Source organism: Columba livia, chromosome Z (genome assembly GCF_036013475.1).
Source record: "Columba livia isolate bColLiv1 breed racing homer chromosome Z, bColLiv1.pat.W.v2, whole genome shotgun sequence".
Taxonomy (NCBI): Eukaryota; Metazoa; Chordata; class Aves; order Columbiformes; family Columbidae; genus Columba; species Columba livia.
Window position 1 is genome coordinate 11,084,631 of NC_088642.1, and position 71,540 is coordinate 11,156,170.

At 46.6% G+C, this 71,540-nt stretch overlaps 3 protein-coding genes across 3 annotated transcripts in view; all 3 read left to right on the forward strand.

Annotated features, from left to right (window-relative positions):
• The window catches only part of LOC102083561 (avidin-like), a 2,535-nt gene extending 347 nt beyond the window's left edge, over positions 1-2,188 (forward strand). Inside the window, exons 2-4 of the mRNA XM_005508089.3 lie at positions 1-108; positions 1,565-1,685; positions 1,964-2,188. The exon at positions 1-108 is cut by the window's left edge and continues 73 nt beyond it. Of these exons, the coding sequence (XP_005508146.2) occupies positions 1-108; positions 1,565-1,685; positions 1,964-2,087 (353 nt within the window). The 3' untranslated portion in view covers positions 2,088-2,188. The remainder of the gene's footprint in view (positions 109-1,564; positions 1,686-1,963) is intronic.
• Positions 2,189-23,420: 21,232 nt separating this feature from the next.
• LOC102083742 (avidin) lies at positions 23,421-25,295 on the forward strand. Its single transcript, XM_021295376.2, has 4 exons — positions 23,421-23,595; positions 23,725-23,935; positions 24,705-24,837; positions 25,115-25,295. The coding sequence occupies exons 1-4, from the start codon at positions 23,503-23,505 to the stop codon at positions 25,236-25,238; spliced, it is 561 nt and encodes a 186-aa protein (XP_021151051.2). The 5' UTR covers positions 23,421-23,502; the 3' UTR covers positions 25,239-25,295.
• A 39,648-nt stretch (positions 25,296-64,943) lies between these two features.
• Positions 64,944-66,882, forward strand: LOC135577427 (avidin-like). Its single transcript, XM_065047174.1, has 4 exons — positions 64,944-65,151; positions 65,281-65,473; positions 66,190-66,298; positions 66,573-66,882. Exons 1-4 carry the CDS (start codon positions 65,080-65,082, stop codon positions 66,778-66,780), a joined length of 582 nt encoding a protein of 193 aa, XP_064903246.1. The 5' UTR covers positions 64,944-65,079; the 3' UTR covers positions 66,781-66,882.
• The last annotated feature ends 4,658 nt before the right edge of the window (positions 66,883-71,540 follow it).

A 71,540-nucleotide genomic window follows, 5' to 3' on the forward strand; every position in this document is an offset into this window, starting at 1 on the left:
TTAATGGTTACTACCTCAAGAATGAGTCATATCCATTGAAAGGTCTTCGGCTTCCCCCCAATCAGAACCGACAGATAATCTTGGGCTTCGTGGTTACCTACAGTTCAGGTAGTTAAATTTTGCAAATTCCTTGTTGTGTTCAAAGACCACCCCTGCCGTACCTGTGATGTTCCAAATGATACCCTGCCTTACCTGTGGTGTTCCAAATGGTCCCCTTCCTTCCCTGTGATGTCTCCTATTGCTTCTTCCTTTTCTGTGATGTCCCCAGAATTCCTCTGCCTCTCTCTGATGTCTCAAATGTTCCCCTGCATTCCCTGTCTTCCTTCTGATGTTCCCAGTGGTCTTTTCTATTCCATGTGTTGTCTCCCATGGTCTCACGACCTTCCTGGGCTGTCACCAGAGTTCTCATGCCCTTCCTGCAATGTCCCCATAGTTTGTCTGTCTTCCCTGTCATTTCCTCAGAGCTCCCCTGGCCTATCTGTGGTTTCCACAGAGCTCCCCTGCCTTCCCTGTCACATCCTCACTTGTCCCCTGCCCTTCCTGTGAGGTGCAGAAATGACCTTACAACCCTTGAGATTGTAAAGAAGGTACGTATTTTACCTATTTATTTATGATGCCGGACACATGGGGAATCATTTCACCTAATACGTGTGTATTTTACAGTAGTTGTGAACTTGGTTAAATACACCAAAGTGTTACATATTCATGAAAGTTTTAGGCACGCCTATACATATTCATAACCTGTCCCCAAGAAGACAGTTCTTATTACAATGAGTTCCGGGAGAACATTTCCATAGTCTCCACTTCTGGCTCCTCCTGGTTGCAGCTGCACAGTGATCATGAACCCGGGTCCTCTTTCCTGTACACGGTCACCTTTGGTCCGTTGTGATGAGTTGATTAGGTCTCAGACTGCTGAGTTGGTTAAAACTGGCATATCTCCTGTCCTATGCTCAAGTTTCTGTTATCTAGTTCATCCAAGGATGCACCAAGGATGCACCAAGGATTATTATCTTTGCAAGGTGTTAGTGAAGTCCTGTTTTTTGTGCAATAGGTTACACAGAGCTAAGGAAGTCTAGGCAATAGTGATGTGGGTTAAAGGGTTAGCTCTCTAAGTGTCTTTAGTGGTGTGGGGTAGGGTTAGTTCTTCAAGTGTTAATTAGTTAATTGTCAATTCCCTGTATAATCACATGTGCTATTCTGAATGTCCCCCTGCTTGTCTTCTGATGTCCCCAACAGTCCCCTCATATGTGGTGACCATGATGTTCTTCTGCCCTCCCCTGTGATGTCCCTGATGTTCCCCCATCTTCAACCCCAGGGCTTCTTGGCTGCTGTCACCTCCCAGTCCCAAGGCACAGAGGATGTGCTGAGGCTTGAAGTCTGCTGATGTCTGCACACCTCCAAGTGTAATCTACAGCCCTCTGAACCATCCTGCCTACTTTCCCCATTATTGTTATCTCCAGAGGACAGGGACAGCCCAGGTCTACTGTCCTCTGTGCTGGGCCATAGCTTGGCAAGACGTGCAGTCCTGGCCATACTCACCTCCACCTCCTGCCCATCTCTGCAGGTTCCATCAGGGTCTTCACAGGCCAGTGCTCCATGGAAAACACAGGGAAGGAAGTTTTGAAGACCATCTGGCTCGAGCTGTCACTTGTGGGCAACATCGAATACTACTGGATACCCACCATGTGAGCCTCCTGTCCCAAATGCACGGAGGTCCCCACAGCATCCCTGGGTTTGGGGCTCCCCACCTCACAGTGCTGAGCACCTGGCAGAGCTGCTGCCATTGCAAGGGTGACCAAGAATGGAATACTCATGCAGAGCCTCCCCAGGCATCCTGCTGTGGTGCAAACACTGCTGGGGGGTGGGATGGCTCTGGGTGCATGTTTGGCACTGGGAGTATGTATGTGCCCTATGCAAGGGTGCCTTTCCCAATCTTACATTTCCTTCCTCTGTGTCCCCACAGGGTTGGCACTGATGAATTCACCCATCTGCCATGGCGGAAGGAAGATGGCATCACAAGGGATTTAAAGACTGATGAAAGTGCCTGGGACGCAGACCCCATCTCCTGCTCCACCAGCTATTTCTAACATGCAGACCCCATCTCCTGCCCCACCACCTCCTTCTAACATGTAGACCTCAACTCCTGCCCCACCACCTGCTCCTAATAGTAAAGCTTTACTGCAAACAACCTCCTGGCTCCTGTTGTGCTGTGGCTTAGTGTCCATATTCCCCCTATCCCCATTAAGGCACCCCATGGCCTCTCCTGTCACTGTCCGTGGGGCCCAGAGTCCCAGCCATGATCTCCATGTCCCAGGCTACTCCATCATAGTGCCTACCACCCCACCGTGCTCTCTCAGGACCTCCACCTTTCCTATGGAGCAAGATTTTGCTCAGTCTGGTGTGGTGGCCTGCGGCCCATTTCCCACTAGGGTGGTCCTTGGCAAGAGGGCTGGCATTTGTGACCACTACCTGGCTTCAGCCCTCTCCACTACAGAAAAAGATGAATGGACACAAGACAGCACTGCAGACAGAGCCCAGGCACTGCACTGTTGTCAGGAAGGTAAAAACAGCCTGAGAAGAGTGCCCATCTGGCGTCTGCTTGCTCCTTCTGTGCCATGCTGTGCCACAGAATCACAGAATGTCAGGGATTGGAAGGGACCTCAAAAGCTCATTCAGTCCAATGCCCCTGCCAGAGCAGGAACACCCAGATGAGGTTACACAGGAATGTGTCCAGGCGGATTGGAATGTGTCCAGAGAAGGAGACTCCACAACCCCCCTGGGCAGCCGGTTCCAATGTTCTGTTACCCTCACCATGAAGAAGTTTCTTCTCATATTTAAGTGGAAGTTCTTGTATTCCAGTTTGCACTAATTACCCCTTGTCTTACCACTGGCTATTGCTGAGAAGAGCCTGGCTCCATCCTCCTGACACTCACCATTTATATATTTATAAACATTAATGAGGTCACTCCTCAGTTTCCTCTTCTCCAAGCTAAACAGACCCAGCTCCCTCACTCTTTCCTCATAAGGGAGATGCTTCACTCTCTTAATCATCTTCAATGCCCTGTGCTGGACTCTCTCCAGCAGTTCCCTGTCCTTCTGGAACTGAGGGGCCCAGAACTGGACACAATATTCCAGATGTGGTCTCACCAGGGCAGAGCAGAGGGGCAGGAGAACCTCTCTCGACCTACTAACCACCCCCATTCTAATACACTCCAGGTACCATTGGCCTTCCTGGCCACAAGGGCACAGTGCTGGCTCATGGTCATCCTGCTGTCCACCAGGGCCCCCAGGTCTCTTTCCCCTACACTGCTCTCTAATAGGTCATTCCCCAACTTATACTGGAACCTGGGGTTGTTCCTGCCCAGATGGAAGACTCTACACTTGCCCTTGTTATATTTCATTAAATTTTTCCCCACCCAACTCTCCAGCCAGTCCAGGTCTCTGGATGGCAGCACAGCATTCTGGCGTGTGAGCCACTCCTCCCAGCTTGGTGTCATCAGCAAACTTACTCATAGCACACTCTATTCCCTCATCTAAATCATTGATGAATATATTGAATAATACTGGCCACAGTACTGACCCTTGAGGCACTGCACTAGATACAGGCCTCCAACTAGACTCCGCCCCATTGACCAGGACTCTCTGGCTTCTTTCCTTCAGCCAGTTAGCAGTCCACCTCACTACTCAGTCATTCAGACCACACTCCCTCAGTTTAGCTATGTCAAATGCTTTACTGGAGTCAAGGTAGACCATATCCACCGCTCTGCCATCAGCTATCCATCTTGTTATGTCCTCATAAAAGTAAATGAGGTTGGTCAAGCATGACTTCCCTTTGGTGAAGTCATGTTGACTGCCCCTAATGACTCCCTTATCCTTGATAGGCCTGGAGATGGCACCAAGGATAAGTTGTTCCATCACTTTCCCAGCGATGGAGGTGATGCTGACTGGTCTATAGTTACCCGGGTCCTCCTTCTTGCCCTTTTTGAAGACTGGAGTGACATTTGCTTTCCTCCAGTCCTCAGGCACCTCTCCCGTTTCCCAAGACTTGGCAAAGATGATGGAGAGTGGTCTAGCAATCACCTCAGCCAGCTCCCTCAGCACCCATGAGTGCATCCCGTCTGGACCCATGGATTTATGAATGTCCAGATTGCCTAATTGCTCCCTAAGCCAGTCCTCATCAACCAAGGCAAACTCCTCCATTGTCCTGCCTTCCTCTGGGGTGTCAGGAGTACAAGGCTGCCCAGGACAGCCTCCGGCAGAGTAGCCAGAGACAAAGAAGGCATTCAGTAACTCTGCCTTCTCTGTATCTTCTGTCATCAGGGCACCCGCCTCATTTGTCAGTAGGCCTATATTACCTCTCATGTTGGTTTTATCTGCCATGTATTTGAAAAAGCTCTTTCTGTTGTCATTGACCCCTCTCACCAGGTTTAATTCTAAGGAGGCCTTAGCTTTCCTAGTTGTCTCCCTACATCCTCTGACAACAGCCTTATATTCTTCCCAAGTGGCCAGCCCCTCCTTCCATGATCTGTAAACTCTCCTCTTCCACTTGAGCTTACCCAGCAGTTCCCTGTTTAACCATGCAGGTCTCCTAGGTCCGTTCCTTGACGTCCTACGTGTTGGGATGCTCTGATCTTGTGCCTGGTAGAAGCAGTCCCTAAACGCTAACCAGCTATCATTGGCCCCTTTACCTTCAAGCAGCCTTGCCCATGGGATTTCCCCTAGCAATTGTTTGAAAAGGCTGAAGTTTGCCTTGCTGAAGTCCAGGGTTGCAATTCTGCTTGCTATTCTGTTCCTGCCACACGAGATCCTGAAATCCACCATTTCACAGTCGCTGCAACCAAGGCAGCCCTCAACCTTTACTGCTTCATCCAGACCCTCCTTGTTAGTGAGGATGAGTTTCAGCAGTGCACCTCTCCTAGTTGGCTCCTCCACCATTTGCAAGAGAAAATTATCATCAAGGCACTGGAGGAACCTCCTGCACTGTGACTGGTTGGCCAAGTAGTCCTTCCCGCAAACATCAGGGAAGTTAAAATCCCCCACAACAACCAGTGCCTGTAATTGTGAGGCTGCTCTCAGCTGTCTGTAGAAGGCTTCATCAACTTCCTCATCTTGATCTGGTAGCCTGTAATAGACACCCACAACAGTATCACCCCTGCCAGCCTGCCCCTTATTTCTCACCCATAGACTCTCAACTTGCTCCTCATCCATGCCTGGACAGTACTCAATACATTGTAGTTGCTCTCTCACGTGAAGAGCAACTCCACCGTCTTGCCTGGCTGTCCTGTCTTTCCTGAAAAGGACATAGCCATCCATGACCACATTCCAGTCATGTGAGCTGTCCCACCATGTCTCTGTAATTTCTACCAGGTCATAATCTCCTGTCCAAACGCAAGTTTCTAACTCCTCCTGCTTATTCCCCATGCTGAGTGCATTGGTGTGCAGGCATTTCAGGGAGCAAGCTGATCACACTGATTTCACCGTAGGGATAGGGGAGTCCTCCCACTCTTCATCAACTCGAGTGCTGCCCCACCGATGCAAGCCCAGCTATAACCCCATCCCACTTAGTATCTAGTTTAAAGCTCTCCAAATGAGCCCTACTAATTCCTGTCCCGGCATCCTTTTGCCCCTGCGAGATAAACCTTTCCCATGTATCACTGTTGTGACTGTTCTAACACCAGCCATAATCAAAGCCCTGACTGTAGCAACAGTCTTGTAGCCAATTGTTTATGGACTGAATTTTTCTATTCCATCCCATGTCATCACCCGAAACTGGAAGGAGGGAAGAGAAATCACTTGAGCCCCAGACTCTTGCCATCTGTTGCAAGGCCTTGAAATCTTTCTTCATTCCCCTCAGACTGCAGGATGCAGCTTCCTCCCCATCCATCTGGAAGTCCTGGTGTTGCCCCTGCAAGGGGCCCATCCACTTTCTGATGACAAAGGACAACCCACCTTTGGCTTCACTGTGCATTGGCAGTTTGTAGGTACAGTGGTAACTTCCATAGCATTCCAGGACAGCCAGCAATCCCCTGCCCATGCTTGGAGAAAGGTGCCCCCAAGCTGGTCCCCCATAATCCCTGTAGCACACAGAGAAACCCTGGCTGCAGCCAGAGACCAGCCACACACACTTGCTCCTGCCATGGGTTGTGGCGGGGGGATGGCTGTGTCTGGGACAGGTGGCAGGAATGTCTCGGTTTGTCCAAGGTACACTGCAGGGGCAGTGCCCATCTATCTGTCCAGGTGATATGGAAGCAATCGATCTGGGCAATGTGGTAGGGAGATCCATCTATCTGCTCAGGGCATTAGGCGGGGGCTGTCTGACTGTCCGCCAGGAGCAACTGGTTTAGGTTCCTCTGTCTGGAGGTCCAGGCTCTGAGCCTTCCTGCACTCTTGAACCTCACCAGCCTCCAACAACGCTTTTGTGGGCCAGTGCTTTGTGGACTTCCATGGGAAGGAGACACTGGAAACCATGTGGCTCATGTGGGAAGAGGTCCTGTCTTGCAGGGATGCCTGGAAAGCCACCAGGTGAGCCCTGAACCTGTCCTCCCATCCCACAGCTCTGCATCCCCTCCTGCTGACAGGGATTTGTTGCAGGGTTGGCATCTCCATCTTCACCTGCACCAAATGATGGCAATGGGGATCAGATCTGCCTGCACCCTGCTGTCCCACCTGCTTGGCTTTATGGATGTCCAGATTGCCAAGATTCCCAAGGCTCTCTGCTGCCACCATCCAAGTCTGTCCCAGCATCCTGGCAGGGAAACACACAGTCATCCTGCCTGGCTTCCTCCCAGTGCCTCCTGTGCTCCTGTGTGCCACTGCATGGCCAATGGGTTGCTTTCCATTCACGTAGTATGAACATCCACCAGTAAAAAGGGTTAGATCCAAGTTGTCTAGAGACCTATTTCGCAGGTGGCTTAAGTGAAACACTAACAGTACAGTCACCATGGAGCTCACCGTCAGAGGGAACAGGCAGTCAGATTGCTGGGTTCAAAACATTACATCTTTTAAAAGTCATATAATCTGCCTTTAAAATTGTTAATTCAGAATGATATGATCTTTCTAGGGCAATGTTTGTGTAGCATGCTGTTTAAGAATCAGTTCTGCTATACGAAGGACATACACGGTTGTTGGGTGACCCAGAACTAACGGTCCACTCCTTTTTATGATATTTACTGTTGTTGCTGTTACCTTCGCACAGGAATTATTATATTTTCTGCTGCTATGAATCCCGTTCTGTTGATTAATAAGCCACAGGATGGCAGTGTGGACCTAGCTTTTGAGTGAGGACTCTGATGCTACTTCTTTGTTCTCATGCACAAGTAGCTCCAGGGATTTGAAGTAATCCAACAATCCCAAAGCTGGAGTTAAAGATAAAGCCCATTTATAGCTTGCAAAGCCTTCTCGATAAAATGTCCTGAGTTGGAAGACACCCTCAAGGATCATTGAGTCCAACTCCTGTCCCTGCATATGACAACTCCACGTTTCATACCATGTGTCTGAAGGCATTGTCTAGTCTCTTCTTGAATAGTACCAGGCTTGGAGCCATGACTGCTTCCCTGGGGCCCCTGTTCCAGTGCCCCACCACCCTCTGGGTGAAGAACCTTTTCTTAATGTCCAACCTAAACCTCCTCTGGCACAACTTCCTGTCATTCCCTTGCATTCTCTCTTTGGTCACCACAGAGAAGAGATCAGTGCCTGCCCCTCCTCTTCCGCTTTTGAGGAAGCTGTAGACCACAATTAGGTCTCTCCTCAGTCCTCTCCATCCTCTTGTCCCCCAGTCTGTATGTACAGCCAGGGTTGCCATATCCTAGGTGCAAAAACCGGCACTTGCCCTTGTTGAACTTCATGTGGTCAGTGATTGCTCTGTTCTCCAATTCGTCCGGGGCCCTCTGCAGGGCCTCTTTGACCTCAATAGTGTCAACAGCTCCACCCAATTTTGCATCTTTGGTGAACTTACTCAGAATTCCCTCAAGTCCTGTGCCCAAGTAATTTATGAAGACTTTGAAGAGTGTTGGCCCTAAGATGGATCCCTGCTGAGCCAAGTTACTGACTGCTTGCCAACCAAACAAAACCCCGTTTACTAGAACCCTTTGTACCTGCCCAACAGCCAATTGCTCACACATTGTATTGTGTGTTTATCCAGGTGTATGCTGGACATCTTGTCCAGGAGGATACTGTGAGAGATAGTATCAAAGACTTTACTGAAATCCAAAAAGATCACATTGTCAGGCTACTCTTTGTCAACTAGGTGGGTAACCTTGCCGTAGAAAAAAAATAGTTTTGTTAAACAGGACTATCCCCTCATGAACCCATGCTGGCTGGGACCAACGACTGCACTGTCATTCAGATCTTTTTCAATAACTCCCAGAATAATGTTCTCCATGATTTTGCCAGGCATAGAAGCGATGCTGACAGGCCCATAGTTTCCAGGGTCACCCCTGTTGCCCTTCTTGGATACACTTTATAGGCTTCACTTCCTCTAACTCAGTAGTTTCTGTCGATAGCTTACTTACCTTTGCTAGACCCAGAATCCACAGGATCTGCAGCAGCTGCCTGTGCCTAAAAATCCTTGCAGTTGTTTCCTTTTTGCAGGTCAAGGTGTTTCTACAATAGCCTGGACCTGATCTGGGTTTACAAATCTTTCTCCTACTTTAAATATAAATCCTAAATATTTTACTTCCTGATGACATAGCTGAAGTTTAGAAAGAGATGCACAGTGACCTTTTACCACTAAAGTAGTACACAGACAAATAGTATCTTTCAAGCAATCTTCAAAAGTCTGACTGGCATGCAACAAATCATCTACATATTGTACAAGTATAGGACCTTCAGGTGTTGTGCCAAAACCAGGGTTCTGTCATCTGAGGTGCAATTAAGCCAAATTGCAATACAAAGACACAAGATATTGGTTATTACAGACTGGTCCAAGTCTGGGTGCTGGAATAAAGCCACCACATCAGAAAGAAAAGTAACAGTCATTATATACAAAATCTTATAACTATTCAGGGCAGTCCTAAAGAGTCAATTGGTTACACATTTGCATATTGGTTACATAATCATTTTAGCCTCTAACGAGAAACATTCAGCTAAATGACACTTTATCCATCACTCTCGAGATAATGTGTTAAGACAAGGCTCAACCTATTTTGTGGGCCCCAGAATGTCTGCACTGCAAGGACAGTTTTATTTGAAGTCTCCAACTGGGTATTTTGCAAGTCACTCTTATCTTTGTTAGAGGAGCTGACTGACCTAAAACTGAGAGGATTTACATATCTTTAGGTTAGCAGTTGCTGACAGGATTCATTCTTTTAAGTGGAAATTACTACAAAGGTAAGACAATATCTTTCAATATTCTCCTTGCCACCCTGGGATGTGATCCTGAAAATTGTTGTGGATGGCAGAGGTGGCTTGGTCCACAAACACACTTGCTGCCAAGTCATTATTAAAATTCTGGGGAGTCATTCCCCTGCATGTCAGCAAAGCCTGTTGCGATCTTCCCCAGTAATTGCTGAGGTGTTCCTCTGGCCTCTGTATGCATTCCTGTACTTTAGTTCAATTTACTCTTCAGTCCTCACAAGCCCTCATTTATCAGATTTTGGCAACCAACAGAATCACAGAATCAAAAAGTGTTTGGGGTTAGAAGTGACCTCTGGAGATCATCTAGTCCAACCCACCTGCTAAAGCAGGTTCACTGGAGAAGATCACACAGGATCACATACAAGCAGGTATTGAATGTCTCCAGAGAAGGAGACTCCACAACCTCTCTGGGCAGCCTGTTCCAGGGCTCTGGCACCCTCAAAATAAAGAAGTGTCTCCTCATATTCAGATGGAACCTCCCATGTTTCAGTCTGTGACTGCTGCCCTTATCCTGTCATTGGGAACCTCTAAAAAGAATCTGGTCCCATCTTCTTGGCATCCACTCTTGAGATGTTTATAGGCAAAACTAAGGTCCCCTCTCAATTTTCTCTTCTCCAGGATAAACAGACCCAGCTCTCTCAGTCTCTCCTCACAAGAAGGATGTTTCAGACCCCTCAGCATATTCGTAGCTCTCTGCTGGCCTTCCTTTTCCTTCTAAAACTGGGGAGCCCAGAACTGCGCACAGAACTTCAGATGTATCCTCACCAAGGCAGAGTAGAGGAAGAGGACAACCTCCCTTGACCTGCTGGTCACATTCTTCCTAATGCACCCCAGTATACCATTTGGCCTTCTTGGCCCAAAGGGCACATTGCTGGCTAGTGATCAATTTGTTGTCCACCAGGACTCCCAGGTCCTTCTCTGCAATGCTGCTTTCCAGCAGGTCATCCCTTAATGTGTACTGGTACATGGGGTTCTAGTTATTACCACTTAAAAGGATGAATCACGTCCACAATTGCTAACCTAAAGATATGTAAATCCTTTCAGCTTTAGGTCAGCCTAGTCCGCTGACAAAGATAAGAGTGAATTATGAGACACCCAATCAGAAACTGCAGAGACTACTGACCTTGCAGCTCTAGACATTCAGAAACTTGCACAATTAGTTTGGTCTAATTTTAACACAAATCTCAAGAGTGTTGGATAAAGTGTCCTTTAGCTGAACATTGCTCATTATAAGCTAAAATAATGATTCTGTAACCAATATGAAAATGTGTAACCAGTTGGCTGTCAGGGTGTGAATGTATCTCTTTAAATATGTATTGCAGTTACATAAGTCTTTGCCTGTTACATAGCGTAATAAGTTCGCAGACTGGTAAATCAGAAGGCTCCATGGACCCAAAATGTACATTTTATGCTGATCCAGAAGACCATGCAGATAGCTAATAATTCCAGCTGCTGGGTATGCATACATTTCATGGAAAATTCAAATAAAGGGGTACTTACATTAGGAATAGCCCTTCCTGTTAATATGTCTTGGGACATCTTTTGAGAAAACACTTAATTTGAATGTGGAGCAATCTAAAATAATCATGACTGAGTTATAGGAGATTTGGAAATATGCTACAGTCTTGCATGAGGTACAGAAAAGCAATACCTCTTACAGATTTCAAGAGGTTTGGATATTATTGGTGTCCAGAATTCCTGATTTGCGAACAGGATTAAGAACCTGATTGTAATTATTACATAACCGATTGTTATATATGTATGTTTGTATGTTCTGTTGCAAGGTGTGGGGAAGTGTAGTGTTGCAGTCACTGGAAGAGTTCAGAGAAGGTGGGACTTACTTGATTTGTAGGTGTATACAAGGAAGTCCCAAGAGTGAACTGCAATCATTGCCACTTCAAAGAATGAATCCTGTTTACGTCAGTCTGATTTTCTAAGAAAGATAAGAGTGACTTGGAAGTATAATTAGGTAACCAATATGAAAATGTGCAACCTATTCGCACTTTAGAGTGTGAATGTCGGGATACGATTTTGTATACAATAGCTGTTACTTTTCTTTCTGGAGTGCTGGCTTTATGCCTGCATCCAGACTTGTGCAACTCTGTAATAAACAATATCTCATTTCTGTATGCTACAATTTGACTCAATTATGCACCAAGTGACAGAACTCTGGTTTTAGGACAACAGTTGTGGCACCCCAGATGAGACATCAATAAGAGCCTTGCCTGGTTTGCTTGCTTCAAACAGCAGAGAGTGGTACTGACTGGACTCCAGCACACACTAACCCCATTGATTGGGGAACTCCTTGGCTGGGTGATAAGTGCCTCAAAGGTGCAATGCTGCAATCAGGATATTGTCTTTAGAAAGTGTAATTGTGTAATTGGCTTGTATATTGGAACTTGGTATTTGGATTGCATATTTGAACTTCTTTGCATGTTTGAACTCCGTATTTGCAATAAATCTCCATGTAAGTCAGCTCCACTGAGGACTGTGGTAAGATATACGTGATACACGTAGACATGATGAGTAAACAAAATCCAGCTGAGTGTACCCAAGCTTGGATTAAGAAAACTTCGTATTTGTTTGCATGTTTGAACTTGGTACCCAAAGAAATTAGTCAAGGGAGATAATTATAAAGTGGGAACCATGAAATCAAATGGCATTCTGTTGTATCTGAATCTCAGTATTCAGCTTTCAGTGGGGAGGTGCACACCTTCACTTGTTTCCAGTAACCCTTTTATAGGGGGCTCATGGGTTATTCATGTGTTTTCTAGGTCTTGCTTATTATGCAACTTTCACATGGTCATCTGTGATAAACAACGCATGTCCTTGGAAGACTGTTTATTGAGCCCAGTTGAAGCAAAATAAGGTCCACTACTACAGTAAGTTTGCACAGGTTTCCTTGCAAGCTACGATGTTATCACAAGCAAACCATTTCCTTGCAAGTTGCCATGTCATCCTAATTTCATCTTGTTTCAGCAGGCGAGCGCACACAGGCAAGCTTTGAGACAATTATTTGATATTTCAGTCTCTCACACCAACCTGCGGCTTGAAGATTGCTGTCACAGACTGCTGCCTTCATGGTCTATATGGTGGTGTGTCGAGGTCTGCTTGTGCGGTGACAATAAAACCATGGCAGATGTATTGTTAATGCCCTCTCCTCCCCCTTGCAACTTCAGCCTCTCCCTCTTCCCCCTTCCCACTAAGGACAGGCGACCGCGAGGGAAAGAAGAGAGTTTGAAAAATTAAAAATGTTTTACTAATAGTACTAATAAAAACAGAGAAAAATAGTACAAAATATACAAAACCAATCTTGAAAGTCCCGGGAACTGCTCCAGCGATGAAGAGCTGATACCTGAAGTCCTGGACTGGACTCTGCAGCCAACCGGAACTGGATTCAGCCTGTCACTAGGCCTCAGTTCACAGGAACGACTCACAAGATCCTCTCCTAATGTCAGCAATAAGGGAAAAAGGAAGGGATCCTCATGATCTTCCACTTTTATATGAAGTATGACGTGAATGGGATGGAATACATCAGTTGGTCAGTTTTTTGGTCACCTGTTTCTTGTTGCCCCTCTTGCGAGCAATAACCTCGCATTCCATTGCTATGTCTACCAAGACATGTATCTGACTTTCCAGGAAAATGCAGCTAATATGAAGGCCTTAGCTGACAGGCAAATTCACTAGAAGAGAAAGTTGTTTTTAACAAAACCAGGACATTCCACCACTTATAACATGCCATTCATGGTATACTTAGACCTTATCAATACAAAATAATTAATACAATCTATCAATACAATCTAATTCATCACTACTACTATATATATATACATATGTATACATATGTACCTATATACACAGGTGTAATTTATCATTAGTGTAGTTTTTAACAAAACGTTGTACATTTCTATTTTTCCAGAGGCCGGTGCATGATATGGAATGTGATATACCCACTCAATACAATACTCTTAGTCCGTGGACCATCCTTTGGGAAGTTTCATTAAGTTCATTTATCACAACAGTCTCCCAGGGCAGAAAAAATGGTACATCTAGTGTGTCTCATGATCATCGTTTGTGGGTTAAAGACATCAACTTCGAAGAAGTTGTCAGGCGCCACTCGAAGAAGCTAGCTGTGGTTTCCTCATCACTGTCTTGATCTGAAAGACACTTATTAAACACTGTTAGTGTGGCAATTCACATAATGCAGTTCAGTACTGAATATTTTCACCTAAACTCAAATCCCCTTGAGGTACACACCGAACTTCTCCATCCTTAAGCATCACCCACTAGGTGCTGCCAGGTCCCTGGGCAAAAACAATCCCACGAATGGGCTTGCCTTTGCCTGAGGCAGGAGTAACCCAGACTGCCTTTCCTAACATATTTTTCATGTGTACTACAGGGATTCTATCTCCTTCCACAGTACGAAGAATTTCTGATTGGGCAGGCCCGGCTCGATTGGTTGATCCCCTGGTGTTGACCAGCCAAGTGACTTTTTCTAGATGTGAATCCAAATTTTTAAAGGTTCCACCACCCAGTGCCTTTAGTGTAGTTTTTAACTAACTGTTGTACCTTTCAATTTTTCCAGAGGCTGGTGCATGATATGGAATGTGATATACCCACTCAATACCATGTTCTTTGCCCCAATTGTCTATAATACTGTTTTTTAAATGAGTACCATTGTCTGATTCAATTCTTTCTGACATGCCATGTCACCAAAGGACTTGCTTTTCAAAGCCCAAGATAGTATTTCGGGCTAGTAGCATGAGGTATGGCATATGTTTCCAACCATCTGGTGGTTGCTTCTACCATTGTAAGTACATAGCGCTTACCTTGACGTGTTTGTGGAAGTATAATGTAATCAATCTGCCAAGCCTCTCCATACTTATACTTTAACCATCGCCCCTCCTACCATACAGGCTTTCACTGTTTAGCTTGTTTGATTTCGCTGCAAGTTTCACATTCATGAATAACCTGTGAAATAGTGTCCATAGTTAAGTCCACCCCTCGGTCACAAGCCCATTTATATGTTGCATGAAGCATCATGGGCCCACCGAGCCAAGAAAAGTTCACCTCTATGTTGCCAGTCCAAGTCCACTTCAGCTACCTTGATCTTAGCAGCTTGATCTGCTTGTTGGTTGTTTCAATGTTCCTCGGTGGCTCGACTTTTAGGAACATGACAAACTTTTACAGGCAGGCTCTCTAGCCAAGCAGCAATATCTTGCCACAGTGTGGCAGCCCAAATGAGTTTACCTCTGCGCTGCCAGTTGTTTTTCTTCCATTGCTGTAGCCACCCCCACAAGGCATTTGCTACCATCCGTGGGTCAGTATAGAGATAAAGTACTGGCTACTTTTCTCGTTCAGCAATGTCCAAAGCCAGCTGGATGGCTTTTACTTCTGCAAATTGGCTAGATTCACCTTGTCCTTCAGTGGCTTCTGTAACTTGTCATGTGGGACTCCACACAGCAGCTTTCCACCTTCGATGTTTTCCTACAAGACAGCAGGATCCATCTGTGAACAGTGCATACTGCTTATCAGTCTCTGAAAGAGTATTATACGGTGGTGCCTCTTCAACACGTGTTACTTCCTCCTCATCTGGAGACATCCCAAAGTCTTTGCTTTCTGGCCAGTCTGTAATCAGTTCTAAGATCCCTGGGTGGCTGGGACTTCCAATTTGAGCTTGTTGCATGATCAATGCAATCTGTTTACTCCATGTAACATCGGTTGCATGATGTGTAGAGGGAGCTGTCCCTTTGAACATCCAGCTCAGCACCAGCAGTTGAGGTGCTAGGAGAAGCTGTGCTTCAGTACCAATCCCTTCTGAAGCAGCTCAGATTCCTTCATATGCTGCTAGTTTCACTTTTTCAGTTGGAGTATAGTTGGCCTCAGATCCTTTGTATCCTCAACTCCGAAAACTGGAGGGTTGACCTCACATTTCTCCTGGTGCTTTCTGCCAGAGACTCCAGGTAGGACCATTATCTCCGGCTGCAGTGTAGAGCACATTTTTAACATCTAGTCTAGTCCAAACTGGTCCAAGGGCCACCACATGAGTTATCTCCTGCTTAATTTGTTCAAAGGCTTGTCATTGTTCAGGGCCCCACTCAAACTGGTTATTTTTATGCGTTCACAATCTGGGTGTAGTCAGGAATATGCATTCTCCAAAAACCTACCATGCCCAAGAAAGTCTGTGTCTGCTTTTTATTAGTAGGTGGAGACATAGCCACAATTTTGTTGATCACATCCATTGGGATCTGACGACGACCATCTTGTCATTTTATTCCTAAAAACTGAATCTCTCGTGCAGGTCTCTTGACCTTGCTTCATTTTATGGCAAAACCAGCATCCAAAAGAATCTGAATAATTTTCTCACCTTTCTTGAAGACTTCTTTCGCTGTGTCATCCCATACGATGATGTCATCAATATATTGCAAGTGTTCTGGAGCTCTGCCTTGTTCCAGCATAGTCTGGATGAGTTCATGGCAGATGGTAGGACTGTGTTTCCACCCCTGGGGCAAGTGATTCCACGTGTACTGGATGCCCCTCCAGGTGAAAGCAAACTGCGGTCTGCACTCTGCTGCTACAGGAATAGAGAAAAGCACATTAGCAATGTCAGTTGTAGCATACCACTTAGCTGCCTTTGACTCCAGTTCAAATTGCAGTTCTAGCATGTCAGGCACAGCAGCACTCAATGGTGGTGTAACTTCATTCAGGCCACGGTAGTCCACAGTTAGTCTCCACTCGTCACTAGACTTACACACTGGCCAAATTGGGCTGTTAAAAGGTGAGCGAGTCTTACTGATCACACCCTGGTTTTCCAGATGATGGATCAACTTCTGGATAGGAATCAAAGAGTCTCGGTTGGTGCGATATTGCTGGCGATGCACCATCATGGTAGCGATTGGCACCTGCTGATCGTCAACCATCAGCAGTCCTACAACAGAAGGGTCATCTGAAAGACCAGGCACGTCAGACATCTGTTCAATTTTCTCAGTGTCCACAGCTGCTGTACCAAATGCCCACCTATACCCTTTTGGGTCCTTAAAATACCCTCTCCTGAGGTAGTCTATGCAAAGGATGCACAGAGCATCTGGACCAGTCACAATGGGATGCTTTTGCCATTTTTTTCCAGTTAAGCTTATTTCAGCTTCTACAACAGTCAGTTCCTGGGATCCCCCAGTCACTCCAACAATATTGATGGATTGTGTTCCTTTATAGTTTGAAGGAATTATCGTGCACAGAGCACCAATGTCCACCAAAGCTTTATACTCCTGGGGGTGTGTTGGACCAGGCCATCATATTTGTACAGTATAATAAAGTCTGTTATCCCTTTCCTTCACCTTGCCAGAGGCAGGGCACCTCTAATTTCTGTTTTGCACAGTCTCTGGGTGTGAATTAAAGGTTCCTTCAAGAGCATTAGAATCTCTTCTGCCCCTTCTATAAACTAGAGGAGCCATTTTCCTAGGAGTTTTTCCTTTTATCTCACATACTCATTCTTGAAGTTCTGAGGTAGGTCTTCCATGCCACCTATTCATGTTTTCTCCCTGCTCATGTAGGAAGAACTACAGTGAACCTCTTTTTATGGATTGCTTCTGTTCTCTCTCTTGAGATTGGAAATGCCTTCTCCTAATAGCTAAAACATAGGTTCATACAGGTCGTGAACGGTACGTTGTCTTCTCTGAGTTCTTTGATTTCTTGCAACAGCTTTTCAAACCGATCATCAGATTTCTCACACAGTTTCTCCACAGCAGAGACACAAGCCCATAGAGAACGAACAAGGCTGTCCTCAAATTCCCAAAGCTGTTCAATTGTGACAGAAATGGTTTGTACTCCTGGTGTCCAGACCATTGATGCCAATGACTTAGCATATGCAGGTGGTGCACTTTGTACAAATCTGCACCACAGGGGTTGTGTACAATTGATTCTGCCTGGTTCTGTCCCCTGTTGGTTGTTTGGTCCAAAATAGATGATCTCTCACACAGCTAATTCTCTCAGAAACTGGATACCTCTCTCCACAGTATTCCATTTCCCTAATGTGCATATGCAGTCTTCCTTGTAGGGAAGTCCTACTTTCATAGCTGTCAGGATTCAGGTCCAGAGGGTAGTGGTGTTAGGCTCTCTTGAAACGTACCTATCTATGGTGGAATCTTTTGACAGAGATGCCAGCTGCCTGGCTTTGCCACCTTCCAATTTGATTGTTTCTATCCCATCGTCCCAGCATCGGAGCAGCCAGGTTACAGTATTCTCACCTTCAGGACAACTGAAGTCTTTTCGCAGATCTCTCAGCTCAACTGGAGAAAAGGACTGAGTGGTCATCACTTCCTCTCCTCCCTGCAGTGATGATGCCCCTTGGGTTGATGTTGGCCCTGTGTCTCCTGTGCCATCAGCTGCAGCATGAGTAGTCTTTCTAGTGACTTTCCTACAACCTGTAACTGATGCTGATATGGCCTCACCACCTTTGGTTCATTTCCAGAGTCTGAATGACTGTCACTGGCATTGGCATAATCACAGTGGTTGTTATGGTTACAACAGCAACAGTGCCCAGCATGTGAGGAAGGAGGGGCTATCTTGTTAGCCTTTGAGGCTGGAGAAGTAATATCATCCACAATCGAAGCAGCGACCTTGGCAGCCAGGCATTGTGGAGGAGCTGTAGCTTGGGCCTGTGAAGCTGCATTGTCTGCAATCAGGGGGGCAGTTTTGCTTTTTTGCTGTTTTGCTTTTTCTCGAGCAGCTTGTGCTTTTTGCTAAAGCTTCCAAAGGTGCAACATAAGTCTCAAGATTAAAAAGAGACGCAAACCTCCTATTTAATCTCATTTCTCTTAACAGTAACACAAACTGACACACATTCAGCAAGTCAGAGTGACTTGCAGAAATTATTATGTCCTCAGTCTGATCTTTCAAGAATGATAAGAGTGACTTGCAAAAATTATTATGTAACCAATATGCGAAAGTGTAACCTCTTAGCTCTTTAGGGTGTGAATGTGGTCATAAGGTTTTGTGTATAATGGCAGTTAATTTTCTTTCTGGCATGCTGGCTTCATGTCCGCATCCAGACTTGTGTAATTGTGTAATTGGTTTGCATGTTGGAACTCAGTATGTATTTGGCATATTTAAACTTATTTGCATGCTTGATGTTGGTATTTGCAATAAATTTTTATGTAAGTCAGCTCCACTGAGGACTGTGGTAAGAGATACCTGGTACATGTAGGCACAATGAATAAATGAACTCCAGTTGAATGTACACAGCCTTGGATTAAGAAAACTTAGTATTTGCTTGCATGTTAGAACTTGGTACCAAAATAAATTTGTCCAGGGAGATGGCTATAAAATGGGAATTGGTCCCTCTACTGAAATGCCTCCTTGCTCCCCTTTAGGATGCATCCTTGCACAGTAGAGTAAATTTGTGAGGGGATCCTCTGATAAAAGAAAGATTGAAATGATATTATACCCAGTTGTGGCCTTTGTATAAATTGGATAATGAGGAAAAAAAGGCCTGAATATGGGATTCTAAGTTACAGGACTTCACTGCAATTACTGTTCTTTTCAGAAGTTTGGAAAAGTGGGATGAAGTACTGTATGTTAATTTGTTCTTATTGTTACACTATAACTTCGAGATCAGAAAATAATGTAAGTCATTAAACTGTGATTCACATGGAATTTATGCACTAGCTGTAGATTTTAAAAATAAAACTAAATCATGGAATCATAGAATAGTTTGGCTTGGAAAGGACTTTCAAAGCTCATCTAGTCCAACCCCCCTGCAATAAGCTCTTCTGGTGATGTCCCTAAAGATCTCTTGACCTTCCTGTGGTTTCCACAGAGCTCCCCTGCCCTCCCTATCATGTCCTGACTTGTCCCCCGCCCTTCCTTTGCTGTTCACAATGTTCCCTGCCCACCCACTCGTGTCTCCAGTGCTCCTGTGTCTTCCCATGTGGCGTCCTTGGTGCTCTTCTGCTGGCTCCTGTGATGTCCCTGAAAACTGCCTGCCTTCCCTTGTGGTACCCCTGATGTTCCTCCATCATTGACCCCAGAGCTCCTTGGTTGGTGCCACCTCCCAGCCCCAGGGCACACAGGATGTTCTGGGGGTTGAAGCCCACTACTCTCTGCCCATGTCTATGTGAGACCCCAGTGCTCTTACCCCTGCTGCCTTACTTCTCCATCACCGCTGTCCCCAGAGGACAGGGACAGCCTGGGTCTACTGTCCCCTGTGCTGGGCCACATCTCAGCACTGACCTGCAGCACTGACCACATCCACCTCCACCTCCTGCCCCATCCCTGCAGCCTCCATCAGCATCTTCACAAAGCCAGTGCTTCATGGACGAGTTGGGGGAGGAGGCTTTGAAAACCGTGTGGCTCCAGCAGTCAGATGTGGACAACAAGGACATCTGGAAATCCACCATGTGAGCCTCCTGTCCCTGCCACATGCAGGTCCCCTGTGCATCTGCAGGGTCGGGGCTCTCCCACGCTGTGGTGCTGAGTGTTCAGCAGAGCTGTTGCCAGTGTGAAGGTGACTGAGGACGGGGTACTCGTGCCTGGCCCCCAAAGGGTCCTGCCATGATGCAAACACTTCTGGGGGGTTGAATTGGATTGGGTGGGTGTTTGGCACCGGGAGGTTGCATTTGCCATCTGCAAGTATGCATTTCCAACCTTTACATCTCCTCCATCTGTGTCCCCACAGGGTCAGCAGCAGCAACTTCCCCCACAGTCACAGGAGGTGGGTGGCATCACAGCTAGGTTGACAGAAACTTTGCTGCAAACAACCACTGAGATCCTTTCATGTCAACGCCCAGTGCCCATGTTCCCCAGTCTCCCCACAGCATCCCATGGCCTCTCCTGTCACTGTCCCCAGGGCCCAGTGTGTGTCCCCTGCTGTGACCCCCCATGGCCCAGGATCCTCCATTGCAAACCCCACCACCCCACTGTGTTCTCTCAGGACCCTCACCTTACCTGAGGAGCAGGACCCCACTCAGTCTGGCATGTGGACTGGTGGCCCATCTCACACTGTGGTGGCCCTTGCCAAGAAGTCCGGCATGGGCATCCACTGCCCAGCTGCAGCCCCCTCCACTACAAAGAGAGGCTGAGTGGACATGGGGCGGCAGAACATGCAGGCCTCAGGCACTGGTTTAGGTTCTCCTGTCTGGAGGTTCAGGCTCTGAGCCTCTCTGCCCGCTTGAGCTCCACGAGCCTCCACCACCGCCTTTGTGGGCCGGTGCTTTGTCGACTGCTGTGGGATGGAGACATTGGAGACCACGTGGCTTCTGCGGGAAGAAGTCCCATCTTGCAGGGACACCTGGAAAGCCACCAGGTGAGCCCTGAACCTGCCCTCCCATCACATAGTACTGCATCTCCTCCTGATGACAGGGCTTCCCCACAGGGTCGGCACCGCCATCTTCACCTGCATCAAATGATGGCAATGGGGACCAGATCTGCCTGCACCCTGCTGTCCCGCCTGCATCCTGAAGGCTCTCTGTTGCACCAGTCTCAGGCTGGGCTCCCAGCTACTCTCAGCATCCTGGCTGGGAAACACACCCTCACCTTGCCTGCCTTCTTCCCAGTGCCTCTCAGTGCCTCTGAGCAGCCTGCTGGCAGGGTCCACCTTCCAAAAGTCGGTATTCCCTGCATAGGAGTCTATTAAACACATCTCTGCCTGGCAGAGAGACATAGCCCATGTGACCCTGGGGTGCAAGAAGCCACTCTGGAGCAGGGAGAAGTTAAGGGACGTGTTTTGGGGGTTCTAGGAGGGATGAGGCTAGAGGACAAGGAGAGGACAGCAGCTGGGTGTTTCCACTTCCTGACCATGGCTTCAGGTCTCAGCAGGTATCTTCTTGCCTGTGCACATGTTTGGGACAGCTGCAGGGGTCCTCTGCTGTGTGGGCCCGGGCAGCATCCCTGATGTGGAGCAGAACGATGTCGCATGCCTTGGTGCCAGGGTGAAGTCTGCATGCAGCCAGATCTCTCGCCTGGCCTCATCTGGCATCTCTGCATCCTAATTTGCCTCGTCTTCCCCTTAAACTTCATTTCCAGCTACTGCTCTGGGTGCAGACCTTGGTCCTGTGTGCACAAATTGGGGAGGGCTAGGTGGCAGCCCCCACAGAGGGTACCATGGTCACAAGCTAGGAGCCTGGGGTGTTGGTGTGCTCAAAAATCCATGCTGGATACTGGAAGGACCAGGGAGTGGACTTACATACTGGGCAAACTGGGTGGCTAAGGCCAGATTCTGGAGGGATCCCTGCTGTACCTGTGTACATATGCATGTATTTCCCACTGACTTGCTTTGATGCCATCAGCCAGAGGATGGAACAGTATAAGGCTCATTCCAGATGAAACTGATGACCTGCAGGAGCCCAGGCCTCCTGTGAGGTGCTGCAGAAGCCTTGTCACGCATAGAATTTTTGCATGGCTTTGATTTAGCAGCAATTTAGGATTTATTAACACTTTGTGGTAGATTACAAGGATAGGTTGTATAATTACCAGTAGTGCTTAACCATCAGCCAGTTTACCAGAGTGGTATAAGTGAAATTTGTTACAATTAATCAAAAATAGCCACAAGATTCATGCTAAACCTACAGCAGGTTTTCTTAACTAAAAAACACGCACACTCACAAAAAAGGTAAACTGAAACAGACACATACAAGCAGACACATAGACAGAAAAAGCAGTTCTAAAATCAAATTACACACACACATGTTAACCTATGATTAACATTTCCCTTTCATGGGTATTATAAATTACTCACTTTTCTGTGTTGACATTCATCAGGGGACAATCCTTGGCTGCTAAAAAATACGGCCTTTGATGTTTACAAAATGATCAGCAGATGATAATTGAATCTACATGAAATTCTGAATAGATGATCATTGAGTCTTCAAGAAATGGGCCCTGAGAGACATCTCAGTCAGGGAAAGACACTGGGCCACATCCCGCTGAGACCCAGAACCCCCCATGGCTTTAGGACCGTTATTTACAGGATGGCAAGATGATTGACATCAGTCAGTATTTTTCAATTGCAGCCACATTTTGCACCACACAGCCCTGACATTTCCCATATTGGGCAACGATCCCATTGGTAAGAGTCTGAAATGCAACCAGATGGCATCTGATTGTCCCATCTCACTCTCTGATCATGACAAGAACAATGTTGGCTTGCCTTGTGATCACCAAGTGAGGAGCGCTTAATTGTCTCAACTCACTCCACCCTTTGATCAAGACAAGGACACTGGTCCCCTAGGTAGGACAATAATGTTGTCCTGTGTAGTGATCACCAGGTGAGGAAGGCCAGTTCATTTCTACTCACTGCCCTTGTGATCAAAGCAACAACACTTGTAATCATGGTGACAACACAAGGTGATCTTGTCTTGAGATTGCCAGGTGGCCCGGGGCTGGTCTGTGACACCATATTCCACGCCATTACTAAAGTCAATCCATTGCTCCACAGCGAGGTGGTATGGTCACCTCTTGCCTCTGTGTCTGTAAAGAGATAGTGGCATATTCTAGTTGTAATTTGAGGGAAATTTTTCACATTTGATTAGCATACATACATATGTGTGTAAAAGAAAGAGATGTATTTTATTCTGTCACAAGTGGCTCAACAGTGCTATATACATGGAGAGGTTTTGTAATTTGTTTAGCCATTGTTCGGGAAGTTTCTATTCCCTAGGTTTCCTGCAACAGAGGTGCTTGGCAGGATCTTTTGATTTTCATCAGGAACATTTGTCGTCTAGGCAGGACCTTAATGCTGGCTTGTGTAGTGATCACCAGGTGAGGAGGGCTGGTTCATTTCTACTCGCTACCCTTGTGATGAAAGCAAGAACACTTGTAACCAAAGCAAGAACACGACATTGGCTTGTCTTGAGGTCACCAGCTAGTGTGGTGGATGCACTCACCACCATCTCCCCACCAGCCAAACCAGCAGCAGTTTGGTACAGACTGCAAAGGATGTAAAGGCCTGAGCTGCCTTCAGGCCAAGGGCTCCTGTTAGGAAACCCAAAAGGAAGAGGAACAGCACACTGAACACTGATAAGCTGTGGGAACTGCCAGTTTGAAAACACCCGGATTGCACAATGTCTTAGCTGGAGGTACCACCTGCAGCTCTGGCAGCAATAAAAAGGCAAGGGAGCAGACACATCAGCAGAGTTGTATGAGGAGCACATCCTTATGTACTCCAGCTGCCTGGGCGCTGCAGAGATGGTGCAAGTGACTCCCTTCCTCCTGGTGCTCAGCCTGGCTCCTGTCTTCTCTGCACGAGAGGTAAGGCAGGGCTGGGATGCATGGTGCAGGGTGGGCAGGGGGCTGTGACTCCTGGGAGTGCCTGCTCCTGTTGCCCTGTCCGTGGCCGGGCCATGCTGTGGCACCAGTATTGGGTCCCCTCTGTTCCAGTGTGTGCTGACTGGTGAGTGGGTCAATGACCTGGGCTCCAACATGACCATCGGGCCTGTGAATACAGAAGGCAAATTTGATGGCTCCTACCTCACGGCTGTGAAAAAAGCCCCAGGCAAGATCCATATTTCGCCACTGGCAGGGTACCAGCATGCAACGAACATATGGAGGCAGCCAACGTTTGGCTTCACCGTCAACTGGAACTTTACAGGTGCTTCTCCTTCCCCAGCCTCCCTGCAGTATCCACAGAGCTCCCTTACACTCCCTGTTATGTTCCCAAATGGTCCCTTGCCTTCCCTGTAACATTGCCAATGGTCTTTTGTATTCCCTGTGATGTCTGCCATGGTCCCATGCCCTACTTGTAGTGTCCCCAGAGCTCCCCTGCCCTCTCTGCAATGTCTCCACCATTCCTCTGCCCTCCCTATGATGTTCCAAATCTTCCCCTGCCCTTTTTGTGGTGTCCCCAGAACGCCACTGCCCTTCCTGTGATATCCCCAGAGCTCCTCTGCCCTTCCTGTGGTGCTTTGAGAGCTCTCCTACCTTTCTTCTGGTGTCTCCAAAGATCCCATGACCTTCCTGTGGTTTCCCCAGAGCTCCCCTGCCCTCCCTATCATGTCTTCACTTGTCCTCTGTCCTTCCTGTGCTGTTCCAAATGTTCTCTGGCCCATCCACTGATGTGTCCACTGCTCTCCAGCCCTCTCATGTAGTGTCCTTCACGTTAATCTGCCCTTCCCTGTGATGTCCCTGACAGTCCTCCATCTTTGACCCCGGAGCTCCTTAGCTGGTGTCACCTTCCAGTCCCAGGGCACATAGGATGTGCTGGAGGCTGCAGTCTACTGCTGTCTGCCCATCTCTGTGTAGGACCCCCAGCCCTCTGACCCCTCCTTCTTGCTTTCCCAATCACTGCTATACCCAGAGGGCAGAGACAGCCTGGGTTTGCTGTCCCCTGCACTGGGACACAGCTCAGCACTTGTCTGCAGACCCTCCCATAAATTCCATCACCGTCTTCACGGGTCAATGTTTTGTCGACGATGGGGGGAAGGAGACTTTGAAGACCATGTGGCTCCTGCGGTCAGCTGCGGACAACATCAAAGATGACTGGAAAGCCACCATGTGAGCCTTCTTTCCCTGCCACATGCAGGTCCCCTGCACATCCCTAGGTTTGGGCTCTCCCACACTGTGATGCTGAGTGCTCAGTAGAGCTGCTGCCAGTGTGAGGGTGACCAAGGATGGGGTACTTGTGCATGGCCTTTCAGAGGTCCCGCAAAAGTACAAATGCTGCTGGGAAGTGGGATAGGACTGAGTGGATATTCAGAACTGGGGTGGAGCATGTAGCCCCTGCAAATGTGCATTTCCCACCCTTACATCTCCTCCCTCTGTGTCTCCACAGGGTTGGCACCAACACCTTCACCCGTCGGTACCTACAGGAGCAGGGTGGCATTGTGGGAGATTCCAAGGCTCGCAGAAGCACCTGCGATGCTCAATGCATCAGCTGCCACCCCACCTGCTTCTAATATGGAGACCCCCTCTCCTATCCCACCACCTGCTTCCAATAATAAAGTTTTCCTGCAAACAACCATCTGGCTTCTCATGTCGTGGCTCAGTGCCCATGTTCTCCTCTCCCTCCATGGCATCCCATGGGTTTTCCTGTCACTGTCCCTAGGGGACAGTGTGTGTTCCCTGCTGTGACCCCCTCATGGTCCAAGGTCCTCCATCACAACCCCCCACCACCTCACTGTGCTCTGTTAGGAATCCCGCCTTGCCCAGGGAACAGGACCCCACTCAGTCTGGCATGGGAATTAGTGGCCCATGTCCCATCAAGCTGGCCCTTGGCAGGAGGCCTGACATGGGCAGTTGCTGCCCGGCTGCAGCCCAGTCCACTACACAAGATGCTGAGAGGATGTGGGGCAGCAGTGCATGCAGAGCTCAGGCACCATGCACAGCTACCACTGCTGCCACCACCATGGGGAGCCTCTACTGCTGCCTCCTGCTTGCCCTGGCCCTGCTTGCCCGCACACCACAGCTGCTGAGAAAGTAACAGCAGTCTGGGGCCAGTGCCTGGCTGGAGGCTGCCTGCTCCTGCTATGCTGTGCCATGCTGTGATGTGCTATCCCCAGGGTGCAGTGTGAGCCGATGAGGAGCTGCACACCCTGGCTGTGCCATAGCATTCCCGGGATGCAGCATGAACAGCTGAAAGGCTGCTCGCTGTTGGTGTGCTGTTCTGTGCTGTCTGGTGCCATGCTGTGCCATGTGGTGCCACACTGTGCAATGCTTTGCTCTGCCTACTGTGCTTCGCCACAGTGTGTTTTGCCATGCTGTGCTGTGCTGTTCCATTATATTCCATGCTGTGTCATGATGTGCCCTACCATGCTGTGCTGAGCTGAGCTGTGCTGTTCCGTGCCATGCCAAGGCATGATGTGCCACTCCAGGTTCCAGTGTGCATGACCACAGGGATACCAGTTCTGGCTGTGCTGTCCTCAGAGATAGTGCTGGTCACCTACACCTGATATGGTGAGCGCCCAGCACCGCCATCAATGCCCTGCCCTCCTCTAACCTGCCAGGGGAGAGAGAGGTGTTGGTCCAGCCAGTTCCCATGCCACCAGTCCCAGTTGCCATGCAGAGGGGACATTCCAGACCCCAGACACGCGGGAGTACACATCCCAGTGTCCCCACAGGCTGCAGCAGGGATGTATTAGAAGGGGGATGGTTAGTAGGTCGGGAGAGGTTGTCCTCCCCCTCTACTCGCACTGGTGAGACCGCATCTGGAATATTGTTTCCAGTGCTGGGCTCCTCCGTTCAAGAAGGACAGGGAACTGTTTGAGAGAGTCCAGCGTAGAGCCATGAAGATGATTAAGGGAGTTGAGCATTCTTCCCTTATGAGGAAAGGCTGAGGGAGCTGGGTCTCTTTAGCTTGGAGGAGACTGAGGGGTGACCTCATTAATGTTTAGAAATATATAAAGGGTGAGTGTCAGGAGGACGGAGCCAGGCTCTTCTCAGTGACAACCAATGATAGGACAAGGGGCAATGGGTACAAACTGGAACACAGGAGGTTCCACTTAAATATGAGGAGAAACCTGTTCATGGTGAGGGTGCCAGAACACTGCAACAGGCTGCCCAGGGGGGTTGTAGAGTCTCGTCTGGAGACATTCAGACCCGCCTTGACACATTCCTGTGTAACCTCATCTGGGTGTTCCTGCTTCGGTAGAGGGATTGGACTGGATCATCTTTTGAGGTCCCTTCCAGTCCCTGACGTTCTGTGATTCTGTGCTGGCTTGGCACTGCTCAAGGCACTGGCAGAAGCTCCAGTCCCCAGTATGACCTGCAGGACCTGTGGGGGAATGATATGGGCTCCAATATGACTCTCTCAGCCCTGGATGCAGCAAGGATCTTCTCAGGCTCCTACCACACCACCATGATCTCCACCAACAAGCCAGTCCTGGTGTCGCCCCTGCAAGGACCCCAGCAGCACCCCAGTGACAAGGACCAGCCCACTTTTGGCTTCACTGTGCGGTGGTAGTTCACAGCTACGGCGGTACCCAGCACAGCTGCCAGTGATCTGTGGGTTTGTATGAGGATGTTGGGTGGGGAGGAGCAGGGTCAGGCCATGTGCTGCAGCTGATCCTGGGATGCCTTGGGGTTACAGCTCCTTGGCACCTCTATGCACCCTGGGCATGGCAGTGGAGTAGCAAATGGGTGGCAGAAGGGACAACAGCCCCCAAGAGGGATTCTTCCTAGCTAAGCATCCATCCTCGTGGTCCCTGACCTGCAGGAACCAGGGACTCCTGTGAGGTGCCGGGGAAGCCTTGTCGCACACAGAATTTTTCACAGTTTTGATTTAGCGCAATTTAGGATTTATTCACATTTTGTGGTAGATTACAAGGGTAGGTGGTATAGTTACTAATAGCACTTAATCATCAGTCAAATTACCAGAGTGATATAGTTGCAATATGTTACAATGTATCAAAAATAGGCACTTATTTGCAGATTCATAAATGGCAAAGTTCATGCTAAATTTACAGCATGTTTATTTAACTGAAAGACACATATACACACAAAAGAGGGTAAACTGAAACATAGAAACAAACAGACAGACAGGCAAAACAATTCTAAAATCAGATTACCCACACAGTCTCTCACACATACACATGTTAACCTATTATTAAAATTTCCCTTTTGTGAGTTTTATAAATTACTCATTTTCACATGCTGATATTCATCAAGAGACAATCATCAACTGAGGAAAATTAGGCCTTTGAATCTTTGTGAAATGGTCAGTTGGCTTTCATTGAATCTACACAACATTGCCAATAGGCAGTTGTTGAGTCCTTGAGAAATCGGCCCTGAGAGGCATCCCAGTCAGCAGAAGACACTGAATCACACCCTGCTGTGATGCAGGAGAGCTCCAAAGTCTTGCTTTAGGATTTATAGGGTCGCAAGATGATTAACTTTGGTCATGATAAGGACCAGGTTGTGCAGATAGCTGAGACTATTTGGAATCTAGTGACAAAAACCTGAATTAGATATTCCACCGTCCAAATGTCAAGATCCTAGGTAGGAAATTATATTCCTAAGGGCTTGGTGGATTGTGGGATCTCTTGCAGCACCCAACGACTCCCTATTGGGCATTGAGGAGAGGCAGACCCTGAACAGCAAAGCTGACTTGCAACAACTGTACGTTGGGCTACTGGAGAAAACACATTCCAGGATTTTTGGTGATTGCCTGCCCGCTGTATAACCTCCTTTAGAAGAGCAGGCAATGGGATTGGACCTTGCAGCATAGAGAGGCCCTTACCCTTATGAACGATGAACTTAAAATCTGTTGGGTGCTGGGTCTGCTGCACCCACAACTTCAATTCAAGTTGGAATGGGGCTTCTCAGAGCATGCTTCCTATTGTGGCATATTCCAAAAGAGACCACAAGGTCCAGCCACACCCTTCTTGTTTTACCAGTGTGAGTGTTGTGTGAGTGGTTTGGTGTTGTACCCACCCCTGGGAGCATTCAAAGTGACAATGGAAACCAATTCATAGCCACAGTGGTTCAAGGCTGGGCTTGAGAAGAGTGTTCCATACACTGTATCACCCCCAAGCCAACGCGATGGTTGAGCAGACTAATGGTAAGATAAAAAGGGATACTGATATCTCATGACCCAATTGGGACACAGGGCTGCCTGGACCTGTTCTGGGTCTACTAATCTATGTCCTACTTTTAATATAAATTCTAGGTATTTTGCTTTCTGCTGAGATAGCTGAAGCTTAGAAATAGATGCACGGTGATCTTTTTCTGCTAAAGCAGCACACAAGCAAATAGTATCTTTCAAGGAATCCTCATATGTCTGACTGGCAAGTAACAAATCATTTACATATTGTAAAACTACAGTAGCTCCAGGTAATAAAATATCTTTCAAATTTTCTCCTTGCTACCCTGGGATATGATCTTTAAAATTGTTGTGGATGGCAGAAGTGGCTTGATCCACAAACGCTGTTGCTGCCAATTAATTATTAGAATTCTGGAGAATCATTCCTCTGCATATCACCAATACATCAACAAAGCCTGTCACAATCTTCCCCAGTAGTCACTGAGGTGTTCCTCTGGCTTCTGTATCCATTCTTGTACTTTAGTTCAATTTCATCTTATCTCCTCACAAGCTCTAATTGTATTTTTCAGATTTTAGCAATTACACAGAATCACAGAATCACAGAATCACAGAATCACAGAATCACAGAATCACAGAATCACAGAATCACAGAATCACAGAATCGACTGGGTTGGAAGAGACCTCAGAGATCATCGAGTCCAACCCTTGGTCCAACTCTAGTCCGTTTACTAGATCATGGCACTAAGTGCCATGTCCAATCTCAGTTTAAAAACCTCTAGGGACGGCGAGTCCACTACCTCCCTGGGCAGGCCATTCCAATGCCTGATCACTCTCTCTGTAAAGAATTTCTTTCTAATATCCAGCCTAAATTTCCCCTGGTAGAGTTTAAGCCCATGCCCCCTTGTCCTATTGCTAACTGCCTGGGAGAAGAGACCAATCCCCACCTGGCTATAACTTCCCTTCAGGTAGTTATAGAGAGTGATGAGGTCACCTCTAAGCCTCCTCTTCTCTAGACTAAACAACCCCAGCTCCCTCAGCCTCACCTCATAGGTCTTATGTTCAAGTCCCTTCACCAGTCGTGTTGCTCTTCTCTGGACCCGCTCCAGCACTTCAATGTCTTTCCTGAACTGAGGGGCCCAGAACTGAACACAATACTCCAGGTGTGGACTCACCAATGCAGAGTACAGGGGAAGGATCACTTCCCTTGTCCTGCTGACCACGCTATTTTTGATACAGGACAGGATACCATTGGCCTTCTTGGCCACCTGGGCACACTGTTGGCTCATGTTGAGCTTCCTGTCAATTAGCACCCCCAGGTCCCTTTCTGTCTGACTGCTCTCCAGCCACTCTGCGCCCAGCCTGTAGCACTGCAGGGGGTTGTTGTGACCAAAGTGCAGCACCCGGCATTTGGCCTTATTGAACTTCATCCCATTGGAATCAGCCCATTTTTCCAGTCTATCCAGATCCCTCTGCAGAGCCCTCCTGCCTTCCAGCAGGTCGACACTTCCTCCCAGCTTGGTGTCATCAGCAAATTTGCTGATGATGGTCTCAATCCCCTCATCTAAATCGTCAATAAAGATGTTAAACAGGACTGGACCCAACACTGACCCCTGGGGAACACCACTAGTGACTGGCCGCCAGCTGGATGCAGCCCCATTCACCAGCACTCTCTGGGCCCGGCCCTCAAGCCAGTTCTTAACCCAGCATAGAGTACACTTGTCCAAGCCATGGGCTACCAGCTTTTGCAAGAGTATGTTATGGGAGACAGTGTCAAAGGCCTTGCTAAAGTCCAGATAGACCACATCCACGGCTTTCCCCTCATCCACCAGGTGAGTCACCTGATCATAAAAGGAGATCAGGTTGGTCAGACAGGACCTGCCCCTCCTAAACCCATGCTGGCTGGGTCTGATCCCTTGTCCATCCTGAAGGTGCTGTGTGATTCCATTCAGGATGATCTGCTCCATAACCCTGCCAGGCACCGAGGTCAGGCTGATAGGCCTGTAGTTGCCAGGGTCAGCTCTGCAGCCCTTTTTGTGAACTGGGGTAACGTTGGCCAATTTCCAATCATATGGGACCTCCCCAGTGAGCCAGGACTGTTGGAAGATGATGGAGAGCGGCTTGGCAAGTTCTTGTGCTAGCTCCCTCATCACCCTACGATGGATCCCATCTGGTCCCATAGACTTGTGAGGATCCAGATGGCTCAGTAAATCACCAACTATTTCCTCCTGGAATACAAGGGGCCTATTTGGCTTTCTATCTCTGCCAACCACCTCCAGAGATGAGTTGTCCTGAGGGCCACCTGTATTACTGGTAAAAACTGAGGCAAAGTAGGTATTAAGTACCTCAGCTTTCTCCTCATCTTTGTTAACTATATTTCCTTCAGAGTCCAACAGAGAATGGAGGTTTTCCTTGCCCCTCCTTTTGTTATTAACATATTTGAAGAAGGACTTTTTATTATCCCTGACAGAATTGGCCAAGTTAACTTCAAATTGCACTTTTGTTTCCCTGATCTTTTTTCTGCATGATCTAGCTATTTCCATAAATTCTTCATAAGTAGCCAGCCCTTTTTTCCACAGTCGGTAAAGTCTCTTTTTATTTCTGATTTCATTCAAAATCTCGCTGTTTAGCCAAGCTGGTTGTCTTCCCCGCCGGCTAGCCTTTCGGCACACTGGTATAGCCTGTTCCTGTGCACTCAAAACCACCTGCTTGAAGCATGTCCAACCCTCCTGGGCCCCCTTGTTTTTAAGCATTGTTTCCCAGGGTATGCTCTGAACTAGACTTCTGAATAGGCAAAAATCTGCCCTCCGGAAGTCCAGCGTAGAGGTTTTGTTAATGGTTCTCCCTGCATCTCTGAGTATTGAAAATTCTATTATTTCATGGTCGCTATGCCCCAGGCGGCCTCCAACCACTACATCTCCCACCAGCCCTTCTCTGTTTGTAAACAGTAGGTCTAGCAGGGTCTTGCCCCTGGTGGGCTCATTTACCAGCTGATGAAGGAAATTGTCCTCTATACACTCTAGGAACTTCCTAGACTGCCTCTTCTGTGCAGTATTGAGCTCCCAGCAGATATCCGGCAGGTTAAAGTCACCCACAAGAACAAGGGCCGTCGATTTTGAGACATCTGCCAGCTGCTTGTAGAATAATTCATCTCCTTCATCGTCCTGGTTGGGTGGTCTGTAACAGACACCCACGAGGATGTCAGCCTTGTTGGACTTCCCCCTGATTCTGGTCCACAGGCACTCAACCTTGTCACTGCTGACCTCAAGTTTAACAGAGTCGAGTGACTCTCTAACATATAAAGCCACCCCTCCACCTCTCCTACCCTGCCTATCTTTTCTGAAGAACTTGTAGCCACACATAGCAGCACTCCAGTCATATGAGTCATCCCACCATGTTTCTGTGATGGCAACTATGTCATAGCTTTCCTGCTGCACGATGGCAATTATCTTGCTCTGTTTGATTATTATAATCCTTATTAGGATACCTGAGGTCAGGCAGTCAAATTTTCCCCTGCCTGTAGGATTAATTTGGCATGCTTTTCAATTATCTTATCTTTCTTGTTTAGTTGAAACAGCTCTCTCAACAACAGGTTAACAACGACCCAGGATGGGTGATACCCCATACAAATATTAAAAAATAATTATGCACATCGACCAACATCTTCCCTTAACCTGGGTATTTGATTTCCCCACATAACCAAATCTCTTAACCAGGTTTCCCATGAAAGAGGTGCTTGGCAGGATCTCTTGGTTTTCATCAGGAGGGCTGTCAATCAAAGTCCCGAGTTTCAGTTGTTATTTTGCACCTGCAGCTGGAGAAAAAGGGGGTCTAAGCAATAACCAAAACTTCCTACTGTTTCACATCTTTTTAGATGCTGTTCTGTTCCTTTACCTGCCTCCAGGGATGCAGCTCCCCTTATCTTCTGAGGCCTTTTTTGCATAATGAGGCTGGGAGTTCAGAAGTTCACAGCTTGCAGAAGTTATGCTAAGCAAGCTTACATTATGCTATGCAAATTTATATGGTCAATTTCTAAACAAGTTCTGTAAGAAGAAGTATACCAAGTAATTCAAGAAGCTAAGGTAGTCTATTCCCTTAACAACCATTCTCCAAACTTCAATATAGAAATAAAAGTTGAACGGCAAGCATAGTATAACAATAGTCACTAAAATCTAGATAGGGTGTCCCATAAGGTTCAATGCTCCAGCACTTACAGCCTTTGCTCAAGACACCTGTCCCGTAGGCAGGAACGTAATCCTGGCCTGTGTAGTGAGCATCAGGTGAGGAAGGCCAGTTCATTTCTACCCACTGCCCATGTGATCGAAGTAATAACACTTGTAATGAAGGTGAGAACACAATTTTGCCGTGTCTTGAGATCACCAGCTGGTGTGGTGGATGCATTCTCCCACCGCCCACCCCCCCAGCCAAACCAGCAGCAGTTTGGTACAGACTCCAAAGGATGTGAAGACCTGAGCTGCAGCACAGCCAAGGACTCCTTTTAGGAAGCCCACAAGAAAGCAGAACAGCACACTGAACGCCGATAAGTTGTGGGTGCAAGGAGTCTCCTGCGCGCCTTTCCCACTGCATGTGATTTGACTACGAGACAACCACTTTATTCTATATGACAGCCAGGGTGAGCCTACTTTGTGCTCTCTCTGCTGGAAAAGTGTATCTGCATGGTGATTATCTTTTACCACTCACAGATCACTGGATGAGCCCCAGAGCTTGCTTCAAGAGACCTACGATCCAGACTTTGAAGTGAAGTGAGACCACGCCCCTAGAGGGGAGGTAAGCAGGCTGAGATGCAGAATGACGAAACTCTGTGATTGTAGCCAAGTGAAATAAAGAATTGTGTATGCATTTGTAATCCTTTGACCATAAAGACAAACTATTCTTTATGTGTTTTCCCTTACTTTCTATGTCTCTTAGATATGAACTGTTGATCAAGTCTGGGGCTAAGTCTGGATCCAGCTGCACCTAGATTCCTCTCTGAGAAGGAGTTTAGAAAGCCAGAGGGTCCATTCTGAACCTTGTGATTCAATGGGAGGGCCTCCCTCTACCCTTTTTGCATTGCCTGTTCCCATAGAAATCACTGTGAAACAACTCTCACCAGATTCTGCTTGGCATATTTCCTCTATGCAGTAAGCAATAGAGTGAACCTCGACATCTAACTCCGTTATGTTTCAATTTTCTTTAAGTGATCAAAATATTGCTCTGTGGCAAGCAGAACCCTAGATCACTCATCTGTGACAGGTGGCCCTGAGGCCAGGGTGGTGGTGTGGTCACCTTTTGCCTCTGTACCTGTAAACAGATAATGCAATATTGCAGTTATAATTTGAGGGAAATATTTCACATTTTGCAAACAAATATGCACATATATATAAAAGAAAGAGATATGTGTTATTCTGTTAAATGTGGTTCAACATTTACACAAGGAGGATTTGTAATATATTTAGCTATTATTCAGGAAGTTTCTCTTCCCCAGGTTTCCCATTGCAAACACTCAGGTATGGATTTCAGAAATTCTTCTTAAATAAACATTTTATTTGCAAGGTACAGTGCAGAGCAGCTCAAGTTGGGTGCTTCCTGAAGAGGAACCTTGAACAAAGATAACCACAGGCAGTTATCCCCCCCACAATCCAAGTCTTGTACTCCCTGCATGTCAGTTTGGACCAAGTGCAAAATTAGGCTGTGCGATGTCATAGAATCATAGAATATTTGGCATTAGAAGGGACCTTCAAAGGTCATCTAGTCCACGTCTCCTGCAATATGCATGGGCAACTTCAACTACATCAGGTAGCCCCATCCAGCCTGTCCTTGAATCTTTTCAGCAATGGGGCTTCTACCATTTCTCTGGGCAACCTGTGCCAGCATTTCACCACCCTCACCATAAACAATTTCTTTCCCATCTCTGGTTTGATCTCCCCTCTTTTAGTTTAAATCCATTACCCCTTATCCTGTTATAACAGGCCCTTCTAAAAAGTCTGTCCCCATTCTTCTCATAAGCCTCCCTTAAAAATTGAAAAGCTGCAATAAGGTCTCCCTGGAGCCGTATTTTCTCCAGGCTGAACAACCCCATCTCTCTCAGTCTGTCCTCACAGTGGAACTGTTCTATCCCTCTGATCATAATTGTGGCCCATGTCTGTGCCGTACTGAGGGCTCCAGAACTGGACACAGGACTCCAGGTGGGGTCTCATCAGAGCGGAGTAGAGAGGCAGAATCACCTCTCTCCACCTTCTGGCCATGCTCCTTTTCATGCAGCCCAAGATACGATTGGTCTTCTGGGCGGCAAGTGCACATTGCTGGTTCCTGTCCAATCTTTCATCCATCAGTACCACCAAGTCCTTCTCAGCAGGGCTGCTCTCAATGCCTTCATCCCCCAGCCTGCATTGATATGGGGGTTTGCTCTGATTCAGGTGCAGGACCTTTCACTTGGCCTTGTCGAACCTCATGAGATTCACATCGCACTTTGCAAACTTGTCCAAGTCACTCTGGATGGCTTCTCATCCCTCAGGCTTGTAACCACACCACTCAGCATGGTGTCATCCACAAACTCTCTGGGACTGAAATCGATCCCACTGTCTATGCCACTGAGGAAGACATTAAACTATACTGGTCCCAATACGGACCCCTGAAGGACATCACTTTTCACTGGTGTCCGTCCAAACGTTAATCCATTGGCCACTGCCCTCCAGATTGTGACAATCCAGCCAATTCCTCATCCACCAGTCTCCCTCTACTTCATTGGATACCTTCGTTTTTATTCAGCAGGCTGCCAATCAAAGTCCTGACCTTCAGTTGCTATTTTGCACTTGCAGCTGGAGAAAAATAAGTTCTTGACATGAACCCAAAAATTCTTTTATTTTCTCTTCCTTTAGACACCTTTTTATTCCTTTACTTATATCCAGGGATGTAGCTCCCCTCATCTTCTGAGGCCTTTTTTGCTTAAGGAGGCAACACTTTCAGTGACTGTAACACAACCCTTCTGCATACTTTGCAACAGAACATACGAACATACAAACATAACAATTGCTAATGCAAAAATTACAATCAGTTTATTAATCCATATCTGTAAATTGGGAATCGAGGACATCAATCATGCCCACATTTCTTGACATCTGTAAGAGGTATTGTTTTTTTCTACCTCATGCAAGACTTTAGTATCTTTCCAAATCTCCTCTAACTCTGTCATGATTCCTTTAGATTGATCAATATTCAAATGAAGTGGCTTCCTAAAAGTGGTCCCAAAGCATATTAATGGGAATTGGTATTCCTTCTATAAAAACGCCTTTATTTGAATTTTCCAGGAAAGTGTGCATACACAGCAATCGGTCCTGTTATCTACCTGCATGGCCTTCTGGAACATCATAAAAATGTACATTTTGGGTCCCTGGCTTCTCCTGATTTAACAGTCTCTGAGCTTGCTATGCCATAGAAAAGGCAAAGTCTTATGTAACTGTGATGCATGTTTAAACAGATTTCTACAAAGAAAACAGGCTAATATTAATGCTACAGTCAATATTAATAAACCTCCTTGAATACAATTAAATTCTGTATAAGATTCTGTATCAGTCCAAGTGTAGTTCATTCAGTTTTCTTAATTTTAAATGTTAAAGGAATGATCTCTTATGATTTCTACCCAGTCACTGTACTTTTATTTAATCTAGTGTAGTGAATCCAGGAACTGACTCCCTTAAGTTGCACAGATGCGTTGGTTACCAACAATGCCGTACAGGGTCCTTTCCAACACTCTTTCAAAGGTTTGTCCTTCCTGGTCCAAAGATAGACTTGATCTCCAGGTCCGAAGGAAGGTAAAGATACATCCAACAGCACAGGTGCTTTCTCCTGGATATCCCTGTGTAATGATGAGAAAGTTTTTCCCAAAGACAACAAATATTCAGTGAGCATTTAGTTCCCCAAAATACACATTTGATCAGTGTGCTGGTTTAACTGAAAATGGGTTAATTTTCTTTGTGCAGTTAGAAAGCTCTCTTTTTCATAGCTAGCACACTCATTATTTGGACTTAGTTTGAGAACAAGAGATAACAGCCCAGCACAGAGCTGATGTTTTTAATTGCTCTGGTCTGAGAGCCAAGGACACTCCGAGTGCTCTGCCCACTGGTGTGAGGCATCGAGGAAGAGAGATTATGGATAGGCCAGAGCTTGACTGACATCCAGACTGATCTATAAGAGTATTCCATCTCATTAGCATCATGCTTCATATTTAAGAGCAGTTGGGGCCTTCTGGTTTTTGCTCTTCTGCTTTCTCTTTCTCTCTCTGGGGCACAACCAGGGGAGTTTCAGTCTGGAAGTTTAGCCCAGCCTTTTGCCATTTTGCAGAGGCCTCTGGGCTTTTCTGCCTTTTTCCTTTTTTCTCTGTTTTGAATTGGCTGTTCAGGACTGGGATATCGCTTCCTGGGACTGGCTGCTTATTGTGTGCGGAGTTTGTGGGGAATTGCCTGGAGTATCTGTGGCAGAATGCAAACCCCCCTCCCTCCTTCAGTATGGCACATCTCCCCCTTTCTCTGCTACTTGAGGCTAACAGCTTCTTTTGTTTGGCCCCAGAGCACCCTGGCTCCTGGGCCATTAGAAGAAGGGAGTGCCAGGCACACTGAGACGCGCCCAGTGTGGGGATGTTTGAAGGCTTCAGGGGCACCCACACTCAGTGTGGGGGTGCAGAGAAGCTTCTAGAGTGCCTACAGTCAGATCTGATCAGATAAAAATGGGATTCTCGTCGAGACTCCGCCCATTGTGTGGGTCTCTCGGAGCACGAGCAAGATGCTGCCGCCGAGAGCCCCCCTCCCCGGGATGGGGACTCCGCTTGCCTTGCCGCCACGTGTGTAAGTAAAACTTCTCGCAGGATTGCGAGTATATTTATACTTTCCGTGCACATATGCACGTATAACTTTCCATGCTCCACATGAGTGCATGTAAAATTAATTTTCGCAGAATCATGGGTGTATTTTCCTCCCGTGCACATATGCACGTGTAACTTTCCGTGCACATTTGCACGAGTACTTAATTTCCTTGCACAATCGCGAGTGTATTTTCCTCCCGTGCACATATGCATGAGTAACTTCCCGTGCACATTTGCATGCGTACCTTAAATTATTTCCTCGCACAATCGCGAGTGTATTTTCCTTCCGTGCACACTTGCACGCGTAACTTTCCATGCCCAATACGAGCACATGTATAAATTATTTCCTCGCACAATCGCGAGTGGCCTCCGAGAGCCCCTCGCACAATCGCGAGTGTATTTTCCTCCTGTGCTTCTGCATAAGCACGTGTAGGATTCCGTGCACACTTGCACGTGTAAGTAAATTAACTCTCACAGGATTGCGGGTGTATTGTAAATTAACCCTCGCGGAATCGCGAGTGTACACTTCCCGTACTCACTGCGAGTGCGTGTATCTCTTTAAAAATAATCCCACACCGTGTTCAGGCAAGTGTGTATTCCTCCGGGACTCAGGGACGGCTCCGGCATTGTTTTGAGTGAAGCCACGTGCATGCACTCTGTGGACCGCCTGTTGTATTAGTTGCTGCCCCTTAAATAATTTTCCTCAGCTGATATCCGAACCTTTATTTAAGTCACCTATGGAGTGCTAAAACCCTGTTTCTCACCGATTTAATAAAAGTTGGTTTTGGACCTTGTTGTCCCTTAAATTAACCTACGGGGTGCCTCCGTGACAGTATCTTTTATTTCTATCTTATATTTACTAGTAGTGTACTAGTATTTTGTTATTTTATTAAACCGTGTTTATCTCAGTCCAAGTTTCTCCCTTCCCTTTTGATTCTCTCCCCTCTTGGACGGGGGTAGTGGTGGGGGTGGGAGGTCAGTGAAAAGCTATTGTGGTTGTATTGCTAGTTCAGATTAAACCATGACAATCAGCTCTTCCTGTCAAGCTTACTGAATAAGGTCCCCCATACAATATGCCAAAAGGACTTACTTTTCCTCTTACTTTTGGCATAATGCAAATTCTCAGTAATGCGATTGGCAATACATTTATCCATTTTAAATTATTTTCCTGACACAATTCATCTAATTGGCTTTTTATGGATTGATTCATTCTTTCTACCTTTCCACTCAACTGAGGTCTCCTAGGGGTATGCAGATCCCATCTTTCTCCCAAGAAGAGTATAAATGGTCTATATTATTTCTGCTATAAAATGTGGGCCTCGATCTGATGAGATCCTGTCTGGAACCCCAAACCTTGGTATGATTTCATTCAATGATTTCTGTGTTACTTCCCTAGTTTTGTAGGTCTGACATGGGAAGACTTCAAGATATACAGAAAAGGTATCTCCTTATACCAAAATATATTAGGAATTATTACATTGGGTAATTCTGAAAAATAAATTTGCAAATATTTTCCTGGAAAACTCCCTCTTTTTACCTCTCCAGGTGGAGGCTTCAACCTTATTTGATGATTATTTCTACAAGATATCAGGCATCATTTCACTATTTGATTAGCGTAACTTTGCGTTTTAGGTCTAATTGTGTCTCTTCTAACATTTGCTATCATATTATCTGCCCTCATATGGGTTTTGTGGAATCAGGTAACACATTACTTACTGGTTCATTGGCCATTTCTTTGTAGTTTCATCAGCTTTACCTTTACCTCATATAAATTCAGATTGTCCAAGCCGGCAAGCCTTATAGTGAATTACTGACACCTCTTTAATTTTTAGAACAGCTATCAAGAGCTTCAATATTTCTTGCCCATGCTTGATAGGTGACCCCTGTGAAGTCAGAAGTCCCCTTTCTTTCCATATCACCCCATGTGCACATACAATTTCCAAAGTATATTGAGAATCTGTATATATATTAGCTTTCTTATCTTGTGACAATTCTTAGGCTCTGGTCAAAGCAATCAGCTGAGCTTTCTGTGCTGATGTGTTTGATGGCAATGGTTGTGATGCAGTCATGTTCTCTGAATTTACCACAGCGTATCCAGATGATTATTCCTCACCCAGGGTAAAACTGCTCCCATCTGTATAGAGAGTCCACTCTGGTTATTTCAGTGAAATACCCTCTAAGTCTGGTCTGCTAGAAAAGACTTCTTCAATAGTTAGTATGTGATCGTGCTCCAAATTTTCATCCCTAGACACAGGCAATAAAGTATCAGGATTTGGAAATGTTGTTGTTTTTAAACTTACATCATCCTGTTGCAGTAATGCTGCTTGGTACTGCACCTTTCTGCTAGGCGACAGCCAATGGTGTCCTCATCATTCCAGCACTGAGGCCACAGCATGCAATATAAATATAGTAATCTTCTCTCTCCAGGTTAGTTTCCTTTGCCTCCTGAATCAGCAACCCAGTCACACCTACTTGCCCAGCTTCTAATTGTTTTGCCAGCATGTTACCAAATAAAGTAGGACGGTTCTTAAATTCTTGTGGCAAACTGGTCCAGCAAGCTGCATCTTTCTTCCAGTGGTAGGGCTTTCCCGGTCAAAGGCAAAAAGCTTCTGGCTCTCTGAATCCAATGGTATACAGAAAAAGGAATCTTTCAAGTCTAAAACAACAAAACAAACTTTATTTCCTGCTTTATTAGTCAAAAGAGTGTATGGGTTTGGCACTACCAAGTGTACATCTGTCACAATCAGATTAATGTCTCTCAAATCTTATACCAACCTGTATTCCATAGTATGTGTGTTCTTTACTGGCAAAATGGGGATATTATATTCTGATTGGCATTCCTGCAAAAGTCCACAGTGCATAAACTTGTTTATTAAACTCCCTTACCCCATTACAACTTCCATGTTTATCAGATATGGTGTTTTGTTATTTTTTTTTTCTTACTGGCTTGAAGTTCTGTTTCAGTTCTACTTTTATCGGTGTAGTGTTGGCTTTACCAGGTACTTCAGCTGTTCATACTAGTGGAAATATGACATCCAAATTTTCCTTAGAGATTTCTTGCTCACTTTGCTGTTTTAACTGCAGCAAATAGATCTGTGCCTTCCAAGCATTTTCTTGTGGGAGATGCAGCTGAACAGAGTTCTCAGGAAACGTTGTTAAAGCTTGCAATTTACTTAACAAATCTCCATGTAAGAGAGGCATAGGGCATTCTGGCATACACAAGAGTTAGTGTTTTAAAATTTTGTTCCTAGTTTGGCATTCCATTGGTTTCAAAAACAGCCTTCACTCTATCTTTTCTGTGACCCCAAGAACTGGCATGGTGAATTTGCTAATAGGTCCTTTGCAACAGCTACTACAGAATACGTTGCTCCGGTGTCTACCTAAAAATCCATAGTTTCATTCCCCAGCTTTGTTGGAAACAAGGGATCTGCTGTGGATGCCTGTAAATTCACCCCCGTCCCTTCCTTCAGTATCACAGTTCTCTAGCCACAATACATCTGCCACTGAGGAAGGTTCTGCCTCCATTTACTGGTGCCTCCTTAGTAGTGAGCAGTCAGCTTTCAAAAACATATATATATATTTACAGTAAAATTACTCTTTTTTAAAAGGATATTCACATGAGGGCTTCTCAGTGCACTTTTAGACACAGATAAGGCCACACAGGCGGTGTTATCTCTGGTACAGAGTAGGAGCTGCCTGGCAGGATGCTCTGTTACAGTGAGCTGATGAGTTTATCCTGCAGTGGAGGAATCAGTGCAGCACAGCACAGGCCTGAAGTTTAAGCTCAAACTGTACAGCAGAGGCCTGGGTTTTATTTCTATACTTCTAATTTTTCTTATTTATTTATCTATGTATTTGTTTATTACATTTCCATTTCATTCTTGCTATTATACAGTTTATAGGCAATTCCAAGTACTTGAGCAAGAATTACTCCTCCAGCCCCACCAACTTTCTGCAATTTCTTAAGGTTGTCAATAAACAACATATTAAACGTAATTTATTTTCATTTTCTGGATCCGAATCAGTCCATATTCTAGCAGCTTTTAAAGAAAATGATACCCAGTTACACATCCATCACTTCATTAAGTTTTCTTTTTCATATCTCCAGCTAGTGCAAAGATTCTGTACAAAACAGAGTTTAACAACTTAGATTTTTTTCAGATCTCAAAATTGTTGCTTAACAATAAGAACAAATAACATTCAGTACTGTACTTCATTCAGTTTTTTCAAACTTTTACAGAACAATATCGGTTGCAATATAGTACCATAACTTAGAATTCCATGTTCATGCCATTTTTCCTCAATATCCAATTTATAGAAAGGCCACAATTAAATATGATACCATTTCAAGCTTTCTTTTACCAGAGGAGGATGCCCTCACAAATTTACTCTAATACGTAAGGGTGCATCCTAAGGGTGAGCAAGACAGTTTTCAGTAGAGGAACTGTTCCCAAATGCATTTCTTTTGGTAACAAATACGAATATGCAAACAAATACCAAGTGTGCATACACTTTTTTGCATCTGCATGTAGCAGATCTCTCCTAATGCGGCCCTCAGTGAGCCGACTTACATGGAGATTTATTCCAAATACCAAGTGCATGCAACCATATTCAAATACGCAAACCAAATACTGAGCTCAGATATGCAAACCAAATTCAAATATGCAAACTGATCACAATTACACTTATTCAAGATGTTATCTCAATTGCAGCATTGCACCTTAGAGCTGCTCACCATCCAGCCAGGGAGAGAAACCGCTGGAGTCCCCATTCAGCAGATCGGTGCTAGCTGGAGTCCAGCTCCCCGCTGTTTTCAGTAAGCTGGACCGGATAAGGCTCTTAACAGCATCCTATCAGGGTTGCCACAACTGTTGTCCCCAAAACAGGGTTCTTTATCTGTGTGCATACAAATGAACTAAAGTGTAGCACACAGAGATGAGATATTATTTATTACAGAGTTGTGCAAGTCTGGATGTTGGAATGAAGCCAGCATGCTATCAATAAAAGTAACAGCCATTACATACAAAATCATGTCACTGCTCAGGGTAGTCCTAAAGAGCAAATTCATTACAACTTTGCATATTGGTTACATAATCAATTTAGTGTATAATAAGCAAAGTTCAGCTAAAGGACACTTTATCCAACAGTCTTGAGACATGCGTTAAAACAAGACCCAAATTATTGTGCAGCTCCAAAATGTCTAGAGCTGCAAGGTCAGTCTCTCTGATCGGGTGTTTTGCAAGACACTCTTATCTTTGTCAGACTGACCTAAAACTGAAAAAATTTGCATGTTTTTAGGATAGCGATTGCAGACAGGACTCATTCTTTTAAGTGAAAATGACAACACCCTGTCATTCCAGTGATGCCCAAAATGTTCCCCTGCCATTCCTGCAATTCCCCCAGAACTCCCCTGCCCTCTCTGTGATGTCTCCAGAGCTCTTTTGCCCTTCTTGTTATGTCCCCAAAAATCTCTTGCCATCTCTGTGGTTTCCCCATACCTCCACTGCCTGCTTCTGATGTCCACAGAGCTCCCCTGCCCTTCCAGTGCTCTTCTCAATGTTCCTTTGCCTATCCTCTGGGGACACCAGGGCTCTCGTGCCCCTCCATGTGGTAATCATGAGGCGCTCCTGCCCTCCTCCTGTGATGTCGCTGATGTTTTTCCATCCTTGACCCTAGAATTCCTTGGCTGGTGTCACCTCCCAGTCCCAGGCACACAGGATGCCCTGGGGGTTGATCCCACTACTGTCTGCCCATCTCCATGGGAGACCCACAGCCCTCTGATCCCTCCTGACCACTTTCACAATCACTGCTGTCTCCAGAGGTCAGGGACAGGCCAGGTCTGCTGTCCCCATCCCTGAGGCACAGCTCAGCACTGACCTGCAGCCCTGACACACTCATCTCCACCTCCTGCTTCATCCCACAGGCTCCATCCCTGTCTTCATGGGCCAGTGCTTCATGGACGAGACAGGTAAAGAACTTCATAAGACCACCTGGCTCAAGCGGTCACACTTGGACAACTGGAAACCCATCATGTGAGCCTCATGTCACCACCACATAAGAGTCCCCTGTGCATCTCCAGGTTCAGGCTTTCCCACTCCACAGAAGTGAGCACCCAGCAGAGCTGCTGACAGTGTGGGGGTGACTGAGGATGAGATACTCACATAGGACATCCCTGGGTATCCTGTCATGGTGTAAGCTCTGCTTGGAGCTGTGTCGGTGTTTGGTGGGTGTTTGGCACCGGGAGGTTGCGTGTGCCTTGTGCAAGGGTGCACTTCCCACCCTTATGTCTCCTCCCTCTGTGTCCCCACAGGGTGGAATTGTATAGGATTGCCACAGAAGTGGCAGGGGTGCAGACCCTCTCTCCTGCCCCACCACCTGCTTCTAATAATAAAGCTTCACTTCAAGCACACACCCGACTTGTGTTGTGGCTCAGTGTTCATGTTCCTGCATCTGCTCCATGGCATCCCATGGCCTTTCTCGTCACTGTCCCTAAAGTCCAGTGTGTCTCCCCTGCCATAACACCCCCATATAGCCAAGGCTTCTCCATCTCAGCCCTCTCCACTCCACCATGCTCTCTTGGGATACTCACCTTGCCCAGTAAGTAGGACCACGCTCAGTCTGGCATGGTGTCCAGTGGCCTGTTTTGCACTAGGGTGGCCTTCGGCAGGAGGCCCAGCATGAGCGTCTACTGCCCAGTTGTAGCCCCCTCCACTACAAAAACAGCCAAGGAAATGCAGAGCAGCAGCACAGACAAAGTCCAAGAACTGCACATGGCCACCACCTCTGCTGCTGGTACCATGGGGAGCCTCTGCTGTTGCCACTTGCTCACCCTGGCACTGCTTGGCCCCTGTACCACTGCTGTCAGGAAGGTAAAGGTAGCCTGAGAGGCAGCTCCAGGCCATGCTGTGCTGTCCCCTGGGTGCAGAGTGGTGCCATGCTACCAGTCCATAGGCAATTATACCCCACAATCCAAGCCTCCCTTCCCCATACATCATTCCGGAGCTATTGCAAAATCAGACTGTAGGTTCTCACAGAATCATAGAACAGTTTGCAGTGGAAGGCATCTTCAAAGGCTATCTAGTCCAATCCTCCTGCAATATGCTTCAACTAGACTACATCTCTTAGAGCGCTAACCAGCCCGGCCTTGAATGTTTCCAGTGATGGGGCATCCACCACCTCTCTGCACAACCTGTTCCCTTGACCTGCTGGCCACGCTTCTTGACCATACAGCCCAAGAAACAATTGGCCATCTGGGCTGCAAGTGCACATTGCTGGCTCATCTCCAAGTTTCATTCACCAGTACCACCAAGTCCTTCCTAGCAGGGCTGCTCTCAATGCCTTCATCCCCCAGCCTATATTGATACTGGGGGTTCCCTGACACAGATGCAGGACCTTCCACTTGACCTTGTTGAACCTCATGAGGCTCCCATGCGCCCACTTCTCAAACTTGCCCAAGTCACTCCAGATGCCAACCCAACTTTTCACATATGTCAAGCACATCTTGGTTTCATCCACAAACCTGCTGCACTCAAACCCACTGACTATGCTATTGAAGAAGACATTAGACAGTACTGGTCCCAATATGGACCCCTGAGGGACATCACTTCTCAGTGGTGTCCATCCAGGCATTAATCCATTGACCAATACCCTCTGGATTGTGACAATCCAGCCAATTCCTTGTCCACCAGTCATTCTCCCTCTTCTTCACTGGATACATTGTTTTTTATACAGCAGGCTGCCGATGGAAGTCCTGACCTTCAGTTGCTATTTTGCACCTACAGCTAGAGAAAAATAAGTTATCAGCATGGACCAAAACAAGGTTCTGCTTCATCACCTTTAAGGGTCGATTCTGTTCCTTTACTTACCTCCAGAGATGCAGCTCCCTGTATCTACTGAGGCCTTTTTTGCTTAACGAGGCAGGAAGTTAAGAAGTTCAAAGCTTTCAGAACTTATGCTTAGCAAACTGAAGTTATGCCAAGTGAGTTGTAGATAAACTTTTTGTAAACAAGTTCTATAAGAAGCAGTATATCAAATAATTCAAGAAGCTAATGAAACCTACTCCATAACCGCCATTCTCCAAACTTTGATATAGAAATGAAACTCAAACAAAATTATAGTATTGCAAGAATCATTAAAATCATGATAGGGTGTAGCATAAGGTTTAATGCTTCATCTGCTGTCAGAGACCATCTCAAAAGGATTTTCCACCATCCACGTTCTCCATCATTCTTCACTCCTATGATGCATGGTGTATTCTTCTGCATCATGGTGGATGGTGATTAGGCTTTCTGTTGACTGTTCTGTATTTGTTTTAGCAATTGTTTCAGGTCATCATGTTGCAACACTTCTCTCACAACTATGAGAGTCATTTCAACAAGGGTAAGACCTTACAGCCTTTGATCAAGACAAGAACATTTTTCCTGTGTGCAGGAGCATAATCCTGGCCTGTGTAGTGATCACCAGGTGAGGAAGGCCAGTTCATTTCTACTCATTGCCCTTGTGATCAAAACAAGAACAAAAACAAAGCCTGTCACAATCTTCCCCACTAGTCACCAAGGTGTTCCTCTGGCTTCTGTATCCATTTCTGTACCTTAGTTCAATTTACTCTTGCCTCCTCACAAGCTCTAATTGCATTTATCAGATTTTAAGCAGTTATCTCTCTCTGTTTGATTATTATAATCCCAATTAGGATACCTGAGGGCAGGTAGTCAGTTTTTCCCCTGCCTGTAGGGTTAATTTCACACGCTTTTCAATTATCTTATCTTTCTTGTTTAGATAAAACAGTGCTCTCATTAACAGGTTGACATTGGCCTGGGATGGATGATATCCCATAAAAATATTAAAAAATAATGATGGACATCAGCCCACACCTTCCCTTAACCTGGGTGTTTGATTTCCCCACATAACCAAATCTCTTAACCAGATCCTTAAAGATCTGCCAGCTCTGTTCTGCTCCCTTGTCCCTGAGGGCAGTTTCCCAGGTGGTTCTCTTGATCAACTCCTTGAAGAGTGAAGAGCTGGAACTCAGCTTTCCTAAAATTCAGGGTCCCGACTTTATTCTTCACCTCTCCCAGAACTCTCAGAACTGCAAATTCCACCACTGCATGACCTCTGCAGCCCAGGCTGTCTCTAATCTTGATGTCACTGTGTTGATAACCGTCACATCCCATATGGCATACCCTCTGGTAGGGCTGTCTATTACCTGGCTGTGAAAGTTGTCTTCTGTGCGCTCCAGGAGACTCCTGGATTGCCTGCAGCTCACCCTGCTACTTTTCCAGAAGATGTTGGGTGGTTGATGTCCCCCAGGAGGTGGAGGATATAGGAGTGTGATGTCTCCTGTAGCTGGAGTATGAACGCTTCATCAATAGTCTCCCCCTGATCAGGTAGTCTGTAGGAGATACCAACCACAATGTTCCCTTTCTTGTGTTAGTCTCTGATTCTTACCCATAAGCTTTCAACCTGCTTGTGGCTATTCTTCAGAGACAACTGTTAATTTCTTGACTGAGAGGACAACCCTTCCTCACAACCTTCCTTGCCTGTCAACTCTGAACAGCCTTGAGCCATTGATCGCAGCAATCCTGTCATGGGATTCATCCCACCACGCTTCAGTAACGCTAACTAGGTTGTAGCTCTACAGCAGCACCAGCTAGGGCTTCTAGCTCCTGTTTGTTGCCCATGTTGTGTACATTTGTATAGAGGCATTTCAGCTGGGTTGTCAACTGTGTCACCTTCTTAGGGGAAACCATCTTCTTTCTTATGAGGTAACTCATCAGTATTCCCCTGTTGTCTCTGATTACTCCAGCAGCCCCTTGGTGATCTCCCTAAGAGCTCCAGTGTGCACCAGCTTAGCCAGCACGTCGCAGGACAACAGACTGAAGGTCTGAGGAGGAGTGGGATGTGGCCGTGTGCTGTGACCAGCCCTGGGATGCCTTGGGGTTGAGGGTCCTTGGAACCCCTAAGCATCCCTGGAGGTTTTTAAACTGAGATTGGACATGGCACTTAGTGCCATGATCTACTAAACGGACTAGAGTTGGACCAAGGGTTGGACTCAATGATCTCTGAGGTCTTTTCCAACCCAGTCGATTCTGTGATTCTGTGATTCTGTGATCCCAGGCTAGGCAGAGGGGTGGTAAACAGTTGACAGAGGGGACAATGGTCCCCTGAGAGGGATATTCCCCGGCTAAACATCAGTCCTGGCAGCCACTGACCTGCAGGATCCAGGGCCTCCTGTGAGGTGCCAGGGAAGCCTTGTCATAGATTACGAGGGTACATTGTTTAATTATTAGTAGCGTTTAATCATCAGCCATTTTACAAGAGTGATATAAGTGAAATTTATTACAATTGATCAAAAATAGCCACGAGAGTCATGCTAAATTTACAGCAGGATTTTTTAACTGAAACACACACTTTCACAAAAACGGTAAACTGAGAGACACACACACAAGCAGACAAATAGATAGAAAAAGCAGTCCTAAAATCAAATGGCACATACACGTTAGCCTGTGATCGAAATTTCCCTTTCATGAGTATTAAAAATTGCTCACTTTTTTGTGTTCACCTTCATCAGATGACAATCACCAGCGGCCCAAAATTAGGCTTTCAATCTTCATAAAACGATCAGCAGTTGATCATTGAAGCTACATTAAATTGTCAATAGACAATCATTGAGTCTCCAAGAAATGGACCCTGAGAGGCGTCCCAGTCATGGTGAGACACTGGGTAACGTCACGTTGAGATCCAGAGCAGCTCAAATTGTCTCACTTTAGGACCATTATTTATAGGATTGCAAGATGATTGACTTTGGTCAGTATCTTTCCATTCCTGCCACATTTTGCACCAGGTAGCCCTGACACTTACCAGACTGGGCAACGATCCCATTGGTCAGAGTTTCAAATGCAATCAGGTGGCACCTCATGGTCCCATCTCACTTTCTGATCACGACAAGAACCATGTTGGTTTGCCATACGATCACCAAGTGAGGAGCTCTTAATTGTCCCAACTCACTCCACCCTTTGATCAAGACAGGGACATTGGTCCCCTAGGCAGGACCATAATGCTGGCCTGTCTACTGATCACCAGGTGAGGAAGGCCAGTTCATTCCTACTTGCTGCCGTGATTGAGAGAAGGGACACAGTTTGATGCAAACAAAATGTCCGCTTTATTAGTGTGCTTCACATACTTTTATACTTTTCCTCAGCAACGTGCTTCGAGCTGATTGGTCTACATTGCACACTAGACATTTACAGATTGGCTAATGCCAAGACACCTTCTCAAACAGTTACCACCCCAACTCAAGCAATCTTCCCTGTGCAAAAACAAGAGTCCCCTTTTTACAGGACAACCTTATTAACTTGTGAACCTTGTTTAAACATAGAATCAGCACTCTTCACTCCTTCTAATTAAGGTTCTCGCCTCTATCCTTCCCATGGCCTGTGACCAACAAGTTCCAGCACATCTCCTTTTACCAACTGATAAGTGCTGGGAGTTTTGCTGAGGCCAGCCAAATCCCGTCCCACAACTTGCTGCCCTCATGATCAAAGCAACAAGACTTGTAATCAAGTGGAGAACACAATGACATCTTTTCTTGAGATTATCAGGTGGCGCCAGGGTGGTCTGTAGCACCACGTTCCACCATATGACTAAAGTCAATCCATCGCTCCACAGAGTGGTGGTGTGGTCACCACTTGCCTCTGTGTCAATAGACAGATAATGCTGTATTCCCCTTCTAGATTTAGGGAAATTTTTCACATTTGCTTAGCATATCTATATGTAAAAGAAAGAGATGTATGATATTCTGTCAAATGTGATTCAACAGTACAATTTACACATTGGGAGGTTTTATATGTCGTTTAACCATTGTTCAGAAAGTTTCTTTTGCCTAGGGTTCCCATGAATGACACTCTTCGGTGGACTTCTTGTTTTTTGTCAGGAGGGCTGTCAATCAAATTTCTGACTTTCAGATGCTATCTTGCACCTTCAGCTGGAGAAAAATATGTTCTAAGCAATTACCAAAAGTTGGTTTTGTTTCACCTCCTTTTAGATGTCATTCTGTTCCTATACTTAGCTCCAGGGATGCAGGTCCCCTTATTTCCTGAGGCCTTTTTGGCTTAACAAAGCAGGAAGTTCAGAAGCTCACAGCTTGCAGGAGTTGTACGAAGAAAACTTAGTTATGCTAAGTGAATTCTATACCACAGTATCACAGTATCACAGTATGTCTGGGATTGGAAGGGACCTCAAAAGATCATCTAGTCCAATCCCCCTGCTGGAGCAGGAACGCCCAGGTGAGGTCACACAGGAACATGTCCAGGCAGGTTTGAATGTCTCCAGTGAAGGAGACTCCACAACCTCCCTGGGCAGCCTGTTCCAGTGCTCTGTCACCCTCACTGAGAAGAAGTTTCTTCTCAATTTTAAGTGGAACCTCTTGTATTCCAGCTTGATCCCATTACTCCTTGTCCTATCACTGACACCGAGAAGAGCCTGGCTCCATCCTTGTGGCACTCACCCTTTACATATTTATAAACATTAATAAGGTCACCCCTCAGTCTCCTCTTCTCCAGACTAAAGAGACCCAGCTCCCTCAGCCTTTCTTCATAAGGGAGGTGCTCCACTCCCTTAATCATCTTTGTTGCCCTACGCTGGACCCTCTCCAACAGTTCCCTGTCCTTCTTGAACTGAGGGGCCCAGAACTGGACACAATATTCCAGATGTGGTCTCACCAAGGCGGAGTAGAGGGGAAGGAGAACATCTCTCGATCTACTAACCACCCCGCTTCTAATACACCCCAGGATGCCATTGGCCTTCCTGGCCGCAAGGGCACAGTGCTGGCTCATGGTCATCCTGTTGTCCACCAGGACCTCCACGTCCCTTCCCCCTACACTGCTTTCTAATAGGTCATTCCCCAGCCTATACTGGAACCTGGGGGTGCTCCTGCCCAGATGCAGGACTCTACACTTTCACTTGTTAAATTTCATCAGGTTATTCCCCGCCCAACTCTCCAGCCTGTCCAGATCCCGCTGGATGGCAGCACAGCCTTCTGGCATGTCAGCCACTCCTCCCAGCTTAGTGTCATCAGCAAACTTGCTGATAGTACACTCAATTCCCTCGTCCAAATCGTTAATGAATATATTGAATAATATTGGCCCCAGTACTGACCCCTGAGGCACTCCACTAGATACTGGCCTCCAACTAGACTCCGCACCATTGACTACCACTCTCTGGCTTCTCTCCTTAAGCCAGTTTGCAACCCACCTCACTACTCCATTGTCTAGGCCACACCTCCTCAATTTAGCTGTGAGGATGCTGTGGGAGACTGTGCCAAAGGCTTTACTGAAGTCAAGGTAGACCACATCCATCGCTCTGCCATCATCCATCTACCTTGTTACATTCTCATAAAAGGCTATGAGGTTGGTCAAGCATGACTTACCCTTGGTAAAGCCATGCTGACTGCCCCTAATAACCCTCTTATCCCTGATATGCCTTGAGATGGCACCAAGGATAAGCTGTTCCATTACTTTCCCATGGACAGGGGTGAGGCTGACTGGTCTATAATTACCTGGGTCCTCCTACTTGCCCTTTTTGAAGACTGGAGTGACATTTGCTTTCCTCCAATCCTTGGGCACCTCTCCCGTTTCCAAGACTTGGCAAAGATGATGGAGAGCGGTCTAGCAATTACTTCAGCCAGCTCCCTCAGCACCCACGGATGCATCCCATCTGGACTCATGGATTTATGGATGTCCAGACTATTTAATTGCTCCCTAACCCGGTCCTCATCGACTAAAGCAAACTCCTCCATTGACCTGGCTTCCTCTGGGGTCTCAGGGGTACAGGGATCCCCAGGACAGCCTCCGGCAGAGTAGACAGAGACAAAGAAGGCATTCAGTAATTCTGCCTTCTCTGTATCTTCTGCCACCAGGGCACCCACCCCATTCATCAGTGGGCCTACATTGCCTCTGGTATTAGGTTTATCTGCTATGTATTTGAAAAAGCTCTTTTTGCTGTCCTTGACCCCTTTCACCAGGTTTAATTCTAAGGAGGCCTTGGCTATCCTAGCTGACTTCCTACATCCTCTAACAGCAGCCTTATATTCTTCCCAAGTGGCCAGCCCCTGCTTCCATGACCTGTAAACTCTCCTCTTCCGCTTGAGCATACCCAACAGATCCCTATTCAACCACGCAGGCCTCCTGGCTCCCTTCCTTGACTTCCTACGTGTGGGGATGCTCTGATCCTGAGCGTGGAAGAAGCAATCGCTGAATGCCACCCAGCTATCTTGGGCCCCTTTACCTTCAAGCAGTCTTGCCCATGGGATTTCCCCCAGCAATTGCTTGAAAAGGCCAAAGTTAGCCCTGCTAAAGTCCAGGGTTGAAATTCTACTTGCTATTCTGTTCCTGCCACACAAGATCCTGAACTCCACCATCTCGTGGTCACTGCAACCCAGGCAGCCCTCAACCTTTACTGCTTCGACCAGACCCTCCTTGTTAGTGAGGACGAGATCCAGCAGTGCACCTCTCCTAGTTGGCTCCTCCACCATCCGCATGAGGAAGTTATCATCAATGCACTGGAGGAACCTCCTGGACTGTGGCTGGCTGGCTGAATGGTCCTTCCAGCAAACATCAGGGAAGTTAAAATCACCCACAACAACCAGGGCCTGTGACTGTGCGGCCACTCTCAGCTGTCTGTAGAAGGTCTCATCAACTTTCTCAGCCTGATCTGGCAGCCTGTAATAGACACCTACAACAGTATCACCCCTGCCAGCCTGCCCCTTAATTCTGACCCATACACTCTCAACTCGCTCCTCATCTGCTCCTGGGCAGAATTTGGTACATTGTAGTTGCTTTCTCACGCAGAGAGCAACTCCACCACCACCACGCCTGGCTGGCCTGTCTTTCCTGAAAAGGGCATAGCCATTCATGACCACATTCCAGTCATGTGAACTGTCCCACCATGTTTCTGTAGTTGCCACCAGATCATCATCTCCCCACCGAACACAGGATTCTAACTCCTCCTGCTTATTCCCCATGCTGCGTGCACTGGTGTACAGGCATTTCAGGGACCAAGCAGAGCACACCAATTGCTCCTTAGGAGCATAGGAGGCCACCCAGTCCTCATCAGTTTTAGAATGTTGCCCCACTGGGACAAGCCCAGCTACAACCCCATCCCCCTTCGAGCCTAGTTTAAAGCTCTCCAAATGAGCCCAGCTAATTCCTGCCCCAGCATCCTTTTGCCCCTGCAAGATAAACCTTTCCCTCATAACACTGTCCAGACTGGAGTCTTATAAAACCAGCCATTATCAAAAAATTCAAAGCCCTGCCTGTAGCACCAGTCTTGGAGTCAACCATTTAGAGATTGAATTTTCCTATTCCATCCCACATCATCACTTGAAGATGGAAGGAGTGAAGAGAAGATCACTTGAGCCCCTGTGTCTTTCACCATCCTTCCCAAGACCTTGAAATCGTTCTTCATTCCCCTCAGACTATGGGAAGCAGCTTCCTCCCCATCTGTCTGGAAAACCAGCAGCGGGTAGTAGTCTGTCGGGTGCACCAGTCTGGGGAGCTCTCTAGCGATATCCTTGATCTGGGCTCCAGGTAGACTACAAACTTCCCTAAGATGAGGGTCAACTGTGCACATTGGGCCCTCTGTTCCTTTCAGAAGGGAATTTCCTATTACAATCACCATTCTTTCTTTCTTATCAGAGGCAGTCTTAAGTTGTGAAGTCAACCGCCTCTTCCTGTGTGATCTTGTAGGCAGGCTTGGTACCACCTCCTCACCTACCTCTTCTTCAAGATCCAAGATACCAGCAAGATCTAAACACTTTCTGTAAGAAGCAGTATACCAAATAATTTATAAAGCGATGTTGAACAACAAACAGAGTATTACAAGAGTCACTACAGTCATGACAGAATGTAGCATAAATTTTGAAGCTCCAGTTGCTGGCAGAGACCACCAGGACACGACTTCCTACCATTGATATTTTCCATCTTTCTTCACACTTTCTACGATATGATGTATCTCCTCTGCATCATGATGGATGGTATCTGGGTTTTCTGTAGACTTATTTTAGCAAATGTCTTAGGTCATCATGTTGCAACACTTTTCTCCCCCATAAAGAGACTTGTTCCAGCAGTGGTGAGGACATATAGCCCTTGATCAAGACAAGAACATTTGTCCCCTAGGCAGGAACATAATGCTGGCCTGTCTACTGATCACCAGATGAGGAAAGCCAGTTCATTTCTACTCACTGCCTTTGTGATCAAAGCAACATCACTTGTAATCAAGGTGAGAACATGAAATCATCTTGTCTTGGTATCACCAGGTGGCCCTGGGCCTGTCTGTACAACTGCTTGCCATCCTGTGACTAAATTCATCCATCACCCCACAGAGTGTTGGCATGGTCACATCTTCCCTCTGTGTCCGTGTCTGGGAATGTAGTGCAAGATTGGCGAGGAGGTTGGTTAACTGTAAATACACTCAAGTGACTTGCAGCTGTCTGTTGAAAAAGCACATACATCACACTGATTATTTTACTGACCTTGTGTGCTTGATGAGTAGAACCTCTTTGTTAGATAACATGGGCCTGTGAGAAACTCTAGACAACTTATCACTATGTCTGAGATTCCTGTTTTGTTGTAGGAAAGAGTAGGAGGCTGCATCTGCCTGAAGCCTTGAAATACAGGCAAGAGGAGCAGACCCAGTGATCTTCTAGCCAGGGCTGAACTGACCAACACTTGTGTCCCCGCTTGTGTTACTTCTGCCTGGGAGCTCAGGTGCTACTTCAGAGATCCCCCAGTAGAGTGGTAACTAAAATAAAACTTGGTCTTTGCAATGCATTCATGCCCTCTGGCTCTTCTTGAGACGTACCTGTGTATGTGCACACAGTCTATAAACAGATAGTCCATATTCCAGTTTTAGATTTAGGGAAATTTTTCACATTTGGTTAGCATATCTATATGTAAAAGAAAGAGATGTATTTCATTCTATCACATGTGGTCCAACAATATTTTACACACAGGGAGGCTTGTAATTTGTTTAGCCATTGTTCAGAAAGTTCTTTTCCCTAGGTTTCCCGTGACAGAGACTTTTGATTGGATCTCTTGGTTTTCGTCAGGAGGGCTGTCAATCAAAGACCTCACTTTCAGTTGCTTAAGTTCTAAGCAATAACTAAATCTTCCTACTGTTTCACCCCCTTTTATACACTGCTCTACTCCTTTACTTACCTCTAGGGATGAACGTCCCCTTATCTTCTGAGGCCTTTTTTGCTTAACGAGGCCTGGAATTCAGAAGTTCACAGCTTGCAGATCTTATGCTAGGCAAACTTACATTATGCTATGCAAATTGTATGTGTTCAGTTTCTAAACAAGTTCTGTAAGAACCAGTATACCAAAGAATTGAAGAAGCTAAGGTAGTCTATTCCCTTAACAGCCATTTTCCAAATTATGGTATTGTGGCTGTGCACTCCTCATGTCCTGCTCCCCTAAGCCCATCCTGAAAGCAACAGAAACTTCTACACCAATAGACCAGCATGGTCATGCAAATACCGCATGTCAACACACAAGGTCCTTGAACAAAGAAAGGCCTTGGCTGAGAGAAGTTTCTAGACCACTACTATAAATGACCACAGCTCACATTCAACCTAGGGTATAAATGGAATTTGCTGGAGACATTTGTTGAGTTGGCCTTTCTCGGACAGCCAGTCTGCAGTCAACGACTCCCCTCCTGAGACTGGGATGGCATGTAAGGCAAGTTCCTCGAGGACTGAGACACCTTGCCTTATTGGTGAGTCCTCTTCTAGGTACCCTTGAGAGTCTTTACTTTTTATGAATAGGAAGACAAACATTTTGAATCATCATTCTAGAGTTCTGGGATCTGATCCTTTGAGTCAGAATCATCTATGTAGTAACCAAACTCCTAGACAGTATCTGAATCTGTGTTTTATAATAGTGTCAGACTGTTGAATAATTCCGGATAAACCCCATTTCTAGCTGGTTCTGCATTAAACAGTTCTGGTTAGAATAAAGTCTGTTTGGAGCGTATCACCTGCTTAAATTCATTTTTGGGGAGCTCCTGCAACATTTAAATTAGCATAGTGGGCAGAGAACCAAAACTGGAGGAATTATTGTGGAGCCACAGCTGTAATTCTTCTGCCCTTGTATACAGTAGGTGGAAGAGAAATGAATCAGTTCTCAGGTCATCACAACCACGTGTGCTACCCTGTGTGCTATTCTGTGTGCCGGCCTGTGTGCCAGCTTAAAAGAGATAATTGGAGATAGACTGTATAAAGTCAGAATAGCAAAGAGAGAGCAGACACTCACATTGGAACCAAGGGCCGAGATTGTGCTGGCACAAGTGGGGCAGCCCCCCGCATTGCCTGAAGTTGAAAGTTTATGTGAGTGCAGATTCCAAGGATCAGGATGGAGAAGTCTGGGGAGACTCTGAGAAAAGTAGTTCCAATTACCTGCAACCTCTTATTAAAACAGGTGAGAAACCCTGAGCTATTGCCTGTGCAGCCCAGGGACAGGTCCTCAGCTTAGTGAATGGAAAATTCAGTTTTCACACAGAGTGGGACAGATGGAGTCTGCAGTGTTGTTAAGAGATGGTGAGACAGGTGGGTAGTGGAGACTCAGAGTGAGTCTAAGAAAAGGATTGTTAGAGTCAGCGGAGGGAATACAAAATGCCAAAGATACGTTTTTCATTATTTCCCTAAGGGAGGAAGGCAAACCCCAATTTGCCTTTCTCTGGGAAGGGAGACAATACACTTCTGCTTGGCTTTCACAAGGGATAAACACTCTCCCACTGTTGCCCACAATATCTTAGCTGTGCTCCTTGAGACTGTGAAAGTGCCATTGGACATTCACATATCTTAGTATATAGATGACATCTTGGTGGATGGACACAACAAGGAAGAGCTTGGGCAGGTAGCTGAGACTATCAGGAACCTAGTGACAAAACACTGAATTAGATATTCCACCTTCCAAATGCCAAGGTCCTAGGCAGGAAACAGAATTCCTGAGGGCTTGGTAGATCATGGGAGCTATTGCAGCACCTGCTGATGCCCTGTCGGGCATGGAGAAGTGGCAGACCCCGGAAATCAAAGCCAAGGTTCAACAGCTGTTGGGCACATTGGAGTACTGGTGAAAACACCTACCAGGACTTTTGGTGATTGCCTGCCCTCCATATGACCTGCTTTGGAAGAGGAGGAAATGCAATTGGAACTCACAGCATAAGAAGGCCTGTAACATTCTGAAAGACAAATTTAAAATCTGTCAGGGGCTGGGCCTGCTGCACCCACAGGATTCTTTCAAGGTAGAATGTGGCTTCTCAGAGCATGCTTCCTGTTGTGGCACATTGCAAAAGAGACCACAAGGGCTGGACAGACCCTTGTTGTTTTATCAAACAGTGCGAATATTGCATGAGTGGTTTAGTTCTCTACCTAACCCTGAGAATATTCAAAGTGACAACAGAATCCCTTTCATGGCCACTGTGGTTCAAGGTTGTTTTTGAGGCAAAGGTATTAAGTGGATGTTCCATACACCGTACCAACCCCAACGCAACAGGATGGCTGAGTGAACTAATGATATCATGAAAAACATACTGATATTTCATGACCCGTTTGGGCCACAGGTCTGACGCAAGCAGTCCTTATTGTTAAAATCCACTGGGGGGGGGTCATGGAAGCTCTCAGATCAGGGCATTTTGCCACAAGAAGCCACCAATAGACAGTGATTCTATGTCAAACAATTTAAAGAACCAGCCTCCACAGAAACACACCAGGGAAAACCTATCATGGTGAAGCTGCCTTCAGCTGGCGTTGTGCCCACAAGGCTGGCAAAACCCAGAGGCTTATATGCCTGAGAAGCTCTGGACGGGTGTTGGAAAATCCATTGAATTAACGCTTGGTGAATAAACCCTGATGTCTAGCCAAAAGCCCCATTTCTAAGCCTGAGATGAGTTTTGTATTCTCTTACAGCACTATGGAGAAGTTGGTTAACTGGTCACTCCTTCTAGCAGTGGTGACAGCGGCCAACTTTGAAACTCTAAAGTGTTATAGAAGCCCTGATGCTGCAGGGAAGGCTGGAAATACCAGTGTTCAAATCTAGAGATGGCATGGGTTTTGGAAAAAGTTATGGGGAGCTATGGTAGCTGTCCAGATAAAGAAACTGTCTCTGATTACCATCAAAACAAGTTCAGGTTTATTAACATGTATGATGATGGTAATGAACTCGGTTCTGCCAGAACAGAACTTACAGATACAGAATTGACTTTGTACACCTGTAAGGGGGACTCTGTATTAGGGAACCACCTCTCTTTCTCTCGCTATGTCTATGACTCAAATCTTTTCCCTTTGGAAAAGAGTGAATGTGACAAGCTGAACAAGGAATCTTTGTCTTTAAATGTATCTGTGCTGAAGAGCTATTTAATAGGTTGCAAGAGATAATGCAGAATAATACCATAAGTGTAGCAGAAAAACCACTAGTTAGCATGTGAAGTCTTGGACATGTCGATAGAGTGCTGTGTTCACATCCTGAATGTATGGATGCCACTTCAGGACCAAATCCACAAGATGAAGAAACATCAAAGGACTCAAAGGCAATTGTTGCCACACTGGGGACTAATTAGTTGGGAAAAGCTTTGATGTGTTTGGTTTTCCTTTTGTCAGGATGGTTAAGCAGGCTTATGCAAACCTAGGATAGTGCTTCCTCTTGCTGCTTGTCATTGATTAACTATTGATTGATATTGTATTATTGCTTACTGATAGTAGTTCTGATAGTTGGTAGATAACTGAGAAATGGTGGTTGGTTGACCAAAACATCACTCCCTTATAAATTTAGAGGCAGGAGGTGACTGTACCACCACTCCAGAGAGACCAGTTGAACCATGACTGTGGTCATGACTGTTGTGTGGCAGAAGCACTTCCCTCTCACCCTCGAAACATCAGCCGATGGACCACTGTGATGATATATATGCCCCTTTGCCAACAGACAGGGCCCTTGAACAATGGAAGGCCTTGGCTGAGAGAAGTTACCGGACCACTACCATAAATGACCACAGCTCAGATTCAACTAGAGTATAAATGGAGCCTGCTGCAGACATGCATTTGGGTTGGTCTTCCTTGCAGAGGGCATCTGCATCTTTTTTCCCCCTCCCTCTTCTTTTTTTTTTTTTTTACTTTTTGAAGGATGGATAGCTTAGAGTTTTGCCAGTCTTGGGTGGGATGCAGTATTAGGTTACAGAAAGCTGAAAGCCAAAAAAGAATGCAACAATGCACTCTGAAATGCTGATATAATCTGTCACATAAAGTGATTTATAAGAGCAATCTCTGTCATGAGGAAAAAAAAAAGTGTGATTGAGCAAGTTCATTTGTAGTTCAAAAGCTAGGTAGCAATGAACATTATATAAACAAGAAATAAAGTTTAATAATTCATTTATAATTCTTCCATTAGACTGGGATTACATCTAGGGAGAGTTCCTTGAGGACTGAGATATCTTGCCTTATTGGTGAGTGCTCTTCTGGGTATACTTGTGAGTCCTCATTTTTGATTAGTGGAAAGACGAGCATTTTGAATCATCGTTCTAGAGTTATGGGATCTATTTAGTCTGAAGCAGTTGTGTAGGAACTGAACCCTTCACCAATATCTGAATCTGTGTTTTATAATGTGGTCATAGTGAAGAATAATTTTTGATAAACCCGATTTCTAGCTGATTCTCTGTTAAACAGTTCTGGTTAGAATAAAGTCTGTTTGGAGCTCATTGCCTGCTGAATTTCATTTCTGTGGTGGCTCCATGGTAGCATTGAAGATGAATTTGTTCAGTATATTTCCATACTGGCCACATCTTGCATCAGGCAGACCTGGCACTTCCCTGACTGGGCAATGATCCAGTTGATCAGAGTCTCAGGTACAATCATGGGGTGCCTGATTGTCCCATCTCACTCTCTGAACATGATAAGAACAATGTTGGCTTGCCTTGTAACCACTGGGTGAGGAGTGCTTAATTATCCCAACTCACTCCACCCTTCGATCAAGACAAGAACATTTGTCCCCTAGGCAGGAGCATAGTGCTGGCCTGTCTAGTGATCACCAGGTGAGGAAGACCAGTTCATTTCTGCTCACTGCCCTCATGATCAAATCAAAAACACTTGTAACCAAGGTGAGAACATGATTATGGCTTGTCTTGAGACTGCCAGGTGGCCCTGGGCTGGTCTGTACCACCACATTCTACCCTATGACTAAAGTCAATCCATCGCTCCACAGAGTGGTGGTGTGGTCGCTTCTTGCCTCTGTGCCTATAAAGAGATAATGGTGTTGTCACAGAGGCACCCTGAAGTTAGTTTAGGGGACAACCGGGTCCAAAACAAACTTTTATTTGGTAAAAAAAGGTACAGCAGATTCACCAGTGGAAGATCACAGAGTCACACAGAATCACAGAATGTCAGGGATTGGAAGGGACCTCGAAAGATCATCTAGTCCAATCCCCCTGCCGGAGCAGGAACACCCAGATGAGGTTACACAGGAATGTGTCCAGGCGGGTTTTGAATGTCTGCAGAGTAGGAGACTCCACAAGCTCCCTGGGCAGCGCTCTCCAAAGTGACTTGAATACAGGTTCAAATATCAGCTGAGGTAACTATTTAGGTGCAGCAACTAGTAGCACTAGAGATGCACAGTGTGCATACACGTGGCTTCACCAAAAACAATGCCAGAGCCGTCCCTGAGTCTGGGAAAAGTATACACTTGCCTGAATCTGGCAAAGAATTATTAAAGAAAATACACGTGCTTATATTGAAGCACAGAGTAAGCACTCACGATCCTGTGAGGAATTGAAGAAAATACACGGGCTTATATTGAAGCATGGAGTAATAATTCACCTACACGTGGAGATGAGGCAAATGGCGTCCCTGTCCCGTGAGGGCTCTCGGTGGCAGCATCTGGCTCGTGATCCAAGAGGTCCACACAAAAAGGGGGAGCCTCGATGAGAATCGCGTTTTATGTAGCCTGATCAGATCTGACTGTAGGCATTCCAGAAGCTTCTCTGCACCCCCACTCTAGCTGTGGGGTACGCCTGAAGCTTCCTAGCATCAACCACACTGGCAGTGGGTGCCCAGCGACTCCTTGGCGCCTCTGCGCTCCCTTCTCCTCTCTCTTAATGACCCTGGCCAGCAGGCTCTGGAGTCAAACAAAAGAAGCTGTTAGTCTCAAGCAGCAGAGAGAGTGCGTGATGTGTCTACACCTTCTGTATCGAAGGAAGGGAGGGGAGAGTGAGGGCGGTTTGCATTCTGTCACAGGGTTGGACTCGATGATCTCTGAGGTCTTTTCCAACCCAGTCGATTCTGTGATTCTGTGATTCTGTGATTCTGTGATTCTGTGATTCTGTGATTCTGTGATTCTGTATTCCAATTATATTTTGGTTAGCAAACATATGTATCTGTATAAGAGAAAGAGACATGTCATTCTGTCAAACGTGATTCAACAGTACTATATTCATGGGGAGGTTTTGTGGATTTTTTAGCCATTGTTCAGGAAGTTTCTTTTCCCCAGGTTCCCCTTGGGAGAAGTTCAGGCATGGATTCCAGAAACTCTTCTTAAATAAATAGTTTATTCACAAAATACAGTGCAGGTCAGGTCGACCTGGCTGCTTCCCAAAGAGGGGCCTCAAATTAAAATAACCATAGGCAATTATACTCCCACAATTCAGTCCTCCCACCCCCCTTGAATCACTTTGGACCAATTGCATTATTGGACTCTAGAATCTCATAGAATCATAGAATAGAGTTGAAAGGGACCTTCAGAGCTCATCTAGTCCAACCCTCCTGCAATCAGCACAGACTTCCTCACCTAGATCAGGTTGCTCAGAGCCCCATCCAGCCTGGCCTTGAATGTTTCTGGTGCCGGGGAACTTCTCTGGGCAACCTATTCTATTTTTTCAAAGCCTTTATAATAAAAAAAATGTTTATCGTCTCTGGTCTGATCTACCCTCTTTTAGTCTAAAATGATTACCCCTTCTCCTATTGTAACATGCCCTGCTAATAAGTCTGTCGCCATCTTTCTCATAAACCCCTTTTAAAAGTCAAAAGGCTACAACAAGGTCTTCCTGGAGCCTTCTCTTCTCCAGGCTAAGCCCATCTGTCTTAGCCTGCCCTCACAGGACAGAGGTTCCAGTCCTCAGATCATTTCTGTGGCTCCTCTGGCCCCTCTCCAACAGGTCCATGTGTGTCCTGTGCCGAGGGCTCCAGAGCTGGACACAGGACTCCAGGTGGGGTCTCACCAGAGTGGAGCAGAGGGGCAGAATCACCTCCCTCCACCTGCTGGCCACACTCCTTGAGATGCAGCCCAAGATACGATTGGCCTTCTGGGCTGGAAGTGCACATTGCTGGCACTTGCTGTCATTGCTGTCCAGCTCTCCATTTACCAGTACCCCCAAGTCCTTCTCTGCAGGGCTGCTCTTGATCCCTTCATCTCCCAGCCTGTATTCATACCAGGGGTTGCCCTGACCCAGGTGCAGGACTTTGCACTTGGCCTTTTTGAACCTCATGAGATTCACATGTGTTCTCTTTTCATGCTTGTCTAACTCCCTCTGAACAGCATCCCATTGCCCAGGTGTGTCAAGTGTGCAACACAGCTTGGTGTTATCTACAGACTTGCAGAGGCTGCACTCGATCCCACTCCCTATTCCATGGAAGAAGACATTAAACAGTACTGATCCCAATACAGAACCTGAGGTACAGCACTTGGCATCAGTGTCCATCCAGACATTAAGCTGTTGATCACTACCCTCTGGATGTCATTCAGCCGACTCCTCGTCCACCAGTCTCCCCATTCTTCATTGGATCTCTGTTTTTGTCAGGTGGGCTGCAAATCAAAGTCCTGACATTGAGGTGCTTCTACTGCAGCTGGAGAAAAATAAGTTCCTGTCACAAACCAAAACATCAAAAGTCACAGGATCATAGAATGTCCTGAGTCGGAAGGAACACACAAGGATCAAAAAGTCTAACTCAACACCCTGCATATGACAATCCCACAGTTCACATCATGGGCATCATCCAATCTCTTCTTGAATACTGAAAGGCTTGGGGCCATGACAGCTCCCTGGGAAGTGTGTTCCAGTGCTCCACCACCCTCTGGGTGAAGAATCTGCCTCTAACATCTATCCTAAACCTTCCCTGGCACATCTTCCTGCCATTCCCTTGGGTTTGATCAAGAGAGCAGTGCCTACCCTTCCTCCTCCCCTTGTGAGAATGCTGCAAACTGTGATGAGGTCTCCTCTTAGTCTTCCCTTCTACAGGCTGAACAAACCAAGTGACTTTAGCTGCTCCTCATATGGCTTCCTCTGCAAACCCTTCACCAATTTCATAGCCCTTTTCTGGACACTCTCCAGTAGCTTTATATCTCTTTTATCCTGTGGCACCCAGAACTGCACGCAGTGCTGCAGGTGAGGCCGCACCAGTGCAGAGCAGAGCGGGACAATCACCTCCCTGCCCGGCTGGCAATGCTGTGCTGGATGAACCCAGGACACAGTTGGCCCTCTTGGCTGCCAGGGCACACTGCTGGCTCATGTTCAACTTGCAATTAACCAGAGGCCCCAGATCCCCCTCTGCAGAGCTGCTTTCCAGCATCTTGTTCCCCAGTCTAAATGTACAGCCAGGGTTGCTGTGTACCATGTGTAAAATTTGGAACTTGCCCTTGTTGAACTTCATGCAGTTGGTGATTGCCTGGTTCTCCAATTTGTCCAAATCCCTCTGCAGGGCCTTTCTGCCCTCGAGAATCTCAACAGCTCCTCCGAATTTTGTGTCATCGGCAAACTTACTTCGTATTCCCTCAAGTCCTTCATCTAAGTCATTTATGAAGATATCAAGAGTACTGGCCCTAAGATGGATACCTGTGGGACCCTGCTAGTGTTAGGTCACCAGGCTGACATGACCCAATTTACCAGAACCCTTTGAGCCCGGCCTGTCAGCCAATTGCTCATACACTGCATTGTGTGTTTATCCAGCTGTGTGCTGGACACCTTGTCCAGGAAGATACTGTGAGAGACGGTATCAAAGACTTTACTGAAATCCAAAAATACCATACCAACAGGCTTCCCTTGGTCAACTGAGTGGCTAACCTTGTCATAGAAAGAAATTAAGGTGGTTAAGCGGGACTTTCCCCTCATCAACCCTGCTGGCTGGGGACCAGTGACTGCACTGTCATTCAGATATTTTTCAATAACTCCCAGAACAAACTTCTCCATGATATTGCCAGGCTCAGTACATGTTCCAGATTGATTGGAAGTTTATTGTTCACACAGCCATGGTTCTTCAATCCAGGGTTATGGGGGCGCCCAAGTCCATCTTCTGTGTTGAAGACCAAGGTAAGGAAAACATTAAACATCTCAGCTTTGTGTATGTCCCTGTTAATAAAGTGGCCATGCTCATCAAGTAATGGGCCAATGTTATTTCTAGTATTCCTTTTACCATTAATATATTTTACAAAGCCTTTTTTATTGTCCTTCACAGAACTGGCCAGCTTCAATTCTAATTCTTCTCTTTTGACTTAGTTTAGATGACACTCTGTTCTTTTGCTTACCTACACCTACCCTTATCTTCCGAGGCCTTTTTTGCCTAATGAGGCAGGAAGCTCAGAAGTTCAGAGATTGCAGCAGTTATGCTAAGCAAAGTTAGTTATGCTAAACGAATCCTGGATAAGCATTTTCTAAACAAGCTCTGCAAGAAGCAGTATACCAAATAACACAATAACCTAAGGCAGCCTGCTCCCTAAACACCATTCTTCAGACTTCGATATATAAATCAAAGTTGAAAACAACCGTAGTGTAACAAGAGTCACTAAAATCACAATAGGGTATAGTATAAGGTTCAATGCTCCAGCTGCTGTCAGAGACTGTCCCAACAGGATTTCCCACCATCTGTGTTCTCCATCTTTCTTCACTCTTCCTAGGACATGACATACCCTCTCTGCATCATGATGGATAGTGATTAGGGATTTCTGTCCATTTGGTCTGAGGTTTCTTTAGCAATTGTTTCATGTCTTCATATTGCAACACTTTTCTCACCAGTGTGAGAGTCATTCCAATAGGGGTAAGGTGAGGAGCACCAGTTCATTTCTACTAGTGCCTCTGTGATCAACGCAAGAACACTTATAGCCATGCTGAGAACATGGCACTGGCTTGTCTTGAGATTGCCTGGTGGCCCCGGGGCAGGTCACCATAAGGAGGCATCATTTCAGCAGGTGGTTGTGGGAATATCTGCATGTAAACTCCCTCTCCTACAACTAGGAACTGCCAATTTGGAAACACCTAGATTGCACAACGCCCTGGCCAGAGGTGCCATCCACAGCAATAAAAAGCCGACAGATAAGACACATCGGCAGGGCCCTACGAGGAGCAGATCCCTGTGTACGCCAGCTGTCTGCCCACTACAGAGATGGTGCAAGTGACTTCCTTCCTTCTAGTGCTCAGCCTGGCCCTGGTGGCTCCCGGCTTCTCTGAGAGAAAGGTAACCAAGGGCTGGGATGCATGGGGCAGGGTGGCAGGGGTGCTGTGGCTCCTGGGGGTGCCCGCTCCTGCCACCCTGCTCAAAGCTGCGCTGTGCTGTGGCACCAACATTGAGTCACCTCCACCCCAGTGGGAGCTGGAAGGCCACTGGATCAACGGCATGGGCCACCTGCTGATCATCGGGCCTGTGGATCAACAAGGCAGATTTAATGGGACGTACATCGTTGACAAGCCATATACACTGAAAGGGTTCCAGCATAGCATGAACCAGAATAGCCAGATATTGGAATTGGAATTGGAATTCACCGTCTACTGGTCATCAGGTGCCTCTCCTTTTGCAGTTTCACTGTTGTGTTCACAGAAATCTGCTCGGATGTCCCAAATGCCTTATCTATATTGTTCCCAATGGTCCCCTGCCTTCTTGTCTTCCCTCTGATGTACCCAAAGGTCTTTTCTCTTCCCTATAATGTCTACCATGGTCCCCTGCCCTTTCTGAAATGTCCCCAGAGTTCCCCTGCCTTCCCTGTGGTGTTCTAAATGTTCCCCTGCCCTTCCTGTGATGTTCTCACAGCCCCTCTGCCCTCCTTGTGATGTCCACAGAGCTCATCTGCCTTCCCTCTCATATCCTCACTTGTCCCCTGCCCTTTCTGTCCTATTCTTAAAGTGACCCTGCTCATCTTCTGGTGTCCCCAGTGCTCCCTTGCCCCCTATGTGGTGTCCTTGATGCTCTTTTGCCATCCCCTGTGATGTCCCTGATGACCTGCTACCTCTTCTTATGGTATCCTTCACACTCCCCCATCCTTCACCCCAGAGTTCATTGGCATCACATAGGATGCCCTGGGGGCTGAAACCTGCTGCTGTCTGCCCATCTCCATGTGAGACCCCCAGCCCTCTGACCCCTCCTGCCTGCTTTCCCCATCACTGCTGTCCCCAGAAGGCAGGGACAAGCTGGGTCTACTGTCCCTGTAGCTGGGTCCTGGCTCAGCACTGACGTAGAGCCCCAGGCACGCTCACCTCCACCACCTGCTTCATCCCTCAGACAAGAAGACCATTTTCAAAAGAAACTCCTTTCTGAATTACTGGGGGAATAAGGTTCTGAAGACCACCTGGTTCCTGATGTCACACAAGCACCGCTGGATAACAATCAGGTTAACCTCTTGTCCCCGCCGCATGTCTCCTGCACATCCCTGGGGTTAGGGCTCTTCCACCCGGCACTGCTGAGCACTCAGCAATGCTGCTGCCAGTGTGGGGGTGACCAAGGATGTGGTACTCATGCAGGGGTCCTGGGGGTCCTGCCAAGGTGCAAATGCTGCTGGGGGGTGGGACAGGACTGGATTCATGTTACAGCACTGGGAGGGTGCATTTGCCCTGTGCAATGGTGTATTTCCCACCCTTACATGTCTTTCCTCTGTGTCCCCACAGGAGTGGCACATATTACTTTGGCCGCCTGTGCACATGCAAGAAGGATTGCCCCGGGGTGGATTTCAATGCTGAAGGAAGCACCTGGGATACAAACCCCATCTCCTGCTCCACCACAGGCCTGCACTCACAGGAAAAGTTTGGCAGTTTTGAGACTGGTGAGGGTGACTGGGATGCAGACCCCATCTCAGGCTCTACCACCTGCTTCTAATATACAGATTCCATCTCCTGTCCCACCACCTGTTTCTAATTAGCACACCCCATGTCTTGCCCCACTACCTGCTTCTGATAATAAAGCTTTGCTGCAAACACATACCCAGCTCTTGTCATGTCATTGCTCAGTGCCCATGTTCCTCTCTCCTCAATGGCATCCCATGGCCTCTTCCGTCACTGTTCCCAAGGCCCAGTGTGTGTCCCTGCTGTGGCATCCCTATGTCTAAGGCTCTTCCATCACAGCCCCGACCACCCCACCATGCTCTCTCAGGACTCCCACCTTGCTCTAAGAGCAGGACCCTGCTCAGCCTGACATGGTGCTTGGTGCCTCAGCTGCCACCAGGGTGGCCCTTGGCAGAAGGCCCAACATGGGCAGCTGTTGCCCAGCTGCAACCCGCTCCACTACAAAAGAGGCCAAGCAGACGTAGGGTGGCAGCATAGGCAGGGCCGGTGCACCACTCACAGCCACCACAGATGCTGTTGCTTCTGCCACAGGGAGCCCGCACTGCTGCTTACTGCTTACAGTGCCTGGCCAGGGGCTTCCCACTCCTGCTGTGCCATACTTGTGTTGTTCCCAGGGTGCAGGGTGAGTGGATGAGGGGCTGTACACCTTGGCTGTGTCGTACTGTGCCATGCAGTGCTGTGCCATCCCTAGTGTGCAGTGTGAACAGCTGAAAGGCTGCCTGTTCCTGCTCTGTTGTTCTCTGCTGTCTGGTGCCATGCTGTGCCTGCTGTGCCATGCCATACCATGCTGTGCCATACTGTGCTTTGCCACTGTGTGTTTCACAAGGCTGTGCTGTGCTGTTCTGTTCCTTGCTGTTCTGTGCCATGCTCTTCCATGCTATGCCATGCTGTTCTGAGTTGTGCTCTTTGCCATGCTGTGCCATGCCATGCCACTCCAGGGTGCAGTATTCATGACAAAGGGAGCTGCCAGCTCTGACTGTGCTGTCCCCATGGCACTGGTACAACCCCTGGTCCACAGTGTGATCTGAAGGGTCTGTGGAAGAATGACATGGGCTCCAACATGACCTTTTCAGTCCTGGATGCAGCTAGGACCTGCTTAGGCTCCTACCACACTTTGTGGTGGCCACCAAAAATCAGATCCTGGTGTTGCCCTTGCAAGGGGCCCAGAAGCACCCCAGTGACAAAGAACAGTTTGCAGTGGAAGGCATCTTCAAAGGCTATCTAGTCCAATCCTCCTGCAATATGCTTCAACTAGACTACATCTCTTAGAGCGCTAACCAGCCCGGCCTTGAATGTTTCCAGTGATGGGGCATTCACCACCTCTCTGCACAACCTGCTCCCTTGACCTGCTGGCCACGCTTCTTGGCCATACAGCCCAAGAAACAATTGGCCATCTGGGCTGCAAGTGCACATTGCTGGCTCATCTCCAAGTTTCATTCACCAGTACCACCAAGTCCTTCCTAGCAGGGCTGCTCTCAATGCCTTCATCCCCCAGCCTATATTGATACTGGGGGTTCCCTGACACAGATGCAGGACCTTCCACTTGACCTTGTTGAACCTCATGAGGCTCCCATGCGCCCACTTCTCAAACTTGCCCAAGTCACTCCAGATGCCAACCCAACTTTTCACATATGTCAAGCACATCTTGGTTTCATCCACAAACCTGCTGCACTCAAACCCACTGACTATGCTATTGAAGAAGACATTAGACAGTACTGGTCCCAATATGGACCCCTGAGGGACATCACTTCTCAGTGGTGTCCATCCAGGCATTAATCCATTGACCAATACCCTCTGGATTGTGACAATCCAGCCAATTCCTTGTCCACCAGTCATTCTCCCTCTTCTTCACTGGATACATTGTTTTTTATACAGCAGGCTGCCGATCGAAGTCCTGACCTTCAGTTGCTATTTTGCACCTACAGCTAGAGAAAAATAAGTTATCAGCATGGACCAAAACAAGGTTCTGCTTCATCACCTTTAAGGGTCGATTCTGTTCCTTTACTTACCTCCAGAGATGCAGCTCCCTGTATCTACTGAGGCCTTTTTTGCTTAACGAGGCAGGAAGTTAAGAAGTTCAAAGCTTTCAGAACTTATGCTTAGCAAACTGAAGTTATGCCAAGTGAGTTGTAGATAAACTTTTTGTAAACAAGTTCTATAAGAAGCAGTATATCAAATAATTCAAGAAGCTAATGAAACCTACTCCATAACCGCCATTCTCCAAACTTTGATATAGAAATGAAATTCGAACAAAATTATAGTATTGCAAGAATCATTAAAATCATGATAGGGTGTAGCATAAGGTTTAATGCTTCATCTGCTGTCAGAGACCATCTCAAAAGGATTTTCCACCATCCACGTTCTCCATCATTCTTCACTCCTATGATGCATGGTGTATTCTTCTGCATCATGGTGGATGGTGATTAGGCTTTCTGTTGACTGTTCTGTATTTGTTTTAGCAATTGTTTCAGGTCATCATGTTGCAACACTTCTCTCACAACTATGAGAGTCATTTCAACAAGGGTAAGACCTTACAGCCTTTGATCAAGACAAGAACATTTTTCCTGTGTGCAGGAGCATAATCCTGGCCTGTGTAGTGATCACCAGGTGAGGAAGGCCAGTTCATTTCTACTCATTGCCCTTGTGATCAAAACAAGAACAAAAACAAAGCCTGTCACAATCTTCCCCACTAGTCACCAAGGTGTTCCTCTGGCTTCTGTATCCATTTCTGTACCTTAGTTCAATTTACTCTTGCCTCCTCACAAGCTCTAATTGCATTTATCAGATTTTAAGCAGTTATCTCTCTCTGTTTGATTATTATAATCCCAATTAGGATACCTGAGGGCAGGTAGTCAGTTTTTCCCCTGCCTGTAGGGTTAATTTCACACGCTTTTCAATTATCTTATCTTTCTTGTTTAGATAAAACAGTGCTCTCATTAACAGGTTGACATTGGCCTGGGATGGATGATATCCCATAAAAATATTAAAAAATAATGATGGACATCAGCCCACACCTTCCCTTAACCTGGGTGTTTGATTTCCCCACATAACCAAATCTCTTAACCAGATCCTTAAAGATCTGCCAGCTCTGTTCTGCTCCCTTGTCCCTGAGGGCAGTTTCCCAGGTGGTTCTCTTGATCAACTCCTTGAAGAGTGAAGAGCTGGAACTCAGCTTTCCTAAAATTCAGGGTCCCGACTTTATTCTTCACCTCTCCCAGAACTCTCAGAACTGCAAATTCCACCACTGCATGACCTCTGCAGCCCAGGCTGTCTCTAATCTTGATGTCACTGTGTTGATAACCGTCACATCCCATATGGCATACCCTCTGGTAGGGCTGTCTATTACCTGGCTGTGAAAGTTGTCTTCTGTGCGCTCCAGGAGACTCCTGGATTGCCTGCAGCTCACCCTGCTACTTTTCCAGAAGATGTTGGGTGGTTGATGTCCCCCAGGAGGTGGAGGATATAGGAGTGTGATGTCTCCTGTAGCTGGAGTATGAACGCTTCATCAATAGTCTCCCCCTGATCAGGTAGTCTGTAGGAGATACCAACCACAATGTTCCCTTTCTTGTGTTAGTCTCTGATTCTTACCCATAAGCTTTCAACCTGCTTGTGGCTATTCTTCAGAGACAACTGTTAATTTCTTGACTGAGAGGACAACCCTTCCTCACAACCTTCCTTGCCTGTCAACTCTGAACAGCCTTGAGCCATTGATCGCAGCAATCCTGTCATGGGATTCATCCCACCACGCTTCAGTAACGCTAACTAGGTTGTAGCTCTACAGCAGCACCAGCTAGGGCTTCTAGCTCCTGTTTGTTGCCCATGTTGTGTACATTTGTATAGAGGCATTTCAGCTGGGTTGTCAACTGTGTCACCTTCTTAGGGGAAACCATCTTCTTTCTTATGAGGTAACTCATCAGTATTCCCCTGTTGTCTCTGATTACTCCAGCAGCCCCTTGGTGATCTCCCTAAGAGCTCCAGTGTGCACCAGCTTAGCCAGCACATTGCAGGACAACAGACTGAAGGTCTGAGGAGGAGTGGGATGTGGCCGTGTGCTGTGACCAGCCCTGGGATGCCTTGGGGTTGAGGGTCCTTGGAACCCCTAAGCATCCCTGGAGGTTTTTAAACTGAGATTGGACATGGCACTTAGTGCCATGATCTACTAAACGGACTAGAGTTGGACCAAGGGTTGGACTCAATGATCTCTGAGGTCTTTTCCAACCCAGTCGATTCTGTGATTCTGTGATTCTGTGATCCCAGGCTAGGCAGAGGGGTGGTAAACAGTTGACAGAGGGGACAATGGTCCCCTGAGAGGGATATTCCCCGGCTAAACATCAGTCCTGGCAGCCACTGACCTGCAGGATCCAGGGCCTCCTGTGAGGTGCCAGGGAAGCCTTGTCATAGATTACGAGGGTACATTGTTTAATTATTAGTAGCGTTTAATCATCAGCCATTTTACAAGAGTGATATAAGTGAAATTTGTTACAATTGATCAAAAATAGCCACGAGAGTCATGCTAAATTTACAGCAGGATTTTTTAACTGAAACACACACTTTCACAAAAACGGTAAACTGAGAGACACACACACAAGCAGACAAATAGATAGAAAAAGCAGTCCTAAAATCAAATGGCACATACACGTTAGCCTGTGATCGAAATTTCCCTTTCATGAGTATTAAAAATTGCTCACTTTTTTGTGTTCACCTTCATCAGATGACAATCACCAGCGGCCCAAAATTAGGCTTTCAATCTTCATAAAACGATCAGCAGTTGATCATTGAAGCTACATTAAATTG

Excerpts from the sequence above, each read along its gene's own strand:
- LOC102083742 (XM_021295376.2), top strand. The coding sequence starts at position 23,503 with ATGTACTCCAGCTGCCTGGGCGCTGCAGAGATGGTGCAAGTGACTCCC. Across the intron at positions 23,936-24,704 it reads CGTCAACTGGAACTTTACAG|ACCCTCCCATAAATTCCATC; the intron begins GTGCTTCTCCTT and ends ACTTGTCTGCAG. Across the intron at positions 24,838-25,114 it reads GATGACTGGAAAGCCACCAT|GGTTGGCACCAACACCTTCA; the intron begins GTGAGCCTTCTT and ends GTGTCTCCACAG.
- LOC135577427 (XM_065047174.1), top strand. The coding sequence starts at position 65,080 with ATGGTGCAAGTGACTTCCTTCCTTCTAGTGCTCAGCCTGGCCCTGGTG. Across the intron at positions 65,474-66,189 it reads CACCGTCTACTGGTCATCAG|ACAAGAAGACCATTTTCAAA; the intron begins GTGCCTCTCCTT and ends TTCATCCCTCAG. Across the intron at positions 66,299-66,572 it reads CACCGCTGGATAACAATCAG|GAGTGGCACATATTACTTTG; the intron begins GTTAACCTCTTG and ends GTGTCCCCACAG.